Genomic DNA, 70,679 nt, shown 5'->3' on the forward strand with positions numbered 1-70,679 from the left:
TATCATTTATGATAAAAAGGGAAAAAACTATATCAAAATATTTTTTTTTTCTTTTCAAATTTTGCAAAACGGCCTAATAAAGGTTTCAGATTCAAGAAATCAGAATTTGACAACTGTCTCACTTCTAGGTATGCTCTGCATCACTTCATCAAAGACCAACCAGAATGTCTCCTCCAGCTCACATCCTACCTGTGGAGCATACCCGCTAACAACATTGAACATCATGTCTTCAATTTCTAGCTTCAGACTCATCACTCTATCCGACACTCTTTTTACCTCCAGGACATTCCTAACAAACTCCTCCTTCAAGATAACTCCTACTCCATTTGTCTTCCTATCTACACCATGATAGATCAACTTGAACCCTGCTCCTAAACTTCTAGCCTTGCTACCTTTCCACCTGGTCTCCTGGACACACCCTATGTCCACCTTCCTCCTCTGCATCATGTCAACCAACTCTCTACCTTTTTCTGCCATAGTTCCAACATTCAACGTCCCTACTCTCAGTCCGATACTCTTGGCGTTCCTCTTCTCTCTCCTCCTACGAACACCCTTTCCTCTTCTCCTTCTTCGACCAACAGTAGTCCAATTTCCACCGGCACTCTGTAGGTGAACAGCACCGATGGTGGTCGTTGTTAACCCGGGCCTTGACCGGTCCGGTATGGAAGTCATAGATTTGATCCGCATGTTTGATTTGGCAAAAGTTTCACGTCAGATGCCCTTCCTGACACAATCATCTGTATTTATCCCGGCTTGGGACCGGCACGATAAAGACACTGTGACAAGGCACTACCTGAGGCACGATGATGTCGTGCCTCATCGGTAGGGGGCGCTGGTGATCCCAGGGATTCGGCCAAGGAGTCCTCTTCATCGGCCGTAGAAGAAGTGACAAGCAAACTACAGCAATTCATTTGTTTTCAGCTCGCCTTGCCTTACTTTATAATTTTTTTCGCTGCTTTTGTGCAGAAGGAGCGGCGCATGGACTTCATTTATAAGTAAACGTAACATATAAACAAACATGTAGGTAACAACATAACGTATTTCTTAATCAAATGTACTTATTTGTGTTTTACAGTTTGTAGGTGTAAATAACTCAAATAATTCTGCTCTGAGACTTGAAAAATAACCCACTCACTATTGATAATTAAATGGTGAATAAGCTACACTGTAGGTTCATATGTTTGTAAATCTAATTATGATGAGATCAGTGCCTCACCAGCCATGAACCTCACCGCACGTCAGTGTAATGTCCATGTGCGTCCACAGCTGGGCTGTTGCCTTCACCACCGTGATGTGCATGTATCCAGGTGGCCAGTAGGTGGCAGCATTACACTCAACACAGTATGAAGTTTCACTTAAACGCCTCCACTTCATTTCAAGTTTATTAAACTTGAAATATTAAACTTTAGCATTAAACATTATTAGTTTTTTTAACAAGTATAACTTGCACATTTAACGATTATTCACAATGTATTACTAGGTAGGCAATACAGCTTATAAAATAGTTGATAAAGTTCATATTAAGGGTGAATTTCATAAAATATATGGAAAAATGTTGGTGAAAACTTAAAAGTTTATTTTACCCGTGTGTGTGTGATTATAAATCTACCGTAAATGTGTAGTCCAGACAGGATTAGTTATCAGCGTCCGTCGGGTCGTCCCCCCACCTGTCTGTGGGAGGTTCGCCCGGCGTGTCGGCGGCTCCGTCGGCCTCCTGCCGCTGATCCCTCCGGCCCTCAGCTGACGTCAGGAGAAATGGCCGACCAGGATGGAAGCGACGCATCACCTCCCGAGTCCCAAGGTGAGTTTCCCACCGACGGAAAAGTTTGGACGAACAAAGTTTTGTAGCAATTGTAACCGACACGCACTGGCCGGCGGAGGAGTTCGGGCCGAGTTTGTTCGCGTTTAAAGACAAACGGAGACGCGATCACGGGAGACGGATTAACGACCGGACTCACCCAGCCGGTTCCCCGGAGCGACTCAGACACGGGTTGTTGTACGGGATGAAGTGACTTTTAAAGTTTTCTCCTCGTTCCTCTTGTTTCTGTCAAACTCGGTCTCCCTGTGCTGTCAGAAACACCTGTTGCTGACATTTAGTCAAGTCGTCGTGAAGCTCCCTCCGGATGACGTGACAGGTGAACTCATGGAATGGACAGCAGGCGTTATAACGTCTCTTCAGGATATCCTTATGTCAGCTGTCTTTTAGAACCTGTGTTCTTCTGCCGCTACTTTGGACTGGCTTGTTAACCCCCGACTTTTCTCACATTGTATAACTTTTAACACCTGTGACCTAAAAGTTGAAATATGATCATTAATTAACAATTAATCTTAGATCGATGTTTTGTTTTTGTTTTTTTAAAAAGTTTGTTTGCTCTTATATAACGTTAATATAAAAAAAACCCATAAATATATAAATGTGTATGATTCTACTATTAAAATTAAACCGGTTGGTCAGTTCTGAGCGGTCATAATTTGAGGGCATCGACGTAATGACCGCTTGTCGCCAGTGATGGCGCTAAAGATCATTGTTGATAATCCGGTTTTATTTCTGGTCGCACATCAGTCTTATTTAATAATGAAACATTGGGTGTGCAGAAGGTGATGTGACGTCATGGACGCAGTGGCGTCACAGCAGTCCAGTTGTTCTTTGAACTGAACTCTAGCCTTTTGCTGTTGGGGGGCTGATGAATGATTTAATCAATGTCGTACTGGTGTGAATACACTTGACAATGGTAAAGTTATGTAACTCACCATCTTTACATAGTCTTCAGGTCAGAGTAGGTTTTATGATTTCCCACAGTCACTCCCATTCCCTTGTTATTGTGTATGCAAGATACCTTAAAAAGTTGTGAAAACATATTGATATAATTTTGTGCTGATTTTGGAGATCGAGAAAAAAGTTTCCAACATTTTGAGTTGGATTTGTGCACAGATTCTACTTCTCTAACCCTAACTATTTTCCATTTTTAAAACATTTTTCATTCTTCTGATATGGAAATTTTAATAGTGTAATAGTAACAGTGGAATGTAGATTCTGCCCTAATGAAAAAGGCTACACCACTATAGTTTTTCTATGCCATGGGTGTGATGATACAACAGTGGATTAGACACAATGGCTTTGACAGAAGTCTACAGTGTATGTCCTCCAGTGTTTTTGTGTCTGTCTTCAAAAAGATTTTTATTTTTCTAGTTTTTTTTCTTTGGATTTGATGGTGGAAATCAGAGAGTGATGATTGTCAGGGTGGTTTCATTTCATCCTAAATTTTACATAATTATTAGCTCACCAACATGGTTTGTCTGTGTGTTGTATGACATGTTTGTCTAGTCTAGTCAGGCCTTGTTTTTGAGCTACACAAAACCGAATAATAACAGAGTATGAAGGTTTGTTGTGATGTTCAGCATGTGACAGCAAGAGCAGGAATTACCAATATGCTTGAATAATGTATTTATAAGTTTAGGCTACAAGGAGAGCGCTCTAGCTCTTTAAAGCTCATGTGCTCACTGGAAGAGAAAAGCAGCCGAGTAGAATCTTTTCTTAACGACCGTTCATCTCTGCCTTCATTTACAAGAACATGATCCTTTAAGCTTCCAGTTCTGCTGTAGGATTCCACCAACGGCTTCCTTCCATATGCATTATTGATCTCATATTCACATACTGCTGTGAGCTTTTAGGTACACAATCACCTGCATATTTTACCACCACAGTGAAGCTGAATCGGATGCACAGAATGCTGTTAGATGTCTGCTCTTTGACTCTGTGCCAAAATCTGTTTCAACATCTCTTTCTCTATCAGTTCATGACTTGATTTCTCTTGTGATGCGCCCACATGACACCGTAGATCTTGGTCATAATACCAGGTTTGAATGCATCACGGTTTAACTCTACATTAATCCCTTCAAGCAGGGTATTTTCCAGTAGTTTTTAACCATTTCGTTAAATGGCATTTGGTTTCATGACAACACACCTTGTCGATTCATCTAACCGACATAACTGGCTCAAAGCCATCTTTTAAAGTTGCTTGAGATTCTTGGGTATTGCTCTATAGTGAGTCGTGAGCCTTTCTACTCTTTGTCACACCTTAACTGATGTGAATCAGCCGCTGTAGTGTTGTCTTGACATTCTGTGAGTGGCAGGAAGGACATTCCTTGTCAGCTCCAGAGCTAATGTCATCATTTCCTGGTCCCTTATGTCTCGTCAGTTCATCAACTTCATGTGTGTTGGTGTCCCTGCTAACACCACGGGTGTTGTAATGGTCATCAGCAGTTTTTTGGCTCTGTTTTTGATGCAGTTGTTATAGTTTTAACACATGTTTGCAGTATTTTACACAGTCTGACCTGCATAACAAAAACATAAAAATGAGGTTTTTTTGGTCATGTTCTTAAATAGCACTTCCAAATTATGAAAATATGCATGCAATGTCATTTGTGACTTCTGCTGAGATTATTATTGACGTTCTTGTGTCTGAGTACGTTATAGTTTTTTAAAATGCTATATTTAGGCCTAAAGTCACAATCCTAGTGCAGTTACATAAAAAAACAATCATCCCTTTTTAATGAAAGTGGCATGTCTGGTGAAAACCTCTTGAATGTGTGAGTAAGAATTATAAAAAACGTATCTGTGTTGGTTTTAATACGAGAATAAAAATATTCCATCCGTTCCCATCGCTGTGTCTCTTGCCCATGGGGTGTGAGAAGGGTGTGTAACTTGGACTATCCAGGTTAAGTCTGAGTGTAGGATTACAGCGTTACTCTGTCCTGCGGGGACAAAGATTACATTGCTCTTTCATGAACACCGTCCTGTCTGTTTGCACAGCGTGTGTCCCGAAGCTGGAGTCTATTATTAAAGGACTCTAATAAATATTTGAAGGAATTATGATTTACCTACAGGATGTTGTTTATAAAGTAGTTTCCATTGATATATTGTTTTTTTAGGCTAAATGCAAGGAAAACTACAAGAAGATGTGGATATAACACACCTTTTAGTGATTGTGTCTCAGATCAGCTTGTTGGTTGGTTATTTTCCGCTGTCCTACTGGTTTAATTTCCGTGTGTATTTGCATTGTGGATGTAAAACACGCATTTATGAGCTTATGTCACTTTGTTCAGCATGATGTTTGCACAGCGATTGGACAGCATTAACCCCCTACTGTGTTTATGCGTGTAATGTGTGTGTGCATATATACACAAAAACGCACACACACTTATGTACAGTAGTACCTTGGGATACGAGCTGCTCGACATACATATCATTATGTAAGCAGACATGTCTATTGGTTGCTAAAAATGTTTTTTCGTAATTTAGGAGGTTTGGAACTTTTTTTTTAACAAGGCTGGAATGGATTAAATGATTTTAGTTATTTTATTGTTAATTATTATTTATTATTAATTATTTTATTATTATTTTATTTAGTTATGGGGAAAATTTCACACATCAAACTGCGAACCTCAGTCAAGGATATATTTGAGAACATCTCTCTTCATCCCTCTGTTGGCCAGTGTATGCATACGAGCACACACAGAATAAAGTCGTGTGTGTGTGTGTGTGTGTGTGTGTGTGTGTGTGTGTGTGTGTGTGTGTGTGTGTGTGTGTGTGTGTGTGTGTAGTACATGAGTTCTCACACAACAAACCAAAGCAAACAAATGATTGGTAATATATTTGATATTACTGGTTTTCATATGGGCTCCACTGAAGTCGTTCAGCCTCTGTTTTTCCTGCTGTGACGTTCAGTACACTGATCATGCGACATAGAAGCGTAACTGAAGCACATTGGTTCCTCTGTTCCTGTTAAGCCAGCAGGACATGATTTGCAGGCTAATATTACTAATACTAATATTACTACTGTTGTATGTCAAACAGCTGATGGCTCTCTAGAGTGTGTGTGTGTGTGTGTGTGTGTGGTGGTGGTGGTGGGGGGGGGATGGTGGCTTGTGTTCTTTAAACACACCCTTTCCTCACAGGAAGATTAAGTGATGCCTTGTTTGGTTTGGTGTGTGCATATGCTTGCACCCCTCGTGTATGTGTGTGTGTGTGTGTGTGTGTGTGTGTGTGCATACTCAGAGACTGATGTGATGTGAAGTTTCATTTCACAAATTAGCCTAGCATGAGACAGGAAGTGGGGATGGACACGCAGCGACAGCACCAGCAGCAGCAGCAGCATCCCTTGAGGAATGAAGGAGTTGAGAAAAGAGCAGTTCTTCCAACTCTCTACAGAGCCAATCTTTTGGATTAAATCTTCTTTTCTGAGCCAGACTAGAGGAGCCCAGTCTCTCTGACACTCTGCCTCTTAAACTCTGTCTCTATGCCTGGTACTTCCATCATAGGCAGTGAGCAGCTGTGGTCTATTTTCGATGTTTCCAACTCTGCCTCAGATCCAGCAGCTACGATCATCTAGAGGAGTTAGCTATTATCCATAGCCATTAGCTGTTTACATCCTCTAAGAGCAGGGGGCTCTCAGGGGTGACTCCGTCCACCTCCATCCTCCTGCGGCTGCTGTCTTCCCAGCCCCCCGCTGCTAGAGTGGGATGGGGGTGGGGTGGGGGCGCAGGTTGAGTTAGCCACAGTTTTCAGGTTCAGCATCAAGGGGGGTGATGCCAGATAGGAGAGGACGAGAGCAACGTGGAGCTGGAGTCGGTTACCGGGGGAACAAGTGGAGGCTGAGGGACAGAGGCAGTCGTACAGCAGTCCCTGCACTCTTCACTATCACTGAGGAAGAGGAGTTCCCTAGAGGGAGACATGCGTGCGAGAGGAAGAAAAGAGGTATGGAGAGGGGCGATGAAGAATGACTGCACGATCTGATACCTTTGGCTTAATTTAAAGCGATTACATTTGTATCTGTGTGAGTATGTGAGTATAAATATTTGGATCAGGTGTGTGTGTGTGTGTGTGTGTGTGTGTGTGTGTGTGTGTGTGTGTGTGTGTGTGTGTGTGTGTGTGTGTGAACCAGCTGTGAGGCATCAGTCAGCAAAAACATGCATAAAACATTGTTTACTTCTTGTAGAAGTTTCAAAACCTTAAAACAAAAGATTAGTTTGATTTGATGGTTTCATTAATTGATTCCTTTATCAAATTCATTCATTCATTTGTTACTTTTTCTTTAATTGTTGATTAGAATGTTTTTGTGTCACATTATCGGCCCAGTTCTAAAGAAAAAGCTACATGAAATGCGTAATTGTACTTCTAGTGTATAAAACTGACTGAGTATGTGCGTAGACAAATCCTGGACTGATTCTGCCTCTCTGGGTCGCTGTGAACCTGAAGCTGACTGATGGTTTCTTATTTAAATCATAACTTAATTTTACTTTAAACGTCATTGCTCTATTTTCAAACTCTTGCTTCTGCACTAAATAATAAGTACAGGATAGAATTCATGTAATAATGTTCTTACTGTTTTTTTTATGGACCAAGCACCTTAAACATCAATTTGAACAATGCACTTAAATAATTAATAAAAAAGTGCATCAACCAGGAGGATTGTGGGAAATGAAGTGAACACTTTACCTGTATGGAACAGAAGCCCACTTAAACATTATTGATCAGCACTCACACTGCAGAAACCAAAATACTGACTTCAAGATCTTGTACCGTGTCCAATGCCTACCGATTCTACACTGATATGCATTTCTGTTTTGTCTTCATGATTTGTCATCTGACGCACATTTGGATGTAGTTCCATGTTTGTATTAAAGAACAGTTGTTAAGCAAACCTCCTTTGTGCCCACCTTCAGAGCATCGTGGAGAAAGCAAGGCAGAATCAGCAGCACCCCCCCCCCCCCTGCTCCAGCACCTGCTCTGTAGGCCTTGGTGAGCTAGACAGGAATTTAGCATTTAGCTTAGCATTAGCATCAGCTAATCCTCTCTGGCTGCAGAGGAGGAAGGAGCCACACAGTGTGTTTGCCTGCTTTAGGCTGGCCTGGACAGCACAGCATTAATCTCAAACTCTGAACATTTAATCTGACTGCCAATGAAGGGAAATAGATTGGGGGCAGGGAACGGGTTCACACACAAACACACACGCACACACGCGTACACACACACACACACACCAGTATTATAGGAGGGAGTGGGAGATTAAGCAGTCATCCTCTCCCTATGTCTCACTCTGTTTCTGACAAATACACACACACACACACACACACTTAGGGACGAAACGATGGGGGTTGGAGAGTCTCCACAACATGTCTCACAGCCAGTCGCCTTTCAACGACAGCCACGCTGACAAAAAGCGACCCCTCTGTCTGTCTCCCATCCTGCTTTCCCTGCATTGGAGTTGACTTTCGGGTCGTGTTTTTGATTTTTTTTTTTTTTTTAAAATCTCTTCTTTTTACTCTGTCCGTCGTTTTCCCTCAACGCACCATGGACTTTGGCTTTGGGCTTATCTTGTGTTGGATGTTTCTGGAGCGGTTGCCCTCTGATCCAGCAAGTGTGAGTGAGGCGCAAACCTGGGGTTAAACTGGTCTCATGTTGGGATTGGCATCCTGGAATCATGAGCCAGAGTCCAGGTAGAGACTTTTGATCCCAGGGCTTCTCTCACTCTGGTGACTTATCAGCTCATGTTGAACGAGATGCAGGGTAGAACCAAAGTACGGTTCAGTGCAATCTGTGAGTAACTGTTTTATTACCTGTCCTGCACGTTGAATTTGAAATGAAAAATGTCTTTGATATCAGAGGTATAGAAATTCAGCTTTATCAGCTTTTTTTATTCAGCTTTATTTTTTCTTATAGATATTTGTATTCACTATCTGTAAAATGAGTGTGTTTATACAGTCTACCAACATTAGAAGACATTTTGAGTTTTTGCACTGTGAATTTTGTTGTTTTGCACCTTTGCACCTCAAACCTTGTATTTGCAGCAGTTTCCCATGCAATTTTTAGGGGGCATTGATAAAATGTGGTCGAAGTTCCCATTATAAATTATACAAAATGTGGCCAGGATCTTTGGATGTTCTCTGTGGGCTGAATAAAGTTATCCTTGGTGTGTTTGTAAAGGCTGCTTCATGACTGTTTGCACAATAAAATAAGCTCACTGTAATTTAGGGTGTGTTTGTTTAATGACAGCAGATGGATGCAGATGGAAGAGGCAGAATGGGAGATGATGAAATATTGTTCACTTGGAAATGGAAAACTTCACTTAGTGGAAACTTAATTGAGAAGACGGAGCACTGAAATGATGAATTGTCAGGCTGATGCTGTGACCCGACTACCTGGAATTAGGATGGAGTTTATTAACCAAATCAGACTTAGGTTAACCTGCATTCAAGACATTCCTTCATCTCCTTATAGAGCATTATTAAGACACTCTTTCAGTCAGGGTTCCTCAAAGCATGTCCTTTGCCCTCAGCTTACCTCTTCTTCGTACAGAACATCCCTATTGCATTAATTCTGGCTTCATCAGAAAGGTTGTTTGGGTTTTTTTTAATCAAAGTTTCTCTCTTTTATCAATTTCTCAGAAACATATGAAGTGATGTATATTCAAAGGTATTCAAAAAACAATTCATTAGATATCGTTGGTGACAGAGGTACTTACAGGCCCACAATGTCCGATGGTCATTATTCACTTCCTGCTCTATTTGTTTAGGAGAGGAAGGTGTGCCACAGGTGTAGCCACATTGCATCAAGGAGTGAGTGTCACAGGAAAAGTCACAGAGACACAGAGCTCCTCTGGTGGACATTTAGTCTCTGAGTTTGTGGTTTCTGAATGCTTCCCAGTTTGATGTACAGTAGTGTGTCTGGGAAAATGGTGTTAGATACCCTTCAGCTTATTAGTTCATTCAAAGTCAGTCTATTTTTGAATCAGTCTTTGTTTTGTTTTTTTCATCATTGAGTAGGAAAAGCTCAGAATGTTTGGAACATAGAAGTAATGATGGTTGCATCAATAATGACATCTGTGTAAAGTGAATAGGGATTACTGATGGGTATGGACAGGCAGATTCACAATGTGACATTTGCTGTTTATTGGTCTGAAAGAGCCACGTGCTGCACAGCGGGTGGGTATATCACGCATGCACACCCACACACATACACACACCATCTCTGACATGCAGTATTTGACATCCATTTAACTGAGAATATCTTGTGTGGCACGTGTGCAGATGTTGTGATCAAGGGATGTAAAGCAGGAACATCATACTGCAAAAGAGTGACGTTAATGTTAGTCGCATTGGTTCTTTTGCACATGCTATATTTCATTTATGCTTTAATCCTCACGTCTGTTATCACTGGTTCCCTCGCCACATGTATGCTCCATCTGTCTTTATTCCTCATGTACAGTATTACTGCTTCCTGTTGCAGATACCCTCATATTTCTATTATGTGTTATGAATTTTTTGTCAGTGGAGCATGTTTTTTTTCTTTGTCTTGAGCAGACAACAGCCATCCTGTTTTCTTCTGTTGTATTTTTGTGTGTCTCTGCTAGACTTTGCAAAGACGTGAATTGTTCCCCGTTTCAGGGATTTAGAAGTTTCCCTACCCGGACCTGCCTTCAGGTCTTCACCACTTGTATGGGTTTTTTTTCTGTTTATCTTGCTAAGATCCTGCCATTCACAAAATTCCAGTGTAATATTTGATAGCAGGACAATATAATGTTCTCTATACGAGTTAATTTTTTGTTATAGGAAAATGATTTTAGTCCAAAGATTAAGCATTTTGTAACATGACCCAGCCCAGCCTTTCCTGTTGTAACAATAGCCATTATGAAACCAGTTCCAAGGCTGTTGGAGGGTACACCTGCTAATCCTTGTGCACACACCTCTGTAGATGACCCATAAAATGTGACATGCAATACTTCTGCAGCTATGACCTAATTTCTTTGTCCAATATGCTCTTTTGGGAGTAGTCATAAAAATGTCATAGCCTAAAGGTGGAGAAGCATAGATACATTACACTTTCTGCAGCCAAACACGATCATAGGAAATAAGTCAAATGTTGGTCTTCTTCTTTGTTGCAGGAATACAAAACTCCTCCTGATGGAACAAACTGTATCTGCTGTAATGAAGGTCATGAAAGAGCTTCTATACCTTGAATTCACATCTGTAGGACGACGAGACATCCATGGCTTTATTTGTTCCCAAACATTGATTTCATTTCATTTCAGGATTCTTTTTTTTTTTTAAATCACTTTGATTTAATTTAATCTTGTTTAGAAAGATTATGTCACACATAGATCACGCTATTAATTGATAGAATATGCAGTGTAGCTCATGTAGCTTAATGCAGTGTCATTGTTAACATAAATACCTCATAGGCTGGACTGATCATACAAACCTCAGTGACAGCAGTGAATTTTGCAGCACATGAAAATTTTCAACTATTGATTGTGACTTGAAAGAGCTTAAGCGCATTGTGTTTACGTCAGTGTAGAGCATCCGCTGTGAAAATGAAACGTGTACTTTGCTCCTCACAGACTGTAGAACAGGGTGTGTAGCGTGTGCTCCTTCAGGATGAGTCCATGTGTTGTAGTTTATCAGTTCCGTCCAGCTCTTGGGACCGGCCTGATTTAGATTTACATTTTTCTGGGACAGATCTCCTTGGAGAATTATCTTCCTCGCACCTCACCATGCACCCAGACAGAGGAGGTGTTAAACAATGCATGTGCAATTCCTTCAATTTGCGTTATTTACACTCGATGTGAACTTCTCCCAAATCAAAAACTGTTAGTCCCTGGATATTTAGTGGGGTCATTCTTATCCGTTTCTGCATCAGTCTGAACATGAAGCTGTGTGTTTGTGTTCAGGAGGCTGACCTGAAAGTCACTGTGTCTGATAGAGCCATTAATCAGTAGCTCAGCTGAGCAGAGTGGAGACTCTGCAGCGCACTGGGGACGTTTGAGAACACAGGGAGCAAAGTATTAATAGTTTTAGCTCACGATGCTTCCTGTCAGATTGCAGTGAATCCCTATAAACGGAGCTGGATACAGTGACGCAGCACCTGGACCGTCAGGTTGAAGCTGGGTCACATAGCATTTGGTTAGGATCTGGTTATTTTTTTTAAAATTCACATGACTCAATAACCAAATAACTTGCCTCTTCAATTTTTCTTTTATACATTTCCACATTTTCTTGCTTGTTTTCATATCTTCATCGTGTCCAGAGTGACACATAGTGACATTTCACATTGAAGCGTTTAAATTTACGAGTGTCTGACCTTAATCCTCCTCGCTGGTATGAGTCCCATTCTGGCCTAAACAGGAACACAACGTGTGGAAAGTGTTTCTGACGTTTAAAGAATAAGAATTAGCGGTTCTGATTGGGAAGTGAGTTTGAGTCAATGTAAATGATCAAACTGTTTTTAATACAGGTGTCATTTTAAAGCTAGTAATGGGTGGAAAGCAGTTTTCACAAAGGACTGTTTTACATGAGCTTTTGCAGAAGCTGTGTTGTGGAGATGGAGAAGAATAAGAAACACAACAGTGTTCTCTTATTGGAAATTATACGTAATAACACAAGATATACTTTAATGATCCCAAACTGGGAAATTCGCCTTCATATTGTCTGAACATTGTTAGTGCTGCATGTGTCTGTTAGTGTAATGCATGTCTTGTGGTATGTTCTGTGGTGTCAGTGTTTCTTTTTCTCCTGGTGTTTATCCAGTATTTATTCATTATGTAATGCTTGAGCAGTGGATTTGTGCAATTTCCTCTGGGATTAATAAAGTATATATGTATGTATCTATCAGAATGCAGCAGCAGTCAGACAAATAAAAGCAGGAAGTATATACTGTATATGAATGAAAATTAAGACATGAGGGGAAAGGAAATAATAATAATACCCTAGAATAACAAATATAAAGTCATTAATAAATGTGGAACTCTGAACACAAGACTTTATGATAAACCATATCTAAACATCAGACTGTGAGTCTGCATACATTGTGTGCAATGACTGGAGTGGATGGTTATGCACATGTTTTATGGATGTGTTTTTACCTGAGACATCATTAAAGTGATGAAGCTTCCTGAAGTACAGTTTTGTCTTGCCTCTTTTTCACATGTATTCATCATTACTGTTTTGTCTTTTTTCCAGTGTCTTACTCGCAGTATAAATCAGAAGATGGCACAGTGTCTTCAGCAACCTGCCCCGGCTCAGTGGGCTCTGGGCAAACTTTTACTCCCACCTTGACCTCCACCCCCACCCCGACCCCAACTCGCACCACCGCTAGCAACAGCCCGAGTAACAATGCTGCCAACAAAACAGGTAGACCTCACTGGGATACAAGGCAGTGTTTCACTTCAGTTAAAAGGATCATAATGTTGAGTAGCACAGGAGCAGTTCAGTTTTAGCTGTTATGGAACTTTACTGTTTAACAGTTGTTTCTGTTGCAGAGTCATCGGTCTTCAACAAGATTGATGAGAGACAGAGATTAGCCCGTGAGCGCCGGGGAGAGCGTGAGAGACAGAATGGTGTGTATTCTTTACGCTGCGTGTTACGTTAAAGGCCTTAAATATACCTCTTTCTTTCTTTGCTTTTCGCATGCCCCTCCACTCACCATGGTTGAACTCGGCTGGTTTCTGTAAAGTTCCCATTTCTGAGGTGTTACATAAAGTCTATGTTGAGGCCTGGTGCACTCTGTCGCCATGGCACCAGTGTTTCATCATAGGTCAGGCCACGGGACAGAATGTAAGGAAGCTGATGTTTTGAACGTGTGTTTTTATTAACGTGTGAGAGACATACTGTAACAATTGTGTTATAATAAATCGCCGTCTGTTTGTCCCATGGAGAACGTCGTACAGCAGTCAGACGTCTGGGTCTGACTGATTCGCTTTGTGTTGAAAGCTAAAGCCATGTCACATGATCTACTGTCCAACTGACCCATCACACTAATGTGCAGTGTGTGTGTTTGCATGCAATTCTGTACACAGTTCAGCACTTATGAGTGGGCACATAAACACAGTTGTGTACATGCATCAAGCAGTGTTTTCATTGGACATTTGTTTTATGAAACTCTTCGAAGAGACGAGATGATGAATGACAAATGTGACTAAAAACCTTTATGAACTAGGTAATATTGTTTGGAAAGTCATTATAACCAATGGAGTTGTGTGGTTTTCGTTGTAGAGTGTGTGTGTGTGTGTGTGTGTGTGTGTGTGTGTGTGTGTGTGTGTGTGTGTGTGTGTGTGTGTGTCACAGTGATGGCTGGGGACATAACATACAAAATCCCTGATTGTCCATAATCAATAACATGTCATCATCCAGAGCAATGTGCTAGGTAAAAACTCAGCTGGTTGAACTGGTCGATTCTGAACTGCAAATTCTGTTCTAGGGAAGGGTGATCAATACTGTTACCTGTAGGTGCATCCCAAAAAAACATGAAATGTGACAGTGGTGATGTTGCCTTTACATTGTAAACAAGCCTATAGGCTGTAATCAATCATTAATGTGCTGCTGTTCATCTCGCATCTCAGTTCTTTGACTGAGAGATGAGTATTTTGAACTTTTTTGATTGGTTGGGATTAATTTTATTTTTTTCCAATGCTTGAGATACAAACTTTCTTCATAAGGCATATTAGAGTATTTACCATTCATAATGGAGCACAGACAAGCTTCAACAGTGTAAGTTGTTAATGAGAAGAACTACTTCAGGTCACTGTAACCTCTGTGTGTATGTGCTGCGCCACGCCTCAGCTATCAAAGAAGCCCAATGGCAGGAGCGTGAGGAGCGAGCCAAGCAGCACTATGAGAAGCATCTGGAGGAGAGGAGGAGAAGATTGGAGGAGCAGAGGATGAAGGAGGACAAGAGGCGGGCTGCCGTGGAGGAGAAACGACGGCAGAAACAGGAAGAGGACAAGGTCTGACAGACACAGCCCCTCACCAACACGGCCCTCCCCTCATTAGCCAGTTGGAGTTTGAACTTCAGTCATTATTCCGAGGTTTTACTCATTATATGTATTAAAAGATCACCCATTTGTGAATGATGTTCCATTGACCAAAGGGATGCAGTGGATGCTTCTGGTCACTGTAACCTGGAGGAAACAGAAGCTACACTCTAATTAGGGCGTTAATGTAATGAACCTGGAAGCAGTGATGAGTCAGAGATCTGTGACTGTGACTCGCTGCATGTTAATAACTTTACAGTAAACCTTGAGAGTCTACAATGAAATGACCTCTGGCCTGTTTCAGATTAAAGCAGAATGCTGCAAAAAAAAAAAAAAAAGGCTGTATAAGTCCGTGACTGAGTGTGTAAAGTATACATACCTGTATGTAGCTCAAAAATCTAAGCTTCCATGTCACCATTATTTAATGAGGTGAAATTGCACCCACCTAGAAAACGATGTTCTGGTCTTAGAAGGGCTTGAGCAGCAGGTGTTGGTATAACTAATAATGATACTCCAGCCTCAGCACAGCCATTTCCTGGTAGGGCAGTGTTGTGTAAATTCTTAGCGTGTGCTGCTGGGTGATCACTGGGTGTTTTTGTGACCCAAGGCTCGTCATGAGGCGGTGATGCGTCGGACGGTGGAGAGGAGCCAGAGAGCCAAACAGAAGCCCAACCGGTGGTCCTGGGGAGGGACGATGCACACCAACACTCCGAGCACAGCAGCTGGTACATGAACCATCAGCACCTATTCAGTCATTAGAATATCTTGAGATCTGCTGTCCCTGACATCTGACTGTGTGTCTGTTGTGTTTGCCTGTGCGTGTCACTATTTCTCTGCCATATTTGTATTGGAACTTTTCAGATCCCCTGCCTTCTGTTGATACTGCTGACTCACACCCTGATCCACCTCTCCCCTCCCCTCCCCTCTCAAACTGTCTCTCTCTCTCTCTCTTACCCTGATTCTTGTTCTCCCATCATCCTTGTTTCTCTTTTGCTGTCCCTTCCCCTCCCGGTCCAGGTTATGTCGAGTCGGCTTTCCTCTATCCACTCGACCTTGCTGGGCTGCAGCACGTGCAGAGTGCTTTCAGTCCCTACCACAGATACGGAATGACCACCCAATGTGAATATTAATGCACTGCGTTAGTTAGGCTGCTAGCTCTAGCGCTGTGACCGTACGACGCCATCGTCACTGGCTTAGTGTAAATGTAGGCCGATGGATGGCGAGATTAGTTTCTGTTTGCACGTAGCGATCCTTGTTTGAATACAGGTTATATCCCAAAATAGAATCATTCATCCAAACCATTTTAGTTTACTTTTTAAATGATTTTTGAGAATGTTTAGCACTAATTAACTTTAGGAAATGTTTCCCTCTCTAGCAATGTGTTGGTTTTCACACATTTAACCACGCTTGATCCAAATAGACTAGACTACTCCTTCCTTTTCCCTAGCTCCTCCTTCCTGTTCATGGTCTCTGTTCTTCTACATGTAACTGACTTGTTGTTGTTTTTTTTATCATCATCTCCTTTGTTTCCAGATGCTGACAGGCGTTCTCTGTCCACAATGAATTTGTCCAAACACACAGATTCTGTTATTACCAAGCGCCTCTCCAAATCCTCAGCAACACTCCTGCACTCACCAGACAGAGGTGAAAGAAACACACCTTTACTTTATCACACCCACTTGATAACCTTTGATGGCCAGCTTGTGTCTTTTCAGTTTATTTTATGATACATTCAAGGCAGCCTAAATGCTCTTTCTTTCATTGCCGTAATGAGATACGACACTTATATGATGATATGTTTGTTTAGTCCATACAAAAACTTAGGTGTATCATTGACGAGTTGTGGTTTTATGAGAGTTTTGGTGTCGCTTAGAATTTACAATCCTGCTGTCGTTGTGCCCAGTTAAGAAGTAGCCCGTGACGTTATATCTCTAAGATTATTGCTTGTTATTTTTACACCTAAACGTTTGTGTGGCTGGTTTATTCAGTTACCTTCGGATGGAAACGGGCTAACTGCTCTCTATTATTAGTATTAATCCTGAACTATCTCGCTCCTGTTGTCTTTCGTATTCAGCAGACAGATAGGAGAGTGATTTTGTTCTTCCCATCTCACTCAATCGCTTCTAACCGTCTATCTTTTTGCAGTGTATCTTCATCAGCCTGTTTTAACACTTTGGTTATGTCGTGTCGATGTTTATGTGTCGCTGACAGGCTTACAGATGAGAACGGCCTCCTCCCCCCACATTTACAAAGCTCAGTCCAAACCCCACCTGCACCCAGGAAAGAACACCCAGCATAAAGACACAGGTGTTGTCTGGGAGTTTTTGCTTGAATTTTTTTTTTTTTGTCTTTTTTTTTTTTAAGTTTGGCCAACATGATATTTATTACACATTAATGTGACGTAAGAAGATCATGGGCTGGAAAGTGTTGCAAAATTCCAAACAAACAGTTCTGATTATCGATTTCTGTCTTTAAGAAAATATTGATTGTCCTTGGATATGTTTTAAACCAGAATGGCATTATTTGATAACCAAACAGAGCATTTAGACGTCCATACATATTGTGAGACCTGCTGTGTAAACAGCACGTATTATAATCTCAGAACATGTGCATGCCTTTGCCTTTCTGTGCGTTCATCAGTGAGATCAACATTTTTCACCCCTCTAGCGTGACCCCTTTCTCTAATCCCGCTTGGATAATCTTTTTGTTTTTGTGGGAACACTGAATGGCTTTTTTTATGTGAGAAAGAAGCAAAAGTACATATTTACGGCATAAAATATAATCGTGTGGCGATTTATATGCTGCTTAGACAAGTCAAACAGACATGAGGCATTCTGAAACCATTTGTAACTTGAAAAAGAAAAACAGTGTAGATACAACACCACTTCTTTTGCAGTTTCCAGCCCATATGTATCTTCACCTCTCGCTCTAAACCTCCACCTGTGTGCGCTGCTTCATATCAGAGCAACCAAGGCTGCATGTTTTCACTGATAAACTGGTTTTCTACTTAAAGGAGACTGAAAAGTTTATCACAAATATCATGTAATTGTTGCACTGGGCAATAGGCTTCATATCCCTGCCTGGTCACTAAGGATCCTGCACGGCCAGATAGTCTAACTGACTCGCATCAAAGCTTTTGATACTGTCATGTACTTTGAAACAGTCTTTTTCCTAAAATGAACATGCGCTATGTCCTTTCCTCTGCATTGTTTGTTTGGTTTTTTTTTACTTTCTTCAAATACTCTCCCTCGTTTGTTTATTCACGGGTTGTGTGTCACTGGTGTGTTTGCCTCTTTGCATAATTAACAAACTGGTGTATGCCGGGGTAGGTGTGCATGACTTCCACTCAACTCAAACCTCGCCCAGACTGCTGGGCATTGTGTGGAAAGGGGTGATCAATTCAGTAAATATGCATCGTGTTTTCTGACTGATTGTTTAGGATAATCAGAAGGCGGTTTAAACTGTAATGAAACAAACAGGTGTGTGTGTGTGTGTGTGTGGGTTTGTGTCCAGGCCTGCGTCGTCTTCCGTTGACGCCATGGGAGAGCAATGTGGTGAACCGTTTACAGCAGCCAACACACTCCTACATGGCTCGTAGCCGCAGTGCAATGAGTCTGTCTGGAGAGCAAACAGGTAACGTCCACAGATCAATAATCCACATCAAAGCCTCCTTCTGGTTCCGTGATGTCAGCAGACAGTGATACGGGACGCTTCCAGACACACACGATTGAGGGAATCGCAGCTCAGAGTGTTTTTGTCGCTTATATGCTGGTCTCTTGAAAACACTTTTGGTTTGTTAATCAGATTTGGAAAACTCTTAGAGCATTACAGCGTCTGAAACTTCCTTCACCAGTCTGTATCAGGCACTGAGAGCTGTTTTAGGAACACACACACACATGCAAACACACACACACACACTTACACAAACACACAGTTGGATATAACTAAGCTGTTCAGACAGTATTCGTGTCGTTATCGTTCTGCCTCCCTCTGCTGTCAGTTTTTGCGTCTTCGTGTCGACTCACACTGACTTCTATGCAACACTTCATTTTTTTCCTTGACACACATTCTGTATCGTCTGCAGTGCGTGAAAGGAACCCTTTCACGTGTTTTAAAGCATTCTCTCTTCCACTAAGTGTCTAATGCATGTGTACTTTTAGTTTATTCTGACTAAATGACTCTTCCAGAGTAGAGATGCTTCCACCACTGGGAATATTTAAAGCAGGGATTGATTTTCTAAACCATGGAACATTTTTGTATGAGAACTTTTAGATATAAATATGATCATGTTTTTTTCTGATTAAACCTACTGAATATAGCATTACATGAAATATTTATTCCCAAGTGATGTTTGCAGTAAAAGTGTGCTACCAATCAGTAGTACTAATACCTTCTTTCTCTTCTTCTCTGTTACCATTACATATATCTTCTTTTCATTCCTCCTAATCCTCCGCTGGCCCTCCTGCGCTCATCTTTCATCCACTAACTCATTTGTTGTCCTCTTTTCGTTCCTTTGTCCGTCTTGCTTTCAACCTCTGTACATCAAACCTTTGGTGGCGTTCCATAAATCCTCTCGTTGCCTATTGCACACCTTCCTGAAAACACTTTGACCTCTCGCCTGGTGCATCACCGTAGCCATGCCTGTGTGTCCTCGCTCAGTGTCCTGCCAACCCATGGGCTCCATGTCCTTTAAGACCCTGCAGACAAGACCGCTCCCCCACTGCCGCAGCCACGACAGGAGCCTCAGCAGGGAGGCGGCCTCATCTTCATCAAAGACTGTCCGCAGGAGGACCACTGGCTCCACACAGGTGGGTCATGTGGTGGAACCACACCTGAATGTCTACAGCAGGGGTGTGAAACTCATTTTATCACCGAGGGCTACATCAGCATAATGGCTGTCCTCAAAGGGCCAGATGTAACTAATAAATGTGACTAAATGCAATGTAAAATAAATGAAAAATAAATTAACTACTCCTTAATGTTAAATAACCCTGAATTTATTACTTAGTCAAGGTACACACATTACAGTTACACATAAAAACTATTTTTGTTTGTTTCTCTGTTCTAACATAAATCCTTTTAATTTGTGAGGTTATTAAACCCACAGAACTCCATCAATCAAGGATCAAACTATCCAGTAAATAAAGAAAAATGACATCAGACACAAGTTAGGACATTAACTTAGTTCAAATTGTTTTTGTCAAAGTTAGAATGGGCTGAATTACTGCATTGTGGGAGATGTATTTTTTGTAAAGAGCACACTTTTGACCTAGTTATTTTTAAATACTATGACCTTTTATGCCCTCGCGGGCCACATTTGGCCCCCGGGCCTTGAGTTTGACACATGTGATCTACAGAATCTTATATGTAAGGGTACAGTATTTACTTTAATGTGTCTGATACTGTGATCACCTGACATATTTCTTACATCACATCATTTTTGTGTTATGTCATATTCAATACACCAGAGTATCTGTGTGGCTCTGCACCACACACACACACACACACACACACACACACACGCACACCTTTTTTCCCCTCTATCCATCTGCCTGCTTCTGTGTCACAGTTTACAGCATTAAGGTCTGCGTAGCATGGCATCGTCTGTTCTCTATGTTCCACACTGTGACCCAGATACACACACATATGAATAATGCAGGTCCAATCCAACATATCAGTGATCATCCAGCTACAGTTGTCTACATACTGTTTGCTGTAGCTAATTATCAATGTGAATCAGGGCTCTCAGAGTAAAAACAGGAGTTGAGGTTTTTTTTTTATTTTGGTGTCCTGGATTTGTGCCAGTGGTTACACACAGTCAGAGGAAGGATGTCAGAGTCTAATCCTGTTACTGACCATCGGTCAGTCGGTCGGGCACCTGAGTCTGGGCACCTTCTGTAACACCTGATTACCTTGTGTGGCACGTTGTGGATACTTTAATGTCAGCAGAGACACAATCTGGTTCTGGTTTACCTGAATTTTTATTAGATTGAAAGAAAGTCCTGTTCGTTTTGACTAAGCGTTGTTTTTTTTAAAATTTCCTTTCCTAATAGCACAAAGACGGGGACAATGTCAGGAAGTCTTGGAGCAACCTTTCACTCCCGCTGACCCCTGTTCTTAGTTTGCCCCCCAACAAGCTCGCCTCTTCCCTAAGCAAGCGGAACAGCAAAGTGACAGCAGCCCCTTCTGGCAGGTAGGAGAACACAGCCAGCAGAAAAGAGATGCGTAAGCAGATTGCAATTCTGGATTTCTGGGAGCAGGAACCTGAAACAACAAATGTATGAGGTTCTGGCAAATTTTATAGTGTGCTATACATTGTCAAGTTATTTTTGTTTTACAACCTTTGAATAAAGGGAAGATATTTGTAGAATCATAGCTGAATGCTGCTTTCTTTCAATCAGATCTCCACAGAAGTCAGCAGGGCGACCTCCAACCCCCAAGCTGCTCAAGTCTCTGGGGCCAGAGGATCCTGGGAATGTTCGTCCTATCAGGTCCACCTCTGAGAGCCCCCAACCCACTGGAAAGCAAGAAGAGGAGAAGGGAGAGCTGGTCCTCAGTCCTCTTCAGCCTCGGCCTCAACCAGTGGGTCAAAACAAACCCAGTGGTGAACAGACAGCGGCAAACGGTCAGTTACCTCATCTCAATTTTTATCATTCCTTTGTGCCTCATTCATAATTTAATTATAATGTAATGATTCATCGAGGAAGTTATCTATTTCATCCCTATTTCTATATGCTTTATTTAAGTTTTCTTTTTACTTTTAGCTGTAATGTGAAGAGTTTTTTTCTTATCTTCACATCCTAACTTCGGTTGTGATGACTATTAGAAAGTATCAGCAGTCCTCCAGCCCACAAGCCCTCAGCAGGCACCACAGATCCAGAGGAAGCGAGTCGCATCTTGGCTGAGAATCGCCGGCTGGCTCGTGAACAGAGGGAGAGAGAAGAAGAGGAGCGAAGGCAGCAGGAGGAGCAGGCGAGGTACCTTGACGTTGAAATTAACAATGAGATCTTTCAGAGTGCAAGGAGATGGTTGGTGATGAAGGTGTGTGTGTGTCTACATCCTCTGCTATCCAGGCTGGCAAAGGAGGAGATGCTTCGCCGTAAGGCTGAAGAGCGAGCAAAGAGAGAGGAGGAGGCTCAACGTCAAGCAGAGGAGAGGCAAATGAAGGAGGAGGAGGAGAGGAAGGAGGAGGAAGAGAGGCTTCAGAAAGAGAGAGAGGAAGCAGAGAAACTTCAGAAACAGGTCAGAGAAGGTTTAACTGAGCGCAAAAACTCCAAAGTCCATCAGTCTGATATTAAAACAAAAGCATGTGTGTTTGTGTTTTAGAAAGAGGAGGAGGAGTCTCGACAAAGAGAGGAGGCAGAACGATTGAGACAGGAGAGAGACAAGCACTTCAAGAAAGAGGAAGCCGAACGCTTGGAGAGAAAAAAGGTGAAATGTTTCAACGTATGCATTTATTATTTATTTCACAGCATTCTTCGCACACAGTGAAAATGAAGTCCCTTCTTTCACCAGCGTCTGGAGGAGATCATGAAGAGAACGAGACGTTCAGACACGGCAGAGAAGGTAACGTCTGAGACGTTGTCTCTGACTAACCGTGATTGATGACCTTGTTCCTGAATGTCTCTCTTTGGTGTCTTTCCCTCCTCTAGAAAGACGTTCTTAACAGGAATGGAGATAATGCAGGTAACTACAGGTAACGTCTGTTATGCCTGAAAAGAAATCCATAATCCTTTCCCATGATGCCATTTCTCATCAACAGCTACCCCACGTTCACCTGCAGTAACCGAGTCACCGTCACACAATAGCATCAGTCGCCAACCTGACCCCCTCCCAGACCTCAACACGGCAGCGCTGAGCCGTCCCGACCAGAGGTGAGGTAAATCAACTCGTTGAGTTTATCTGACTGCAGTGAGGTAACATTTATAAAATTGTTCTTTTTTTTTTTTTTTTCCCTGCAGGGAGAACGGTGAGTTCGAAGAGGTGATTGTTCTTCCTTCACGTACCAGACTGTCTCCTCCTGAGGGAGAAGAGCAGCAGCGTGAGGAAGAGGAGGAGATTGTTTCTCGTGTCGCCTTCAGGGAAAATGGTGTTCTAAAGCCTCTGGGTGGACTAGAGCAGATATCAGCCCAGCAGGAACCAGGTCCGTAAGCATCCCCGCTCGGGTTTAGCTTTGGTTCTGACCTGATGGAACTGATACTGCTTGAAAAACTTGATCTTCCAGCTAGCCTACGACAGCATTTCATGATGTCATAGTGATGTCATCAAGGTTGTATTGTAGCTTGACACAGAATCCTGCATTATGAAATTGTGGTGTAGACGTTAAAAGATTTAACAGGACATCAGGATTTAATCAAATGCTTTTCAGTTACATTCTCAAGTGGAAAATCTAAGCACTTCCACTGATGTGGAGGTGGAATTAACAGACATGTATTTATCATTTATTAAGAATAAGTGAATAAATTTATTAATTTATTCTGACTGGTAACAGTGGAAATTCCCCTCTTATGGAATACTATACTGTACTACACTTAATAATACTGAACTAAAATATATCACCCAGAGCAAGAATGAAGTTGTGCTCTTAAACCTTTGTTTTACTGCATCTCTTGTAATGTTACCCTGACTTTTACAACACACTTTCTCTTTAACCTTACGATTATGTAATTCCTGTATCTCCTGCATTATCTGATACACACACACACACACACACACACAAACACAGACATTGAAACTGTAGGAACCTTGCTGACTCACAGAATATTTATTCTACTCATTCAATAAAGTCAGGAACCGTCAACCTCCATTATAATATGAAAAAAAGTATTATTCTTGTAACTGTAGCTTTATGAAATGTCAGTACATCCCTTCAGTTTCCCCACTAGCAGTGCAAATGCAGTGAGTTTTTAAAATAATTTTGAAATGAGCAGTTTGAAAAAGTCAGCGGTGAGCTTGTGTTCCATTGACTTCATAACAGGTGACAATTTCCATTGCTGTCCTTGTTTTTTAGATGTTGCTTGACTTCCTGTCAGACCATCTGGAGTCCATGCCACAAGACACAAGAGATGGTCCGAGGAGCAAAAGAGAGCTTTTCCAAAGGAATGGCTCGCAAAATCACAGCTAAGACAATTTCAGAGCTAAATGTTGCCGCACTCCTACAACAGAAGAGCAACGCAACCATTTCCACAATGTTGGCATCTCCAAGATCTCCTTAAAATGTCACCACGGAGGTTATGAGTCTCTCCACAAGCCTGCCTCTGGCGCTGACCGTGGTCCTGTGATGTTCTGTCACACCCACTAACATACTCAGTCGGATGCTAGTGTCCTGTAATCAGAGCATTGAATGCTCATTTCATAGTGTGTGTGTGTGTGCGTGTGCGTGTGTGTGCTTGTGTGTGTGTGTGTGTGTGTGTGTGTGTGTGTGTGTGTGTGTGTGTGTGTGTGGGTGTGAGCCATTATACTTGAAGTTCTTTTTTTTTTTTTCTTGTCGCTGTAAAACTTACTGGAATAACTGGACGTCTCAGGACACACAGTGATGTGTCTGCTCCCTTTGACTGGAACCTCATAATTCTCATGTTGGAATATTTCTGTAGAAATGTTACAAAGAGATGGGATGTAGGAGTGATATTGGTACTCTTGTATTATAACTACAGGAAGGTTTGGCGTCTTGTCATATATTTTTGATGTGTCCACAGTGATTTGAGCCTAGAGGTATATAGTGGGATGAGACAAGGTGTTGGAGCTTCATGGAGTTTAAGTGAAATGAGAAAATTAAAAGTACAGTTCTCAAAAGAAATGAATTAGGTTGTAAAAAAATTTATGTTCAATTGTATTTAATTACTGTACAGAAAAAATGTGATTTTCTTCCTTTTATTCACGTTCTTTTCAAACAGAGAAAAATGTTTTGCTTTCACAGCAAGTCTTGCCCCCTTTTTACCTGGTTTACTTCATTAAAGCTGCTTCCTACATCCCGTCACACTGTAGCTTTTAGCCAGCTTGTGTTGGAGGACTTTTCTTTTGGTCCAAGTACAAAATAGATAAAATAATTTACTGATTATTTCTGAAACAATCTGATTCATCGGGTCTTCTTGATGAAGGATTTAAAAATAAATGCTGCTTAATATTACTCTGCCTTACTGCTTTATAGGAAGGATGTGACTCATCTGTAGTCACTGCAATGAAATTATGCATTCCAAGTGTGAGCCCTTCTGGCCACACGCCTAAAAAGTCTCATGTAGTTTCCCTTAGATTTGTTGAAAGTATAAAAAGTTACGATGAAATATCAGCTTTTTGTTGTCATGTCAGAGGTAACATTTAAAACTGTCCCTCTTACAGTTTTTGACTAGAGGCATAACAGACTGTTGCCATGTTGCATCCTTTTCAGTCAACTCCTAGTCTTGCTGCTTTGAGCATTTCAGGTTCTCTTAACTTTGGGTTTTACTGCAACACCAGAGCAGAGGACAATTCAGATTAATCATCTTGTAGTGCTGGTGTCATAGCAGTTATCAATATGTTAACTAGTAATTCTTACATATACACAAGAAAAAGTATTTTTAAGTCAATATTATACCTATATTTTATTAAGATGGACCCCAAAGCTTAAAAAAAACTGAAGAGCCCTTGACTTCAGAAACAAGGGTTTGAACCAATGTAACAACAACTGTACGACTGTTCCTACACTATTTGGCAAGGGTAATAAAACTTTTGATTACCTAAACACTGGTGTGATATTACAATGAGTGTGTCCTTTTTCATATACTAGAATAGCATAATCGAAAATAACGACACAATGACAGCGTACACTGAACACATGTAATATTTTATAGATTATGTTACAGAAAATATCAGGATATAGAAAAACACTGCACAGGAAAATAGCAACTCAAATCATTTGGACAAGCAGACTGAAAATGAATCTTTGATATTCTGATAGAAAATATTTACATTGAATGAAAAATACTGGATAGAAATCAGTTCAAGTATGTGTGCCTCTACTCAGCTGACCACAATAGAGGTAAAATAGTTCCAGTTTTGAATTTGTAGTTATTCAACAAGAATTGATGGTAAGTTTGTGAAAGTAAGGATGCTGGCTGTGGTACACTAACATCCAGTAATGTCCAATTAGACAATGCACAGTGAAGGGGAAGTTCTTTCACCACATTTTGCCACTGGATCTCAGACAGCACCAGTTTCACCAGTAGAAGGTTTTAGTGAGGAAGGTGGCAGCACTGCTGAGCCAGCTTCCATTGGAGTCACTCTTGGCTGTAGTGCGGGACAGCGCTCGGTCAACCTCCCTTCCCGGGCTATCCTCCTCAGGGAGGTAGCTGGGTAGCGTCGTGTTTTGCTGCACCTGAACTCCTGATGACTTAAGTGGGATAAACACCTGTAAAAAAAAAAGGGTTTGAGAGAAGTAATGAGTTCAACATGAATCCACACACAACACAGAATATGTGGTCCATATATCCACTGCTCACCTCTTCTCCTGCCTCATTCTTCACCACCTGTTGGGCTAACAGCACCTTAGTAGCAGCGATGGCTGAGGCCAGACTCTGTAAAGGAATCGACATGAAAAATGTCTCCGGAATTAATCATCAAACATAAGTTCTCTTTTCTCACGTCAGATTCCTGCATGACATTGTCTATCAATGGCTGTCAATATGCAATGTGTTGACTAATGCAGGATGTGAACTGAATTTTAATTGGCTATTTGCTTTTAATGATCGTTTGTCTCAGAGCTTCTGTGCATTACCTCAGTGGGCACATCTGAACGGATGCGGACAGTGCATCTCTTTGACGCCATCTGGAAGGTGAAACTGATCACTCCTTTGACCTTCAGAAGAGCCTCTTCACACAAACCTCGCTGAGCCTTGAGAGAAGAGAGGGACCATTAGTTCACTTAGTGATAATATTAATAACTGGTAATGCAACAGGAGTATTTTGGTGTAAGTTTGCATGCCAGCCTACTCACAGTGCTGTCCAGTCCCTGGATATGCAGAGTGACAGATTTTGCCTTCTTGTTGGAGGAGTTGATAAAGAATTGGGATTTCTTTTTCCTCTGCCTCTCTGGTGAGTGGTGCACAGGATTAGGACTAGACAGAATGTTAAACACCTCCTGGGCCAAGGCTATGATGTCAACAGACAGCCCCTCCCTGTATGAAGAAATAGGACATTCAATGTTGTGTGGTCCCAGATCACCAAATTACCACATCTCTGTGTTATATAATTCAATTCAAATTACTGAAGTAAAAAGAAAGCCCACAGTCCAAGTCTCATCAGACTATAACGGTGCTTCTTCGAGTGACTGAACACCTTTCATGAGATTATTAATAGACTGATTGATTTTTTACTGATAACATGAAACTACAGTATAGTACTCTGTCTTTGATTGTAGAAAGTGGTCTTTCATGCCCTGATCATGGACTCTTTTCAAGAAACATGCTCCTGTCACACTGAACAGTAGCCCCTCATGCTTCTCTGGCTGTTTGATCTTTTGTGTGTTTTTAGCTATGACTTTGAATATGTTGTGTGAATGTCTTTGTTTTGCTTATTTTAAACTTCTTTCATTTATAACTATTTTCCTCTCTCCTCATGAGGCTCTGCTAATGTATGAGGGCACATCAATATGCTACAGTCTGAAATTAAAACAAAAAACCCTTACCTTGCAATTACATTTTCCAGGCTCACCATCATGCCAAGCTCATTTTTCATTGTGGGGATGTTGGGGGTCAGGTCAGCCAAGTAGCGCAAGGTCTGAGGTCAAATGTTGACAAGACAATATTATACATTCACACCTCACATTAGTTTACCAAATACACAAGCTGCTTAAATTATTAACGTATTGTCTACATTTTATTGTCTATATTTTCCTGAGCAACATTTTTTCACGCAACCACGTGCGTGTGTGTGTGTGTGTGTTTGAACTTTGACACTAAAAACATAGTTTTGATCATCCATGTCTGAACAGCTTTATTAAGTGAGATTACTGTTACAGTGTTACCTCCCTCGATATAACTTAATACCACGAAATAAAGATAAATATTTTTCCGTGAAATCGTAATATAAAGCACAACCTGTGAAATATTTTACAATCGATGCCAATACAGTATACATCCCATCAGTCCACCCTCTTCCACTCACCTGAAGAGTCGCAAGTAACACGTCTGGATTCTGGTGGTCCAGGAAGAGGACCAGGCCGGGCAGACAGCCCTGGTCCTGGACGATCTGCTCTCGGTTGTGCGGCTCAGAAGCCAGGTCCCGGAGCTGAGCCACCACTGACAGTGCATCCATCATCTTTGTTTACCTCGTTACACCTGAAACCGAACACTCAAGTTTACGCTGTCACCACGGTTTAACTCAATGATTACACCAACGAGTTGTAGTTTATAAATTGTTGGCTTTATGTGACCTGAAACCACTCGTTAAGTTATACACCGACACCTACAAGCCTGTTGCACAATCTCCATGGTGATTTGATCCTAATAACCAGTCTGAGTGCTAGCGTTACGGCTAGTTAGCATAGGAAGCTATCCACTCTTTAGATGTGAAGGAGGTGATCTAACTTAAAAATACATCATCATTCGTACTGCTAGGACAAACCGTAAGGAGCCGTTACAACTAACAATGACATAAAACCCACAAAGATGCGATAAATTTGGTGACTTTAACTCTAACTTCACCTCCTTACCACGGGACGACAGCCAGCTCGTGCAGTCAAATACAAATTTGGTGCCTCGTATTTCTGGCACCCAATTGGTAATAAGCCGTTCTCCACTCTGCACTGTCTCCAACTCTGATTGGCCACTTTGTATTTACAGCCAATCAGAGGAGGTTTTACTCTGCCGCGTTATTTGACTTTACGGATTTGCTGCTTGGAGTCTTGAGGAGAAAGAAACGAAGTTCTTGCTATTTAACCAGTTGATTTAAGTACTAGTTATTGAAGATCTTGGACAAGTGAAGTTACTTTTTCACGTTATAGCAAAGGAGAGCAAAGGAACATGACCATGGTAAGTTGCTCTACACACATATTCCTTCATGTGTTAGTCATTTTAGTTTTGATGAAACATGCTGCTTTACGCAGGTAAACATCGTGGTCTTTTGTAGCTACAGTCAGAATCATCATTGAACTGCAGCACAGCAGAGGACCTCATTTTATGAAATTTCACTCAAATTTACGATTTACGTTGGATTTCCTCATGAGAACTTTTAACATCGTGTTTTGATCGATATTACTAAATTACTGCCAGTCAGGATAAATAAAATATATGTCTGAATCCATAATCAACCCAAGATGTGTGGCTTAGATTTGGTCACTTTTCATTTAATTAATTGTTAAACATTTTGCATGTTATTCTTTTTTTTTCAGGTGGAAACTGTGACTAAGTGACCTTTACTCTCTTTTGGCCTCTTGTCAAGTCAGTCAGCAGAAACAGAACATTTAGAGAGATCAGACTGTGCTTGAAAAAGTCCTTCTGATGTCTTTGGTTGAGGATATTCTGTATGTGTTGCATACAGTCCTGGACTACTTTGGAGTGCCTCCAGAAATGGTGAGAGAGCACACACAGAATCATGCTACCTTATGTATTCTGTCTTTTTTTTTAAAAACATCCAGTAATATTAAATGCAGCTGGTTAGTTCATTCAAGTGGTTAACTGGGATCTAGGGTGAGGACTTTTCAAACAGGTTGTTAATGTTTTTCTGTCCTCTAATCTGCAGCTGGTTCCAGTGTGGGACAGTTCTCTGAATGGTCAGTACCGCAGTATTGTGCGTATGATCGGCACCAACCTCCCACTGGCGCCAGCACCACGTGTGCAAGTTCAGGTACATGTGCTGCTCATCTTTTTCCAAATAGGCGCAGAATCAGTGTAGTTTAGGATGACAGTGATGACGGCTATGGCAAAAATGTTAAAACTATTAGTTACTCTGTTACGAAGTTATGCGTTTTCGTTTATATGGTCTAATCATACAAAGCAAATCGGGTGCTGCTGCTTCTTTTCCAGAATTATTACCTTACATTACAGTATTTTCTGCACTATAAGGAGCACCCTAAAGCCTTTCATTTTTTTCAAATTCCGACGGTGCGTCTTATAATCCAGTGCGCTTTATATATCAGAATCAGAATCAGCTTTAATTGCCATCGTTTGTTAAAAAAACAGACAAGGAATTTGTTTCCGGCAGGTGGTGTCTCAAACTGTACATTCGTAACACTAAATTTAACTATGCTAAATACACTATGCTAAATACTATAAATACTATAAATAACTATGCTAAATACAAAAAACACAAAACGCGGTGGGTGGGGGACACAATGTACAAGTGCAGAGTGCGTGTAAACAGAGTGCAAGGACTGGAAGACAAGATAATTTAACATTTACTGTTCAAGTGTGTTATGGCTTGGGGGAAGAAACTGTTCTTTAACCTGGTGGTTTTTGAGAGGAGCGCTCTGTATCGCCTCCCAGAGGGTAGACTTTTAAACAGTCTGTGTCCAGGGTGTGATGGGTCTAAGATGATCTTCCCTGCCCGACTCTCTAACTTTTGAGGAGTGCAACTTTTGGAGGGAGGGCAGGGAGGTCCCAGTGATCTCAGCAGACATATGAAAGCAGTTTTATAATAGGCCGTTCATTGAATATGCGCCTTATAGTCCAGTGCGCCTTACAGTGAGGAAAATACTGTACTTATGGTTGTTGTCAATGTGTAATCACTGTTTTTCTGTGTTCCATCCTCAGGTTCCTCTGCTCACCAACAGGCCCTATGGATTTGTTGAACACTCTGCAGATCCTCCTGCCATCCCATCATTTGCTGACATCCTCTGGGTGCATGACGATGAGGGAGACAGTTTTGCCATGACGAGGTAAGAATGTTCATCTCGACAAGATGACAGAAACATGGTAGTTGTTCCCATTCAGCAAAGTTTAGCAAATGACAACTTTAATACTAATTTGTAAATATGTTATTTATCCTACTTGTTGAGTGTTTATTCTTCTATATCTTTTACTTACCCCACAGTGATTATGCTGTTGTAATAATGGAAACTTCCCCACTGTGGTACTAATAAAAGAATATCTCATCTTATTTTAATATGAACATATTGCAAACACTTTATAAAATATTGTGAAATAAAGTGGTAGATACACGGGGCGCCATATCCCAATTTTTGTTTTTGCCCTAACCCCTCATTTCCAACAGAATATGAAACAGAATCAGGGGGTGGTTGTAGAAATAATATATCTAGGAAATGAGACACGACTGGCAACATCATTTCTAGATAAGTATGGTTCAGATAATCATCACAGACATTTCTACATTGGCAAACAAATCCAACATTTAGGTCACTCAGATATTTTTTTTGGGGGGGGATCCGATAAAGATGACAGACTTGCTCACAGGAGAGTTTTATAGTTTCGTACAAGCCCGTAACTGATACCGTTATCTACAAGTGACAAGTCTAACCTGACTTAGAGAACGTAGAAGAAAGTACATGAGAATAAAGGGTAAAAGCACATAAATAGGGATTTACAACCATTCAATTATACATTCATTTTCATATACAGTACATTAATCAGTTTAAAAATTTTCACTTTTTTCTTCCAAGATATATAACATTTATAGACTTTTCTTATTGGAATGGTAGCCACCTGTCTTTTACGCTGTCTCTGCTTTCTGGAATTTTCTACAACTATCTTTTACCCCTCCATTTGAGTGTCAGGCTAGACGACCACTACACCTCCATCCCCTAAAGCGATGATATCCAACCTTTTTGTACCATTTTTCTGCTTGGACTAGTTTTGGAACAGTTTTATGCAGGTTTAAATTATAAAAACCTTTGTCAGTCATAGTATTTAATCTGAATATAACTATTGCACTTTATATTAGGCAATTAACATAATTTTTGTACTATAATATCAACTTAGCCATGAAGTAGAGTCAGTTGATATTATAGTACAGCTATAAAACTGGGATGTAGGGCCAATGTGGGGAACTGGGATGAACAGAACGCTGAGGACTCTGCTGTGGTTTCACTGTGGACAGTTTGTTCATGACAGAAATGGAACACATCAGCTTTTGGGATATGTTGCTCAAGGGCACCTTGGCATTGCTCAGGAGGTGAGCTGACACCTCTCCAGGTACAGACATTTATACTGGAGAACAATGAAGACGTGTATTTTACATAACATGGGACCTCTTATACTGAGACACACATTAGTCTCTTCATTAAATTATATTAACTGTAAATCCAATATATAGGTGCATTCCTGCTTCACTTAATAGTGTTGTGAAAGTTGGAAGTCAATATGTGAGGATGTTTCATCTCCACAGGAACTATTTGCCCCCAAAGAAGCAAAGTACTGTAAATCCGACTGCGATGAGATACCCACGACCTGTCTCGAAACAACCCCAGAGAGGAGGTGGATGTGTGAGGCAGACGGCCAACCAGGACGCTCTGAAGAAGATTACCGCGCTGGAGAGCGAGCTGCTTAAACTGCGAGCTCAAATAGCCATGATTGTTACTGCTGCTCCAACTTCAGGTTCATACTCTGTGCCATGTCTCATCTTTTTTTTTTTTTATTTTGTATTTACATATGTCCAAAAAATTTTTTTGTTCATTTGTTCGTTCATTCCAGGGGTAGGTAAACTTTTTGACTGGTGGGCCATTCTAAAATTTGCTCCAGCTGAGGATAGAGATGGATAGAGTGTTTAATTGTACTAATGCAAATGACATGTGTAAAATTAAACTTTAAATTAATGTGATTTGATTCTAATTACATTTAATTATATAATTTAAGCAAGTTTTGTGAGCTGGATTAGAAAGCCTAATATACCGTACTGTTTGTCCATGCCTGTTTTATTCATTCATTCAAGCATTCAAACTAGTAATGTAAATTTTGTACTCTTCAAACAATTTGCTAGGTCTGAACAACTCCCAGAATGCACCAGGCACACCTTTGATGTCTTCTCCGGCTCAGACCTCTACACCTCGATGTTCTGGTAGACTGCCACCTCCCCCTCCCCCTCCACCTCCACCTCCACCTCCTCCTTGTCCTAGCTCCTTCACTGAGACTTCATCTGCGTTAGAATTAATCCGTCAGCGCAGAAAGGACGAGAAAGTCCTTGATAACAGGCGGCTCAAGCGCCAGGAGCCGGGTCTCAACAGGAATTTAGAAGTTAGGGGGATTCCATCAATGCTGGATGTTCTCAAGGACTTGAATCAAGTTCAGTTGCGCTCTGTGGAGAGGTAGGTATAAAGAGCAATATTGATGTGGACATCATAAAATGATAAGATTGAGTTTCACCAATATAATTGTAAAATATTTGTAATAATTTATTTAGTTTTCTACACTTCTTTTTTTCATGTTTTCTGGCCTGACAGATATAAGAAAAAAAATCTACTGAATATTTGTTTCCCTCTAGGTCACCCGGGGGCACACCAGTCAGAAGGAGACGCAGCAAAGGAAGCGCATCAAATCTCAGTGACCCAGCTGCTCTTATTGCTGAGGCACTGAAGAGAAAGTTTTCCCAGCATTGCCATAACATTTCCTCTGACAAAGAGAATTCACCTGAGCAGTCACCATTCGGCAGTCCAGAGACACCCAAGGTTTGTTTCCCAGTAGCACACTAACACTCAGACATGTTTTATTGTATTTACACAGTCGTTACTTCTTTGGTCTATGAATCTGATGTCTCTGCTCCAGCTTCCTCTCCATGCCAGACGCAGTCAGGGGAGACTCCACCTATGATCCTGTCAATTATAGACCGCTGACCCCAGAATGTCAAATAGCAGACGTCACTTTTACGATCTCAACTGCCGTTTCAAGGGATGTCCCAGACAAAGACATAACTACTGGCCATTCATTGTATTTTTATTACTGTATTCTGTTCTTATTGCATTTGTCTCAGTGAACAATGTGCTTGTTTCTGTTCAGTAGCTTGGCAATGGATTGTAAATTTGTGTCTTACAATGATAGGAGTCTGGTCCAGTTATGTGTTATTTAGTGGGGTCTTGTTGTTTACAGTGTTGCTCTATCAGGTGTGATATATTTTTAAAGAACACGTGTATTAACAAATTGGTATTGTAGCGTCTAGCTACATGCTGATGGAATACACATAAGTCTATTCTATGCAACTGCTGTTTCAAATTGTTTTATTAAAATATGCTGATTTTTTTTCAATTGTTCTTTTTTTTATATTTCTGTTGTGTCCACATCTACTTTTATTCAACTAAAAGTAAGAAAACAAGAAACCCCATATTTGTGTGAAGTAATTTATTCTTCAAACAAATCAGTGACAAGTCAGACTGTGTATTCCATAATTCTATACAATCATTACAATACCCATACATTTAAAGAACCTACAATTTAGACATTATAAAAAAATATACTGTATGGTATCAACTGTCATGTATTGTAAAAACATTACAATGTCTAGCTGTTTGGGGTATGTTTAGGTCACAGTATCTCCGAGTCATATTTGTAGAATATTACAGCAATGACAAAAGTCAAACAAAGACAAATTCACAGTCTTCTAAATTTATTGTTGGTAGACTTCTGTCGTCGTGTAGATCTTAGCCACGCATCACGCATGGGCGGTCACTCCTGATGATCTACATCCATCAGGATTTCCTCCTCGTCCGAGTTCTGTGACTCCACATTTCTGCATAGAGAAATCAGTACATGCCTCAGGTAAGTCAAGCTGCAGTGGATCAGGTAATAATCTAATCCTGATGCTACATGTTTTGTAGTTATGCTTTTTAGCGTGCTTTCTTTTGTAGAGATATTTCTATTCTCTGTGTGTTGTCTGTGTGTACGGGAGCAGGTGACACCTTGAATTCCTTAATTGATGATTACTGTATTCATTAGCAGCTAAATGTCAGCCTTCCTAGAAAAACTACTCTTAATAAAGCATTTACTATTCAGAAAATAATAATACACTGCATTAAACAGACTGAGTTACCTTGTCGTCTCTGAAGATTCCCACTCCATGGCACTGCTTTCATCTTCCCAGTTAGAGTATTTGTCTATTTGTCTAACACAAGTTTAACAAACAAAATGTTAAATTGAAATACAAAAAAAATCACAATGTCTATTGTACAGTATGTACAGTATAGATAATTAACCTGTCAGAGACGTCTCCCATGTTAGTCCCCTCATTGGAATTCTAATAATGTAGGATGGAAAACACAAGACATGATTATGAATTTTAGAGAACTCACAATTCTGTACTGTACATTTTTTTTTCCAATACAAAACTGAAAATAATATAATAAATCCTGTTTCTTGCCATTAAGTCCCTACGGCACTGCAAAATTGACACTAAAGAATGCAAATTCAAATTTACTTCATGTATTAAATTAACCCAGTATGTAACCACTTTAGATGGATTCTTGTTACATAACTCTTTATTACATAATATGTATTTTTTTTTACCTCTGTGAAAACAAAGCAGCAAATGCAATAATAGCATCAATGATTTTCTTAGTTTTTAAATGTTGTGGTCATCAGAAATTACAAAGAAACACTTCCTTGACTGACATCCAGCAAGATAATGATTAAGATTACCAGCTAACTCCAGTGGATTTTACCTCTCTAGTAATTAGAATCAAATTCTATTAATAGCTTTTTGTTTATTCCTGCGAGCAAACCAAAATATTAAGAATGAGAAACTAAATTAAATACATTTATGTTCCTGTCTGGTTGTAGATGGTTCCAGTCATCGTCTTCGTTTTCCTCATCCTGAAGACTGAGACATAAAAGAAAAGTTTGTCTTGTAATCCCTGATTTTATTATGAATGCTGTAGCAGTTATGGCATGCAATAGCTGGTAAAACAAATGAGACTGTATAAAATGATAGTCTGGAATAAAAGTACGTAAATTACTCTCCAGATGCCGTTGACTACTGTACTTTTGTCTGACATGTGACAGACCTAACTACAGACACCCGACATTTGTACATCAATTTTGTATCTTGTTTTTATTTCTGTAGAAGGAAGTGATTTAATTGCAATAAGAAAAGATTGTTTTACTCATCAAACAAAAGATGTGAACAAAAATAGGTATTTCAATGGAGGAAAAAGTTAGGACATCCTACCCCCTAATAACCACTATGACCCCCTTTAGCTGAAATAACTTCAGTGAGACTCTTCTTGTCTACCAATCTCTGACATCCATTTGAAGAAAGTTTGCTCTACTCCTCAATGGAGAAGTCTTTCAGCTGTGTGATGTTTGAGGGGTTTCCTGCATGTAGAGCTCGTTTCAAGTCACCCCACAGCATCTCAATGGGATTAAGATCTGAACTTTGACTTGGCCATTCCAAGAGTCTCTATTTAGTTGTTAACCAGTCTTTGGTGGATTTGCTGGTATGGTTTGGGTAATTGTTATGTTGTAGGTTCCAAGACTGCTTCAGGTTTAATTTCTTTTCCAGATGGTTTCTCATGTTTCTCGCAAACCCTAACACACGGTAAAATTTATGGTGAATTCTATGATGGCGAGTTGGCTAGGTCCTGCTGTAGCAAAGAATCCCCAAACAATGACAGTACCGCCTCCATGCTTCACAGTTGGCATGAAGTTCCTTTCTTTGAATGAAGTATTTGGTTTATGCCAAGCATGTCTTCTGTTCTGGTGTACAAATAATTCAATTGTAGCCTCATCTGTCCAAAGGACATTAGTCCAGATGTCATGGTCTTTGTTTATGTTCTCTTTGGCAAACTTCAGTCTGGCCTTCATATTTTCCTTACAGAACAGAGGTTTCCGCCTTGCACACCTCCCATAAGAGTCAAACTTGTGTTGTCTCCGTCTAGTAGGTGAGTCATTCACTTTCACATTGACAGTAACAACAGTCTGTTGTATGTCCCATGATGGCAGTCTAGGATTTTGATGACTTCTTTTAGCATCTTGTGGTCTGCTCTGAGGATGAAGTTGCTTGGACTTCCAGACTTGACCACGGTGGCAGTTATTACACTTTAAAACAATTTTCCAGATGGTGGAATGGCTGATTTCAAAATCTTTTGAGATCCTTCTAAATCCCTTACCAAACTCACAAGCAGCCACAGTCTTCTTTATGAGGGTATCAGACAGCTCTTTGAATCTCACCATGGTGCTCACGCTCACTTCAACAGTCAGTGGCACACCAAATTAAATGTCTGAGGTTTAAATTTGGCTTTTTCAGAATGCTGGGTAAAGTGACAAATATGTGGGGATGTCCTAATTTATTCCTCAACCAGAAATGGCATTGTTTTTAAATTACATTTTACAAAAGGTTTTAGAAGAGCTTTTCTTAATTTTTGATTGTATAGTTATATTACTTGGATTCCCTCACGGTTGTTAAAATGATTAATAACTATTCAAATATGTAAAAAAAAAAATACTGTATATACATGCTTTCATGGGGTGTCCTCTTTTTTTCATATGACTGTAAAAACATGACATTTGATCTGACACATCTGGATTTACTGTACTGTATTTTCAATAAAAATCAAAACAGAAATTGAATTTACTGAAAGTAGTGAAATGCAACACATGAAATAATACCTTTCAAGGACAGCAACATAAACTGTATAAAAAAGTTTTATTTTTGTACCTGACTAGTGAATTATTGTCAGTTTCTGGAAGATTCCAGTCCAGCGTAGTGTCGCCATACTCATAGTGGTAAAAATGCCAAGGTTGCACAGAACTACAGTATGACAGATGCACAAAGAGAGGAATAGATTTAGCAGGTATTTCGATGAGGATATATAGAATATGACATTGCATGCAAGTGCCAATTTGACCTATAGTATTTGAAGTTATTTCAAACACAGCTATATTTTTAATGCCTGTTAATCTTTACAGGTTGCATCATTGTCGAAAACTAAATGGGAAGTGTCCAACCTGTAGCCGTGTCCATCAGAAGCAGTCAGCTGTGTAGCACCGTAACAAAATATATAAAATGCATGAAAACACCATATTAAAATACATTACATAAAAAAACCATACTTAAATTCATTTTGAAAGTGCACCAGAAATGACATAGGATGGGTCATACTTGCTGAGAACAAATGGGAAATGTCTCATCGTCATAAACGACGACGCCAGGAACTCCTTCTGCGTTGTCCTCACACTCAATGGAAATCTAAATGTCATCAAAATATGCAAAGATCACAGTGCCAGACTGAACCACTCTAACAGTAAATAGCTCATAAGTTGACGTTCAGTTTTTTCTCGTGCTTTGCTAATGTACAGATAAGCTAATGAGTTGAAAAAAGTTTTTAAATGAATTTAACTGACAAAAAATGAAATAACAATGTTTCAAACTGCATTAACTTAACATTCCCTACTAAATAACTGGTACAAATATGTTAATTTAGCCTAAACTGTTTTAACTTACACGGTTCTCGTCAAACGCCGCCATTTTGAAGCTTGTTTTCTCGAACTGAACTCTCCCCAGCATCGTGACATCAGACCACGTTGCACTACAATACTCAACCTTATTTTAAGTTGCACAGTACGCCACCTTAACTTCTGTCATGTTAAAATTAGTGTAGGCTAGTGTAAGCTTAGTGTAAACTTCATTAATGTGATGCTGAACAAATTCAAGTACTATTTCAGTAAGTACATGAAACCATTTGCTTTGCCTAATCTAAGTCTGGTAACTTAAGTAACTTTAAGTTACTGTGAAAAATATTTGCCATCTCCCTGTGTGCTGTATGAAAATAGCAGAATTTCGTTGAGTTGGATGACTGTTACTATCTTTCCAAACCCAAAATACACCTATTTGAACTTTGGTTTTTAAATATTTTATCCATAGTAGGTCTAATGGACAGATACTCTCCTCTGGAATCTACTGTAAGTAATCTAAGGCATTCATAACTTCACCAAAAGTTATATGTTATGAATTGCTTCACCTTTAAATTAATTTTCACATATTATCCCTCTTTTCTGAGATCCTTGTACAAAATTTTGAAAATGTTTTACCTTTTATGTTGATCTGCTTTGTCCAATATCTCAAGTAAGTGAAAACACAGAAAAGTAAAGTCTCTTCTTCATGGTTATAGTTCTTTGTTCTCATTCCTTCATATGTCAACTGATTCATGTACAATCTATTGAGGAACATTTACCTAGAAACTGACTAACGGTTCCATGTCTTACATCACAGAATAACACTTCTGCATTTTATCCTCTTAAAGTCAGCAAATAAATTTGTTTTCAGCTAAGACAAGAAAAACCCAAGAATCATTCTAGTAGGATTAGAACAGGTCTGTTCAAATGGAAATACATATCACGATAACTGTGAAAAAGAAATGAACAGAATGTGCATTTGTCTGTGTCTGTGTTGACGTTGATTCTTCTTGAGCTGTAGAAACTTGTGGCATAACAACTATGTTGCGTAAATGGATGCAACATATTTGTGAGTCCGTTTTAGAACTAGTGAAGGTTCATTCAACACAACACTTAAGTTTCATTTCAGCAAATGACTTTATTGCTACAATAGTTCATTATGCTTCTCTCTGAGACATATAAACAGACAAATGATGGTCAGCTGAATTTTCCCACTGTTTTTGGCTTACAGGACACACATTACAGATTGCTCAACCTTTTAAAAAAACTGAACTCATAAGCAGAACACTGCCATTCCACAAGTTTGAGTTTCACATCTAGAGATGATTGTGGCATTGCTATTTAACACAGATAACTGAAATGTTTCTTTCAAATGGTATGCTTCATGCTAACATACGTCATCCTCAATCCCGGGTTCTCTACCAGAGGCCTGGGACTCTGAAAGTTCAGTGCGGTATCTTAGCTGTTCGAAGGACTGCACTCTTCTGGACTGAGGCTTCAGATGTTGTTCCAGGAATCTGCTGGAACCACTCTTCCACTGCCCCAAGTGCTCTTACTACCACGGGGACCACAGTAACCTTGATCTTCCACATCTGTTCCCTTGATACTTCTCAATCTTTTCATGTTCCTTCTTCCTGATGTTAGCGTCAGCTGGAATCGCCACACCTATCACCACTGCTCTCTTCTGCTCTTTGTCCACCACCACTATGTCCGGTTGGTTAGCCAACAGCTTTTTTTCAGTCTGGAAGCTGAAGTCCCACAGGATCTTAGCCTTGTTGTTCTCAACCACCTTTGGTGGTATGTCCCATATGGATTTGGGTACTTCTAGTCAATACTGGACACTATAACAGCTACTTGGTTGTGCCTTTCCATGTGTGCTGACCCGGCTAGCATCTCACACCCTGCTACCACATGCTGGACTGTCTCTAGGGCTTCTTTACATAGCCTGCACCTTGGGTCAGATCTACTGTGGTAGATATTGGCCTCTATTACTTATTACTCTTGTACTTAGGGCCTGTGTTTGTGCTGCCATAACCAGTGCATCTGTCCTGTCTGTCAGTCCAGCTTTATCCAGCCATTGGTAGGTCTTCTTGATATCAGCCACTTCCTTTATCTGACGGTGTAACACGTTAATACAACATCGTAGAGCCAAGCCCCTACAATGCCGTGTAGGGGCTTGGCCCTCCAAGTTGTCTCCTCCTCCTCCTCCTCCTCCTCCTCCACCTCTTCAGGTTTCTGCTGTCTAAGGCATTCGCTTAGCAGTTCATCTTTTGGGGCCATCTTCCGGATGTACTCTTGGATTTTCGATGTTTCATCCTGGACAGTGGCCCTGATGCTCACTAGTCCTTGGCCTCCCTCTTTCCGCTTAGTGTACAGCCTCAGGCTGCTGGACTTGGGGTGAAACCCTCCATGCATGGTGAGGAGCTTTCTAGTCTTGATATCTGTGGCTTCTATCTCCTCCTTTGGCCAGCCTATGATCCCAGTGGGGTATCTGATGACTGGCAGTGCATGCATGTTGATGGCTTGGACCTTGTTCTTACCATTCAGCTGACTTCTCAGGACTTGCCTTACTCTCTGGAGGTATTTGGCTGTGGTTGGCTTCCTTGCGGGCTCCTCATGATTGCCATTAGCCTGTGGGATTCCAAGGTATTTGTAGCTGTCCTTTATTTCTCCTATCCTGCCCCCTGGTAGGTCAACCCGTTTAGTTCTGATCATCTTGCCTCTTCTCAATACAATCCGACCACATTTGTCTAATCCAAATGACATCACTATGTCGTCGCTGTAGATCCTGGTGGTGTGGATCAGTGAGTCGATTTTTTCCTCATTCCTGGCATACCGCTTGATGTCATCCACGTAGAGGAGACGGCTGATTGTTGTCCCGCTTCGGAATTGGTATCCGTAACCCCTCTTTGTGATGATGTGACTGAGGGGGGTTCAGGCCTATGCAGAACAGCAGTGGTGATAGTACATCCCCTTGGTATATGCCGCACTTGATGTTAACTAGGGCAATTGGCTTGGACTTGGTCTCTAAGGTTGTTTTCCACATTCCCTTTGAGTTCTTGATGAAGGCTCTTAGTGTCCTGTTGATCATATACAGTTCCAGACATTCCAGTATTCACGTGTGTGGCATTGAATCGTAGGCTTTCTGTTAGTCAATCCAAGCGCTGCACAGGCTGGTCTGCCTGTTCTTACAGTCTCTGTGGACTGCTCTTTCCACCAGTAGCTGGTGCTTGGCTCCTCTGGTGTTACTACCAACTCCTTTCTGTGCCCCGCTCATATATTGAACCATGTGCCTACTCATCTTAGCCGCCGTGATGCCTGACAGGAGCTTCCATGTTGTACCAAGACAGGTTATTGACTGTTTTGCCTTCAGTCAACCATTCTGGGTGTGTTCCATTCCTTAGAAGCTGGTTCATCTGTGCTGCTAGATGCTCATGGAGTTCTGTCAGCTTCTTTAGCCAGTAGGTATGAATCAAATCGGGGCCCGGTGCTGACCGACGTTTCATATTTGAAGTGATGCTTCTCTTTCCCATATGCCCTTCCAGTATTTCTCCACCTCAGCTCTTGGTGGGTCTGACCCCTGCTGTTATTTCCCTGCCACTGAGAGTACACTTTTGCTGGTTGAGTGGAGAAGGTCTTGTTTATTCTCCTGGCCTCTATCTCATTGGTGTATCTCTTCAGTCGGGTAGCCAGAGCTGTTAGTCTCTGCTTGGCAGTTTTGAGTGATTCAGGTATGGAGAGCTTGTTGTATTTCCTGGGTACCTCTTTCTTCACCATTTTCCCTTTCCACAGCTCAGCCAGCTGGCTGACTTCTCTCCATGTCGCCTTTATCTTGGCCTCTAACTGTCTCTTCCATGGAGGGTATTGCTTGATGTGCCCTGTATTGATCTGATATACCAGCATCTATATACAGTATATGTATATGTGTGTATATATATACACACATATAAAAACATATGTATACATATACATACATTTCTTCCGCTTCATCCGCTGTAGCAGGTTGCAGGGGGCTGGACCCTATCCCAGCTGAATGAGGGTGTGAGGCAGGGGAAGCTCTGGGCACGACACCAGTGCACTACGGAGCTACGCAGAGACGCAGACAGGCACTCACGCTCACACTAATACCTACTGGCAATTTGGAACAGCCAATTAACCTGAAACGCATGTTTTTTGGAGGTGGGAGGAAGCCGGAGAACCCGGAGAGAACCCATGCAGACACAGGAAGTACATGCAAGCTCCGCACAGAGCGGGACACGAACCCGGAACCGCCTTGCTGCACGGCAACAGCGCTACCCACTGCACCACCCTGCCACCCAAATTACTTTTAACTAAAAAAATGGAAAAGGAATCTAAAAGCTATGCTGTACAAAGTAGTACACATCTCTTGCAATCATTCTGAAAAACTAATCTGGTTAATGTAGTTGTGGAAAATCCTCTTAAAAAGCTTTCATAAACTGAATGGACATAGCTGTTAAAATGTGTTTCTGCTTCTACTCTGGAACCATTGTTGAGCTCAGTGGGAGAAAAACCACTTGAAATCTGATTGTGACAGCAGCAATCAGATATTGACTCACATATTACAGATACCTAAATCATTCTTAAAAAGCTTATGGGAATTGTGCCGTTTACGCTGTCCTGACAAAAAAGAGAAATAACACTTGAGTATCATAACAGTAAAAATAATCAAATTTGGGTCACTTCAATCAAGAGCGTGAGTCCGAGGTCTTTACGGAGGTTAAAGCATAGTTAACTGAGGACTAACGAAATACTGTATACTCGAGTCGCTGAATGTAACCAGCGCTGATTGGTCCACTCTCCACAAGTCCCGCCTCTCGGATATTACAACCAGCCCCTCCCATCTCCTCTCGCTGCGGCTCACAACCGAATCATGAAAACAGCACGCGCGCACGCGGCAAGGAGAAACCTCAACTTTACCTCGCAGTAGCAGAAGCCGACTCTGTCCGTACAGTAACAGTACGGTCAGACCGAACTACGGGCGCAGGATGAAATAGTTTTTTTTGTGAAACAGGTGTCAGTCAGGACACGGTCACCTTTCGTCTCGATGTATGCGACTCATTGACTCGCGTGATATGAAAACACTCAGCACGCGCCTGATTCCGTCGCATTCATTCGCTCGCTTCCCCTCGAGCTGCCACGATGTGTAAATGTCCTGTTTGACGGTGGAGGTACGTAGACGGAGACTTCACAGCTATGGCTAGCGAACAACAGGGACACAGACTTATTTTGGAATAGGCCTGGAAACACCGAACATAACACCAGCGTTGCATTCATAGCCTAACGGTCATCTGAGGACGTGAAGTGCTCAAAAGGGGATTTAAAACATCCGAGTTGTAGTTCGCTTTATGTTTTGCATTTGCTGTGGAGGTCTGTGAAGTTATTATGGTATTCCTATAAATCAGGCTAAGAGGGATGTTTTTGTAGATAGTGAGTTTAAAGTGAGCTATTTTTTAAAAAATAGTTTATTTTGGTGCACCTTTATTCACCAGTGGTGTGTTATTTGCAGATGTGGGCTCCAGGCCTTGTGTTGTTGTGTCCTGTCAGTGTATCGACAGCTTTACGGCAGTCAACCTGCTTCCTGGATACTGCAGAACTCATGCAGATGCTCTGACTAGTTGGGTGTTTGTGCTGAGGCTGCAGGATCACTCATGTACACAATATGTCTACCTCTGTTGAAATAGAGGTTCATCATCTGCATACTAGCGTATGCAGATGTTCTGTCCTATGTAAACAGTTTTATATGTTTGATCAGAAAAGTTTGAAGCATGACGTTTTTTCATGTAAGTCTCAATTTTGGGGGAAAAATGAAAATCAAGTTTGCTTTCAAGTTTTGCCCTTTGTCATGGAGATCGATCAGTAGCATCCCTTGATACCACATGTTATATTAACGTCTAACTACAGTATTTGGTGTCCAGTTTCAGCAATTACTGCTTACTGTTGAAGTCATCTCTTTCCCTACTTCATGTGTTTGGTTGTATCTGTTCTCCAATAACACATTTGAAAATAACTAAAACTTAACGGGTTCTTGATGTAATTTCTTATTTCACTTATTTTAGCCCCCCATTTCAGCATACTGTATTTTGAATTGTCCAAATAGTTAAACAATATTGCGCAGCACCTGTGTGCTAAACCTTAGTGATCACATTACATTGTTTCTGCTGCACAAATAAATGACAATAGTAAATAATTTGCAAGAAATGTTCCATGCAAATTGTTTTAGAATCATTCTGTAAAAAATATACTGGAGACAGTGAACACCCATCTCATGTAGACAAAGTCTAACCCAAGAGAGACTGTATAGAATTCTACATCATGGAATGAGAAGTTATGTTCTGTTCTGTAAACACCTCGTGCTGTAAGGGTGAAGTATCGTCTCTTGTTTGTCTCCATCCGCCCATTTCCTCTGACTCAAAAAGTTTTATAACTGTCTCCTTCCTGAGGGGTTTCAGCACTGTAATGATGTTTGTAATAAGATATTTCAAATGTTCATCTGCCCATCTGATCAGCAAAAGTCCCCACTTTCTAAAAAAAAATTGTTCAGACTGTCTTTGCCTTCAGCAACAGTGTTTACTGCATTCCGTTATCTCTCTGTCTACCAAAATAATAGCTGTTGCACGATTACAGCCATTAGTAACTTATAAATAGATGACTTCAATTGAATTTTAGTTCAGAGCACAGGGTTGTGATTCTGTGGAAGCTCCGACCTAAGATGGGTTGCAATGATAGATTACCACACTGCTGCTGTACTTCATCTGTTTTTACTAATCAGAATGTTATTGTGGTGTCTGAGAACTGGGTAGGGCTGTCCATGGAAAATATTTGTCACATATCTTTGCAGGGGCTCGAAGTGAAGCAACAGATGTCGTGATCATTTATAGCTGACAAATATGAGTTATATTGATGGCATTAATTAATAGATTCTGCAGTTGTTTGTTTGGTGGGAAGAGTACAAATATTCAGATTTGCTTCGTTGTATGTCATATGATATTTAATGTGGGAGAATTTGATTGTCCAAATTGTTGCCACTTTATGTGTTGCCCATTTATGCCGTCTGACTCAACACACAGACATGCTGATACTGGAACAGCAGATGCCACTGTTGTTTAGAGCATCCACTCTCTTTTCTAACTAAGAAGAAGAAGACTCTTAATCTCTAGCCTCAGATCAGATCAGACATGATACATGTCTGTTTGTTCAGGGATTATGATTCTGTGTCCCGTTTACCAAAGGTCTCTGAGAATGAAGCCTGACAAAGACGGTTGTTGTGACTTCACTTACTTTTTAGATTCGGTAAATTATTATTGCACAGTACAAATACAGGATGGTGATTTCATACTGTATCTATTACTGAAGAGCAGGGACACTCTTTGATTGCAGTGTGTGTATTGTATTGCTGTAATATTAATCTCAGCTTCTCTTTCTCTTTCTCTCGGCCACAGAGGTGTGGAGCAATCACATTTCATAGGTCAGAGCAGAATGCCATACAAGTTCGCATGCTGGGTAAGGATCCTAACCAACCTGAATACCTGTTACATACTTACACTGTGCTGTGAAAAAGTATTTGCCCTCTTTTCCTGATTTCTTCTTTTTTTGCATTTTTATCACATTTCAGTGTTTGAGATCATTGAACAAATTTTATTATTGGACAATGAAAATCCAAGTAAATACAAAACACAGTTATTAATGATGATATCGTTTGGTAAATCTTTTCAAAACTACCTGGCCCTGTGTGGAAAAAGTCACCTCCCCCCATTAAAACTTCATTTTCACAAGACAGACCGAGGCGTGACTCCTGCCAGACCTCTTCAACTAAGAAATCAGTTAATTGAAATTTGTCTGACTAGTTAAAATGGGTAAAGATTCTCCATAGCAACACATCAAGCTGTGATCCTAAGACAGTGAAGAACAAAAGAGAAAACAAAGTCTCTGAGATCTATTGGTCTGGAAAGAGTTAGAAGCCATTCCTAAGGCTTTGGGACTATAGCAAACCACGGTGAGTGCAAATATCCGCAATGGAGAGAACGGTGGGGAACCGTCCAAAAATGGCTGGCCTAACAAAATTACTCCAAGAACACATCAACTGATCCAAAAGGTCACAAAAGAACCCAGAACAATGTCAGTGTTCAGGACTCCACAATAAGAGACCTGAAGAGACCATGGGAGATTTCCAAGAAGAAAAAATGTAATGTGGACTGGCATTCATTCCTTCTTTCATCATCTATACAATAGGAATCATCTAATCTTTTGGAGTTAAACTGGAGCCTATCACAGCTGACTACAGCGGATGGGCAGGGTGCACCCTGAGCAAGTGGCCAGTTTATTACAGGGCCACACAAAAACACGAACACCCACTCATATTCACAATCATACCTTCGGACAATTTGAGCTAACAGCCCAACTCACTGTGCCAACCCTTCACCAGCACATATAAACCAGTAAATACTGAGGAGGGAGTTGATACATTAAAAAAATCATTAAGTTCTGCTTTACACATGATTTTAAACAAAAATAATTTCTTAAATACAAAAACAAATAGAAAATCTAAAGAAATAAAAGAGGTATGTACAGCTTCAAAAGAATTTCACAAGCTGCGTGTGTGTTCACATGCGTGCATGCATGTGTGTGTGTGTGTGTGTGTGTATGTGTGTGTGTGTGCCTGCATGTGTGTGCATGTGTGTGTGCTAGACATTTAAGAAGCCTGTGGCTGAAACAGACAACAGCTTGTCAAAGCTTTAACAAACTGACTGCTGCCTTTTGTTGAAAACCTTGGCTACCTATGGATTCAGAACACCTGCTAGGAAGCCCACACTGATTAACATTCTGAGCCACCTCGTAAATATTATCATAATTAACCTGCTTTCTTTACAAATCCCCATCAGGAACACAATTGTTATAAATGGTTCCACTAGCGTATTGTTGAGATGACCTTATTCCACAGAAGAGCTGGACAAATTGATTACTGGATGCTTTGGGTTCAGGTGATGCTGCATCGATGATGCACTATGACACAATAATTCTCTTTGGCAATACAGACACTGTTCTGTGTTCTCCTTTCTCTTAAGTTTGGAGTGGTCCCACTCTTTGGAATCATTGTGTGTTCTTTGTGTTCCTCCTTGGGATCATCTTCTTTCTCCTCATGACTTACTTTGCAGTCCTTGACTATCATTCACAATGTCAGAGGAGCAGAACAATCAAAGTTGTTGTGTCACAGGAGTGGGTTTACATCAAGAACTTTTAACAATCGAAGTACAGTATCACATTACCCTTGGAATCATTTCAGTCACTAACACTCTGTGTCTCGTGATCTGTCAACTTTTTACTTCCACTATGTGACGCTCAAAGCTGTGTCATTCTTTCTCTTTTTTCGTGCGTTTGTATTTTCTTTTACATATGGCTGCTTCCCAAGAGGACATTAACTCAGAGAAATTAGATTTTTTTCTCACTGCATGCTTAATGACAATGTGCATGTAAAGAGGAACATGTGGTTCTTATTTGATTACATTCACTTAATTGGTTTTCAGCTTCCACATGAAAGGCATTGTTTGTGTAGCATGTAGGGGCATTGAGAAAAGACATCGTGTTCCAAGGAACATTCTAATGATCAGGAAAAGTAGGCCGTTGGAGTAATTGTATTAAGCTAAGACAAAGAGGAAGTCAAACCTGAAATGTTGTGGTTTAGATCAGTTTTGCATGTAGTCAGAGTTCAGTTGTGCCGTAAATCAAACTGTTTCTCTGCTCTTCACATTTCTTTGACATACTTCCAACAATATATCTTTTATGACATGTTGTTCATCTTAGTTGTGTTTTAGTCCAAGGCTATTGAATCACCTGTACAGAATAATTGAAAACAAATATCTCAAAAGAACTGAAGGGTTTCTCTTCCAGTGAAACCTTGATAAAAGATGTCTCACGGCATGTGCCTCGTTTTGCCTCCAAGCAGATAACTTTTTGTTCTGTTCTGCATGACTTTGTTCTGGGGACATAATAGTCTTTTTTCCCCATTGTTTATGTCTGTCAAGACCGATTTCACTATTTGCATTTTCTGTAATGTTCTGCAAATCAGCAAGTTTAACGGTTGGAAAAAATGTTCATTGAACACCGTTCGGATGGCTTCTCAGATGCTAAGCCAAGTGTTGATTTCCTGCTAACCTGAGACCACGAGGCAGAGGCTGTGTTCATCTTTCATCTGATTGGATGTCCAGTAGAAACACAGGCTGGATGAGTGTTTGGAAGCTGAGAGTGGGGAGGGGAGGGGCTTTGAGGCTTTACAACAGCATCACCGTGAGTGAGACAGCAGAGGAGAGGGAATGCAGGAGAAAGAGGGAGCAGACTGTCATCTGCTAATTCTGGGAAACAAGCAAAGAGATGGATTCTCATTTTCTTTCTTTCTTGTCCACGCTCCAGTTCCCTTCCTTGTTTTTGCCTTTTTATCACTCCATGCTCACTTCTCTCAGTCCTCACTGCTGATTCTTTGTCTTTCTGCAGTCTCTACTCCTCTGTCCTACATCCAGACTTGCGACTAGACTCTGTCCTCATCTGCCTGTCTTATGGCTGCCTGACGGTCATCTTCTCCTCTTCTGCCCTTTTTACTACATTCCTCCTTCCGTCATCTCACTCAACATCTTCCGTTCAATCTTTCTTTACTGTACATTCCTGCCTTTTTTGCTTTGGTGTGAGGATGCCAATGCTGGAGGGGCTTTGGGGACCAGACCTCAGGATGAAGGACTCCAGTCTTGGGGTTGAAGTTGGGGTCTGTCCAGATGAGGCTCCCCCTTCCCCATTGTGGGGTCCACTCAGGATGCCTCCGGTGACCTGTGGTGGGGGTCTTTCACTCGCCCTGGAGCTTCCAGCTCTTATACGGCAGCTCAGGGCAGCTTGGAGGGCTCGCAGAGGAGGCCCCCCAGGGCCCGAGAAAAGTCAGGAGAGTGCTTGGGTGGAAGCAGACAAAGAAGAGGTAGAGGAGGAGAAGAATGCCATTGAGGCCAGGAGCACTGATTTAGAAGGTAACTTACACTCATCCATACCAGTAGAGTAAATCTTGCAGGAGTTAGTTTTCTGAAAAAAGTTCAGTTGTTGATCCTCTTTGTTTGGTATTGTATGCTACACATTCATAGCACAAGTAGGTTTTTGGTTTTGGTCATGTTCGGTCGGGTCACACCATGAATTATGGCTTCTGGCCTTGTTTCTGATGTTGTACATCGTGTTCTGAATGTTCTACTGTATTTGAATGGTCAGTCACATTTTTGGCAAGTGTGTGTCAGTGTGTTTGTGACTGATGAGCTGTTCTAAGCATGCCCCGAGCTGTTGATGTTTACAGTAAGTGTTGAGAACACGGTTAACAGCAGAGCAGACACAGGAGAAGGACTTAAGCTGCCATCAAGTACAGTTACATCTGCTGAACCTCAGCTCTACTGAAGACTGTTTTGTCACACCATCAGTCAAACGTGGACTCAAACACCAGCGACACAAGTCAGCAAGATGAGCAGTTTGATATGAATTACTTCAGTGGTGACAAACAACTTAATAACAAACTGTTTGAGGTCATCTGTCTGCCTCATACGGTGATATCACTTAGTGTTTAATATTGGTGACAAAGGCAGAAGAAAAATGTTATTTGATGTCATGCAGCAGAATGTATTTGATGCAGTGAAAACTGTGATAAAGGCTTAGAAACAGGATCAAGTTTTAATTAGTACTCAGTTTACCGTAACTAATTATCGTGTTCATCTCAGATATTCTTCTGAACATGATGAAGCAACGAGTCACACTGTGGGTCATCAAATATAAACATTGACTCATGAGGTGAAAATGGCTAAATGCACTCTGTTAACTTAGGTTGTTTAAGGAATGATGAATGATGATATCATTAATTTGCTAACATTTTGCAGAGCATGAAATTCTAATGTCTGATATTCCCCTGTTCCCTCGAATGAATACTTTTGATCTTTGTCACAGCAATGCTTGAACAGAGATAAAGAAGACTAGGGAGCTTAAAGGAAACAACAGAACTAAAGGAAGAGTTCAACATTTAAGCAGTCAGTAAATCTTCAAAACATTGATTTGATTATATTTTAATGACATTTGAAGCAAAGACGCTGTATTAGCAACATCTTGAAATAGAGGAGTGCTTTGTATTAAAAAAAAATCAAAATTTTGCTGAGGAAGGCAATCCACTCACACATTATCAATGTATTTAAAACAATTCCAAAGATGACTTTCTAGGTCCGAACTTCTTTTTGTTTGTTTTTATACTTACGTGAATGTGTAATCATGTCATCAGATAGCTAATCAATCAAGAAAATAGTCAGCCTATTTCCTTTTCCATTTAAATAATCCTCAGTTACACATACAGTATGTGAAAGCAGATTTACATCAAGGTTTCCTTTCTTCCTACCTTCACACATTTAAAAGGTGCATGCTCAGACAATCTGTGGATGCAGATTGCACATGCTCTGCTGTCACTGTCAAATCACACAAAAACAGAAGCATTAGGGCTGCTAGTGAGTTAACCGAGTCTGGAGAGTCCAGCCAGCTGTGTGGATGGAGTGTTTGTGGAGTGTAAGAAGCGACAAATGAAGTTTGCCACTTTGTTTTAAAACAGTTTGTTACATATGGCAGCAATGTGTGTGACTAACAGCCCTGCAGCACAGTTTGTGCCGTAAACACCCACAGATTCCAACAAAGCCGAGTGAGCATATTGCCATAGCGGCTCTGAATGTGTGTGGGTGATGTTGTTTTCACAGTTAAAATCATGGATTTAACCTCGTTTGTATGTGTGTGGGTGTGTGCATGTGTGTACATACTTGTCTCTATATATTTGTGTGTGTGTGTGTGTCTGTGTGTGTGTGTGTGTGTGTGTTTGTGTGTGTGTCCGCATGCATATATGCACTGTTTGAAGCCGTGAGTCCGTCACTGCATCTTTAAATACGCTTTCTACTGATTCACGTTTTTCATCCTAAATGACCCACTTCTGTGCTTCACAGCGACAGTGACCTAAATATCGCAGCGAGAGTTAAAGGACGAGAAAAGGGAAAGAACAGAGGGGCAGTGTGCTGGGGGAAGAATGTAGAAGGGTTGATGACAAGGTGTTCTTGGTCTTAAAGAAGACCAAGAACACCTTGTCAGGAGGAGACGGGAGGGGAGGAGACAGATGGAGACAGGAGCAGAGTGGTGTGTGTCTGTCAGTGTCAGAGGGGTGTGATCTGAGCGTTACTGCAGTGGTTTTTCCACCTAATTGCCCACCAGCACTCGGGATGAAAAGCAAAGAGGCTTTCCCTCTATTCTACTTGTCTAACTAGGCCAGTGGGACTCCTCTGCCTGACTTCGAGTGGCTGAGTCACATCCCTTAAGCGCTTCATTCGTGCTCGCTCGATGCAGAACGTATAAATAGGATGCCTGTCGTTCTATGTACACACACTCTCACACACACATTTGCCAAAGCTGCAAACACTACCTGCCTGTGTAGTAAAGACAAAGATCTGACAGCTCCTTGAGAGTTACCTCTGAGACTCCAGCCTCATCAATATGTTCTTCAGTTCTCTCCTCAGTAGGAGAATCACAGGTGGTGTGTGTTTGTAACCTGGAGGACACACACTGACATGTGCTACGCTCCAGTTCCTCCCATCTGATCCCTGAATTATTCACCATATCCATAGGTTTTTGTTTATTCAAGTGTAAAGTGGATTCACATGCATGAACACTGGGACCTGGTTCTGTTGTGTCTTGTTGTCGCTGGCTTTTTAAAATGTAATTGCACATTTTAAGCAGAGGCCTTTGTGTTTATTCTTCCTCCTTTTCCTCCTCCTCCTCACAAGCAAGGATTAATGATTTCTCCAGGGATTCTACAGACATGGAAATAATTTAAACAGCATACAAGAACATTTGATATGTGATGATCTGAATGTGCTCAGTGTAGCATGGATTGTGTACTTTTGTTTTTAAACGGTGCAAAATGTTATCCAATCAAACTAATCCCTCACTGCAACAATGTTTTATTTCTTTGTACCAAGTTTCACAGAAATACAATTACTTTTTGTATTATCCTGCTAACAAGCAAACCAGCGAGCAAACATCCCCCGGGGGGGGGGGTAATTATTTCATGAACAGAACACAATGGCATTGCAGCACGAGTCTGATAAATACAAAATGTTCCACAGCAGCTGAGCTGTGGCATGAAATTCATTATCTATGGGCTGGTTTGGAGCGTCCTGGTGGTTCAGTAGTTTCAAAGAATCTTTTTTTTTTTTTCCCCAAACAGTTTTATGAGCAACTCCAAATGAGATTTTATCAAGCTGATCATGCTCATCATCAGTTAAAGGACATGAACGTCACTCGGGAACACTTTGTTTTGGTCTGCTGTGTTCTAAACTCTGATCTCGTGCCTTCCTCTTGAAAGCTCGATTCATGGATCTTAGGGGCATGTCTGGCAAGAATGACCACAACACTAATCAGCAGTGACACCAAACATTCAGCCTTTTCTGTTTATTCTTTGCTCTTGTGTTTTTCTCTCTCTGTGCAGCTGATGGCAGACTGAAAACTGGTCATGCTGGTCTGCTGCTGGTTGAGAGACGAGGCTCCTACCCCCTGACTGACCTGCAAATCCTTAAAAGTAAGTCTGACCCATTTAAATCTAAAACAATACAGATTATTTGCACATATAAGACAAAATATTAGTCCACTAATACAACTGTGTTGTTTTTAAGGGAAACATGCTGTAAGGAATAAAGGTGTCACATTTGGCTTGTATAATATTTTTACCAGTCAAAGGCAGAATTGGAGTAATTCTGTATTACATTCAAGTAAAGAATGTTTAACTAAAAGCGACACACTTGACACTCTCGTTACATAATGGAGCATAAACTTGCTCCATTGATCCTTCCATTCAGGAGCCACATGCTTTTCGACTTTCTCATTTCAGCCAGTGCCCAGCAGGGAGCAGTGGAGTCTGGAACCAGGAGGAAGGTGAAGCGTCTGCTGAGCTTTCAGAGGTACTGCCACGCTTCCAGGCTGCTCAGGGGATTGATGCCCCGCAACCCTGGGTCGCTGCACCTACTGGACGATGACTACCTGGGACAGGCTGCAGTAAGAATGCTCACATCTCTTGAAAATGTGTATGCATCAGGGGTTACTTGCAGATCAGTTCTGAAAACAGTTTCTTCCATTATAGCACATGCTGTCTAAACTAGACACCTGGAACTTTGACATGTTCCTCTTTGATCGCCTAACAAATGGTAAGACTGTCTAAGATTCCCTCCACACTTTTATTGAGGCATATGCATGAAACCTCTTGTTTTTGTTCCAAAAATGTATGCCGGTAATTTACATGACTTTTAAAGGGTACTCATTGCTTCTCCCTCATAAATGTTCAATAATAAATTAATGCCCACTTCTCATTTGTTGTCCACCTCACCGTAAAGTCCTTTCAGGCTTCAGTGTCCACATTATAATTGTGAATAATGGACAGGGATTAGCTTCCGATCTTTTTGTGATGTCAAAAATCTTTGGTTCCTGGGTCCATCATTTAAAGCCATATTTTTAATTGGCACAGAGGACACTCACTTTCAGCAAAATTAAGTGAAAAAAAACCAAATCTCTAGTTTGCGTCTCTGCATCTCTATCATTCGACATATTGATGCAAGAATTAATTCTGGAGGGAAAAATTTTTGTTGTCTCTAATCTGGCATATAATCTCACCAGTTTAATAACTGCATTCTATCATGGGATATCCATCTTTTTTCTGTTCGTTGCTGATCCACGTGAATGGGATGTTTTGAGTTTTTATTTCTGCTCGCTGTCACAGAGAAGTCATTATTATGTGCATGTCATTTATGCAATGTGTAGCTCTGATATCTGACTTCACCAAGAGTTACTGTCTTGAATGACTTTGTGCTCTGCAGGTAACAGCCTGGTTACTCTGATGTGCCATCTCTTCAGTGTTTATGGTCTCATTCAACACTTCCATTTGGACATGGTCAAACTGCACAGGTTTCTGGGTAAGTTGCAGAAAGTATCAGCAGTTTTATCATTCAGTATCTGTTATTCTTGGTATTCATATGATAAAACTAGTTTTTTTTCCTACATGCTACATACAGTATATGCCTACAAGCTAGATACTGATTTTCCTAAAACACAAGAAATTTTTCAGTGGGTGGAAATATTATTGTGTTTATCTATGGCACGTTGTCTTTGCTAATGTAGAACACATTCGCTCCATAAACAGTGGACACGCGGCCTTTTTGCCGGGGCAGCATGTTCTTGAAGCTCATGGTTGGTTTAATGTTTCAGGAAATCCCAGGTTGATGTCAACTGTTCTTTGTCTGCATCATGAAAAAGCCACTCGGGTCATATTCCCCACAGTTAAATGTTAAGCGACTGTGTGGACGTTACTGGGGTTGTGTTTGGCAGTGCTCCTGTTTTGGCTTCGCTTCGCTGCGTCTGGCTGGTATTTGTTGGTTGAGCTGCTTATGTGAACACACAAGGTGTGAGATCGGTTGGGAATAGGTTGGAAAGAAGAGATGTGACAGATTGATTTGAGTTCAGGAACTTCTCATTCATTCAATCCATGGCGATCCTAAAATTTTGTTTCATGTTTTCATGCTATTGATCTAAACAATGACAACTCATTAATCAGTTGAACTGATGAAGCCTCTTGGATGACAAGTGAAACGACTTCAAACCTTTAAATTAAAGAAGTTCATTTTGATTTGTCCTTTAAAGATAACTCATTTAGTGAGGTTTAATTCTAGTTCGTTCTTACAGGCATGGTACAAGAGGATTACCATTCCCAGAATCCCTATCACAATGCTGTTCACGCTGCTGATGTCACGCAAGCCATGTACTGCTACCTGAAGGAGACCAGGGTAATGAATACTGTATTCAACACAGACACACACCACGCTTCATTAGTTCATTAGAGTTTCTCCTTGACAGCTTGTTTCAGGTTTAACAGGATATGTACAGGGATAATTCAATCCATCCATCCCCCCACCTGGAGGAATCCCTGAAGCCCTCAGACCACATTAAGGGTCTTCTCCGTTTATAGAGTAATTGCTTTTGCATCCTCTGTAGCAGTTTGTAAAGCAGTTTGTGATGCATCCTTTTTATTCAAAGCACTTAAATATATAAATTGAATTAACTCAACGCATAAACACACGCAAACGTATACACTATGAAGACGTTAGCAAGTGTTCACCATGCTCACCCTGATGCATTTATTGCTGCACGAAAGTAAAATTGTTTTAGTATTTTCACATGGAGGCTTGGTGGTAAATGCAATTATTTTGCTTGTTTAGATTGAAATGGGCATTTATAAAACTATCCAGGACAACTTTTGATTATGTTCAGTTTCCAAAGGCACAAAAACAAACCCAAAGCTTTATAAATCCAATAAATGAGAAGAACTTCGTAGGAGTCTTCTCAAATACGTAGATCTTCAGAGAATATTTGAAGGTGCCGGAGTCCAATCTCTGTCAGAATTGCCAATCATTGTATCGGATATGTTCATTAAAATAGGTCAGGTTTTATATATTTCAGTATGAACGTTACACCCTCACGCACCCGTGCAATAATGAAAGCCATAACCTGTGAGTCATAGTTTCATGTGAAGGTCAGCATGTTTACCAAAACAAAGTCTCAAACAAACTGCACACACACTAGCTGTGAATACATGTCTTCTGGTCAGAACAAACACACTTCGTCTGAAGTGAGCGTGCTTCCTGCTGCAGCAGCTGACCGCCTGTGAACCACTGTTGTGTTGTAGCTGGTGGAGCATTTGAGACCTCTGGACCTGTTCCTGGGTCTCATGGCAGCAGCTGCCCATGATGTGGACCATCCTGGTGTCAACCAGCCCTTCCTCATCAAGACCAGACACCACCTGGCATCTCTCTACCAGGTACATGCAGGGTGGGGTTGACAAGTGTCTAGCTGTGAACGTGGACAACCTGGGTTAAGAGTTGGGTGTGACTTTATTATTTGAAACTATGATGAAGCGGTTATCATTATTTCTGGGGTCCAGACACAGTCCCCTCTTGTTCATCTGTGTTACGTAGTAAATTATGAGTTTTGAGTGTGGTTGCTGAGGCTGTCTTGACAAATTTGTGTCTGACTGCTGTAGTGTAAAATGTTTTCAAACCAGACTCATAACGTTAGACCAATCTATTTCCACATCGCTGTTCAGTTTCAGTCACCGTGAACTAAAAATGATAGGGTCGTTTCTATCAGTTAGGACTCAGTCTCTTTGAAACATATTATGTGATCTGTGCTGTACAGAACACGTCTGTGCTGGAGAGCCACCACTGGAGATCCACGGTGGGCATGCTGCGGGAGTCAGGACTGCTGTCCCACCTGCCTCCTGACATGTCGTAAGGACTCACAACAGCCTTCAGACACTTTCTCGCCATTTAAAGCTGATCAAGTACAGTTGTACCTTTATGGTGCAGAGAGGCAGCTGAACATACAGAAGAGAATGAAATGTAGCCGCTAAATTTCCCGGACCACTAGTCTGTGGCTACACTGGAGACGCAGGATATTTGACTGAAAACATGTTTTAGTGTAAATCAGGATACAATAAACATTTACATCATGCTTCGATCTGAATTGAGCGTCTTCATCCCACCCCAGAGTAGAACCTGTCCAGCCCTGTTCATACTAGCAGCAGTTGCATAAATAACAGGTTGACTGTAGAGCGTTCCCCTGATAAATAAACAGAGCAACATATTTTATGTAACAAAACCTTTCATTTTAATCAGTTATTAGATAAATTTGTCAGAGCTCTGTGATTTAATGGAGGTACAGTAGTCTTTTCAACTATAATGATAATTGTTGTATTTGTGCACACAGTAACCAAACACCAGCTTGTTTGAAATCGATTACGTTATCCCGATTATAGTAGAGAAAGCTTAGCCTGTGCATAGGGAAACATTAGCCGAGGCTAGACTAGTTTGGGTTCTTTCTCAGTGGCGCCTCCCTCTACTCTGCAGGCAGGAGATTGAACAGCAGTTGGGTTCTCTCATCCTTGCTACTGACATCAGCAGGCAGAACGAGTTCTTGTTGACCTTTAGAGAACATCTAGACAATCAGGACCTGGACCTTCAGCTGGCTTCACACAGACACTTTATACTGCAGGTAAGCTGCTAACCGTCTGACATTACACAACATCCATTCATCTTTCATCAAGAAGTCCAATTATACATCATCTCTCTCGTCAGATCTCTCTGAAGTGTGCCGACGTCTGTAATCCATGTCGGGTTTGGGAGTTGAGCCGACAGTGGAGTGAAAGGGTGTGTGAGGAGTTCTTCAGGCAGGGTGCGTGCTTGTCTCACATCACACACAGAAAAAATAAGCAAAGAGAACACATGAGAGGAACATTATATAGGGTGTTTACAGTGGGTTTCAGATGACTGCCTTTATCCCAGTAACAAGCTAGATATTAGTCGAATGGAAATTATTCAGTCTAAAGTTATATTAGATGCCCTGAGATGTGCTGGCGATGTGTCCAGGGTGTACCCCGGCTCTCACTCAGCCAGCAGGGATAGGCTCCAGCAAAAACCGTAGATAAACGACAAAAGACAAGACGACTGAATTCATCTTGTCTTCAAAAAGATAAATGAAGTGATGTTCGTGCAAGTGTCTCTTCAAGCTAAGACCACATGTCCTACAGTTCTGCTATGAGATGATCTAAAGAAGCGGATCATAATGCAATCATATCATGATGGGATGGATGCACCCAAATCAAAATTAATTTTAGCTTAGAGATAACATCAATTGAAAGCGGCTTTACAAAAATCTGACTTTCATGTCATACTTTATTTCTTACATGTTGATGTGTGCTATTAAAATAAGAACTGGTGATGACAGTACTTCAGTATGGCAGCTTGAACATGGAATTAAACTTTATTTGGCCAATATGGGCCAAATAGTTAAATTGAACAATTATGTGATAAAAGTGCGTCCTATTTTTGTTCTGTTCAAACTTGTTTGTTTTTTTTTTAAGATGCCTAAAAAAAAAAAAAATTTCCATAATTGTATCCCAACAGGTGACCTGGAGAGAAGGTGTGACTTGGAGATCAGTCCTCTGTGTGACCAGCAGGCTGACTCTGTCCCAGCCATCCAGATGGGTGAGTCCGCACATGCTAATCATGTTACAGTGTGTCAACATGAATACTGGAGATGTTGTTCACCTGATTGGGAGATGATCACCATCATTGTGCTCCACTCAGGCTTCATCTCCTACATCGTGGAGCCGCTGTTTGATGAGTGGCGTCGCTTCACTGAGCCCAGCCCACTCAGCCAAGCCATGATGGGTCACCTGCACAAGAACAAGGCCCACTGGAGCCGCCTACGATACGCACACACTCCTTCAGACACACAAACGCACACCCAGGCCGAGCAGCACACCCAGGCCTGAGCTTGAACGAGACGACGGAGGAGAGGAAGGGGAAGACATCCCTTAATCCTCCCTCTGTTTCTTGAGGTTTCTCGTGTTCCTTTGTGAATGGAGAAGAGGAGTGTGTATGCACCTCCTTTTTTGTCCTCCAGCATACAGCAGACTCTCTCCCAGCGCTGATTGTTCACAGGAATCTGAATCTAGAGTGCTGGACGGGACTCTGGCCTGGATTCATGGGAGGGTGTACCCTCTGAATGGGGTTGAGGATTCTACTACTGCAGGAAGATCATGGAAAGAGATTGATGATGAGCCGGGAACGGGATGCATCTTAGTAAATAATATGCCATACAACTAAACCATGCCTTTCTCTTTGACTCTGATGTCTTCTTCAAAGTATCATAAAGATGTAGCGGGTAAGAAGTCACAAATGATGAACGAAGAGGGAACCGTGCATACAAAAAAGAGAAATTAAAACGACACATTTATACAAGGAATAGACACATTTATCACTATATTCACCATGTTACACAAATTTTAGACAAACATTGTTGAAGGTCTTTACACTTTTTCTCTTTTTGTAGTTTCCACTTACGATTAGGCGCTGTTTCATACCAGTGTCTTGCCTGTCTACTTTTCACTGACGTTCCTTTGTAACTAGAGCCGGTACGTCATTACTCTGAACTGTACAGTGTGTTCTGTGTACAGGTCATAAGACTGACTCAAGAGACCCATGGAAGTCAAGGACTGAGTGGCTTCAGGTGGACAATATCTGTGGAAATAAGAGCCTTTTTTTAAAAAGTGTATTTGTTGATGTAACTTAGAAATAATATAAAATAGACACACTGAAATGATCAACCTCAGCACTTCACAAGCCAAAATCAGCAATATATTAACCGTTTGACTGGGAATGGATTCTGGGAAGCGTAACTCTTCACTTGTGTATATTAGTAATAACTCAACGGGTGCATTTACTTCTATGACGACCTCACTTTACAAGCTTCTATACAACAAAGCCTTAACAGCAACTTGATCTGTTTGTGAAACATGTTTTGTATGGATTTGTTTTTATTTTTGAACATACAGTGTCTGCCTGTTTTTTCTTCAGTCATGCCAGCAAACTGAAACACACACACACATACACACATATGCTGACGGTACTGTAGCACACTGTTTCTTGTCATCAGTCACCAGGGTGTCATTGGGTATCCATCCAGTGTTGACAAGGTGCCAATGTATTAGTCAGACACATCAACACACTGTTGTTACCTCTGTCAAGTATTTATATTTACTTTATCTTTGCCATTTTCCAGATGCGATGTCCTGACTGTATCTTGCGTCACAAACACACTCGTGCAATTTACTGTTTGAAAATACCTTCAACTCCATTATTTAATCCATTATATTCTGATGGGAGTCTCAATTGTATCAACATAAAGCCATATTGTTGGTTATATAATGGTAGATTATTTAGATTATCTAGAATTAATAATCCAAAATGTTACATTGTTATTACTAGTGTCTCCCAACAGTGGCATTGATCTTCATGGTGATGAAACCTCAAAGTAAGCAGATTAAGTAAAGTCTAGTTGGTCCCAGTCTAGTGTGTCAGTATAAAACTAGTGAGAGGACTAGTCTGGCCTGGTCCAGCCTGTTTGTAATGGTGCTAACAGTGGCCTCACGCTTTCCCTGAGCTGTAGAATAATCTGAGCATTATCATTTTAACACGGCCAATAAACGGTGTACTCTACATAGAATGTATTCTATTAGATTATTTGTTAGATTATATATATTAATGAATTTTATCGAACTGTGACATAACACTGTTTTATGAGATGCAATAAATAGCAAGAAAGTAGACTTCATATTCATATGTAGCCATAGCAGTTATGAGTGTTCATAGGCTTTGCCTGAATATCTCACTATTGCTGCTGTTAAAACGAACAGTTTATCTAGATAAGTCACGGGTCACTGCTGTAGTCTAGGCCTGTTTGAGGCCTCTGGCTGCCTTTCAATACCTCCTGAAACAGGGTAACTGAACCTTGCTGGTTTCAAGTACAATTGTGCACAATGTTCAACATCTTAATGTCACACTGATTATACCACAGTCACACTTATTCCATGTTAGTGGTCAAGCATGAGCTCCATTATGTGGCTGTTTTTGGAGCTCTGAGTTAACCGGATAGAGCTTACCCATTTACCGCTGTAGAGCACAGACACACACTGATAGCAGTGCACACCTACAGCACGCGCTACCATCGCCAATGACTGGAAAGAAGGTAAACTCGGCAGAATTATTTATAATTATTTTTTCAAAGGCGTCCAACATTGATATCACCCTAACAAACAGTGCACTGGACATTTGCAATATAACCCTCGAGTCATCTGGACCCAGACTGAGTCTGAGTCTCTGTGCTTCAGTGTTTGGACAGATCATCTGACCCCTTGACTGTATATTTCTGTTCTAACTTCCAAGCACTGTGAAAAATAAAATGTTTTTTTAATGAACATCCAATACAGCAAATATTGTGTTATAGTGCGGGAGAACTCTGTTTTTAAATATTTTTGATTCTTTGACCACTGGAGGGCAGTATAAAAGTGGTTTTAGAGTAAACTGGTAACAAGAAACTATTAAGACTTATGGCATAGGGCCCTTTCATAGATGCCTCTCCCTGCTTCTTTGTTTGCAGTACAAATACAATTCCCACCCGAGAATCAATATGTAAGCAAAGTTAAGGGCTATGAGCTCATATGTCAACATAAACCCTAAAGAGAAGAAAGACAGGTTGAAGTCAAACTGTATAGAGTTGTGCTTTCTTGTAGCTGACAAGACAAACAACAGAGCATGAAGCTGAATGAGTCACACTGTTGAATCATGAAATTATTCTACACAAGCATTTGTATTTTCTCACCCATTAACAAAACTAGTTCTGACACAACCACAGGAGGCAAAAAAGAAGACAAGTGTTAAAGACAAAATAGATCGGTGAGCTGAAGTAGATTAATGGGATTATTTAAAAAAGAAGAATAAAGAAATGTGACGCGTGTAAATACAGGTTAAAAAGAGGGAAAGTACAATGAAGGAGGGAGACACTACTGAGAATAGAGGTAGTATACAGAGTACGGATTGCCCTCATTTGCATATCTCTGATTTGCATTGCAAAACAGGCTTGTGGATTGTGAATCCACTTCTGAATGGTCACCTATTAAATCGCTTTACACTGAGCTACACAACTTTATCTTGGCCTGTTTTAAATGCTGACTACACAATTTTTTTTGGCTCTCTGGGACTTTTTTAGGCTGCTCTTTGATTAAACGAGAGCACACACATTCCCACACACACTCTGAAGAAGTCATGTTTTTGAGGATCTGAATCTGTTCATCAGGGCATGGCATCTGACATCCATTCATGCCGTTAATTGTCTTACCGTCTGTCTCTCAGTCTAACACACACACACACACACACACACACATGCCCATACAGACACACACAACACAGTTCAGTCAGTCCGTACTCATCCAGCATGTGTCACTGTAAATATTGACACTGCAAACAGAGCCCCCTCTTTTTGCCCCTTAAATTTCATCCAACCACTCCCTCTGTCAGCCCATCAGGTTGATAACCATCTCCCTTCCAAATCAACACTATGAAAAAGCTTTGTGTGTGAGAGAGTTTTGTGGATCGCACATATTACTGAGCCTAAACGTTTAAGTGTGACTCTTGTCTGAGCTGAGGTGACACCTTTCCAGCTTCACTGGTGTGACATGAGGGTTTCCAACCATCTGCGTGGAGAAAGTGAAAAACGAAACTGACCTCTCCTCTGCAAAGAAGGGATTAATCTCCTGTTGTCAGTCAGAATCGCCCCTTCTTTTCTTTTTTCTTTCTGTTTATCTGTCTTTCTCCCTGTCTTTCTGTCCACCCTCAAGCAGAGAGAAGAAACAGAGCAGGATAAACAACAATATCGCCCTCCCTCTTTTTCCCTCCATTATGTCTTACATGCTGTATATAATGTGCGTAGACCAGACCAGACCAGATCGCTGCTCTGTGTTCATCTTCTGAAAATGAGGAACTACTGCAGTCTTCTCCCCACTGCTGAGGTGGAGAGAGGCACCCCTGGCTGTTTTATTTTGAGAACCAAAGTTAAGGAAAAAAAGAATCGGCCAGGATGCATCTGTGTACCAATGGCACACCTCCATGCCTCTTGTTTGTTTAAAGCCACTCTTAAGAGGCAGCAGAGACATTACAGAAGCCCGTTGGGGTGTTCTTTTTGTCAACATACACCAAAACAGGCCGATCAGCTTGGATGTTTAGTCATTACTTTAATTACACTTAATCTGTTTCCATTTAAACTTTTAACCCTCTGTGTGGTTGATTTGCTCATTTTACTCTTAATGCTGAGAGTCCTCATCCAGAAATGCTTTTAAAATATTAAAGTGTGAAATATAGAAGTATTGTCCATGAAGCCAAGGTGCCTTATTGGTAAAACTTGCAGTTGTGCTTAATTTTTTTAATGGCATATTCCAATTTTTAAAGATAAAAAAACCAGACTTACCTGCATGGTAAATCTTTACACTGATAGCAGAAAAACATGTGTTCCAAACTGTATTTTGTTAGGTTTACGCTCCACTGCATTCCTTCATGACAGTGTGTCTGTGCAACAGGTGGTTTCCAAACAACACTTTGTGTTGTGAAATGAGTAAAACCAGACCTAACAGAATTATAGTTTTAATTTGCTGGGCTGTGTTAAGATCCAATTTGTAACACCCACACAGGGAAAACACTGTGGCCATAAATACAGTACATGCATGATCAATATCCCGCAGAAAGGAAACTGTGTGTGTGTGTGTGTGTGTGTGTGTGTGTGCGCGCGTGTGTGCGTGCGTGCGTGTGTGTGTGTGTGTCTGTTTGAAGATCTCTTATCTTTTCGTCTTAACCCCTATCCCTCTGTTGCGACCCTGACTAAATGGCACACAGCCCCCAGGTACTGTAGAAGCACACCTGCTGTATTTCACCTGCTCTCTCTCTCTCCCTGTCTGTCTCTCTCTCTCTCTCTCTGTGTGTGTGTGTGTGTGTGTGTGTGTGTGTGTGTGTGTGTGTGTGTGTGTGTGTGTGTGTGTGTGTGTGTGTGTGTGTGTGTGTGTGTGTGTGTGTGTGTGTGTGAGTGTGTGTGAGTGTGTGTAGTCATTTTTTGTTCACGGTGTGGTGGCTTGAATGTTTATCAGTACACATTCAGGTGGACATGTAGGCTGACTGGTGATTTGAACACTTCAGATATGTGTGTGAGTGTGTGGGCAGAAACAAGGACTCGCAGCAAATGAAACGTACATCATGTACAGATTCTTTCACTGCGTTCTGACCATTTGATGCGTCTCTCAGCAGAATGTTAATATTCAAAGTGGCTACAGGTCTCTGTCACATATAGTCAGTGCTATTGTACAGTATGTTATTACCAAAATATATTTGTGGGTGTTTACTCTTATGGTTGTTGTTAATTTTTTAAAATTCATATCAAGTTAGTGGCAACAAATTAAACACAGGCATTTGTTTTAGTGTTTGTTTTAAACTTTGAGAGCACAGGCAAAAAATATTTAAATAGTAAAAGGAAAACTTCAAAATGCTCCCAGAGCCACAGAAGATGTTATCTTACTGTAATGGTAGATTACATTTGCTCCCCTTTGAAATGTTACTATTGAGCTTTTATTTAGAAAGGGTTTCAAACTTCTTTTCATCAACTATCAAACCTCTTATTTTTTTCCTGTGGTAAATTCTTGTACAAACATTATTTTACTGTATTTTAATAATCGCTACTTTAGCTGTGACCTTCACCTCTCATCACAGCGTGTTCACATGCAGACAAGTCGACTGGTGTAATTCCTTCTCAGACCTGCTGAGGGAATACAAGCAGCTTCTTTGAAGTCACGTCCCCTCATCTGCAGTCCAACCTGTTTGGCTCGTTCCTCTAGTTTAGCATCATTAATCAAATTATACTGCTATGAAAGTGACAATTATATAGGCTGAGTAATATTGTTGTTCCTATAATTAAGGTGTGTTGTTGTGGATTAGTACATTTGTTTCAGTGATCTTGATCTGCAGGAATTGTTTTGATCTGTGGGTGGTTTGCACAGCCACATTTTAGTTCTGGGTTTGGATCCTGAAAATCTTCCTCAAGAATCTGAAGTTGTTTTAATGTAAAGTTTCAAGAAGTGCCGGCTTTGAGCTTGAGGCAGTCGGACAGATGTCTGAACATGAAACTGAGATGGAGCCTTTGGGAGGTTACCCAAAACAGAGTAAAATTAGATCCAGTGGAATTCTAACTTAAGGAAAGGATGTGCCTCAGGCGGGGCTCAGACATTAGGGTATAGTCAAAACGTCACTGTGTTATTTCAAAGTCAAACAATTAACATTGAGATGTGGGATATTTGGAGATAATGTGTATGCTGCTTGTTTGGGTCCATATATTTGTTCATCAGATTAATACCGAGTTGTATGTTCTATGCGTTACTTGAAGCAGCTATATTCCAGTATGCTGTCAAGGCAAACATTTGTCTTTGTAGTGTTTATATAATAGTAAAGTAATTGATTTAAATGTAATATTTGGATGTCTAGAGTAAGACAACACCTAGTGCAGCATATGTTTTACTTCTGCAACGTTTCCCGACCAGGGATATTTCTTTTCCCGGGTTAAATGAAGATATCATACAGTAATAAAAGCTTGGTGTGAGAGAAGAGGATGCAGAAGATAGGGTTAGATGGAGGCAACCGATTCGCTGTGGTGACCCCTGAAGGGAAAAGCTGAAAGGAGGAGAAGAAGAAGAAGATCATCCAGTAATAAAAGCTAACAATAAGACATTGTTTGGTTATATGATAAATAAATAAATATTTAGCACATGACAATTTTTTCAGCTTTAATTGGCAGTTAAATTACACACAATAAAATCAGAAGTTAACAGTAACAGATATATTTATTTCAAATTTACCCATTGCTATCTTAGTGATGAACCAGGGCCTATAGCCAAAGGACGACATGATTTTGATCCCCGAATCATCAATTATAAGAAAACAAGGAGAAGACATGGATCTCTATCAACAACAACATTTTCCATTCTGGAATCAGCCCTGAGGCTGGAAGACAGATCCCCACAGTGTTTTTACTCTAGAAGCTGTGTGGCTGTATTAAAGTTCTGCTTTTATATATCACAAATATTATCAGATGCCAGTAAGGTGAGGCAAATAAAAGCCATATCTCCACCTGTACAAGATGTCTTCGGATTCTTCCAAATGTTTTTCTTGGAATCAGTGTGGGAGGCTCCTGAAGAGGGGATTTCTGGAGGAGCTTGGTCACCAGTTACTCTCCTACCTTATTATGCATCTAATTTGACTGGCAAATATATATGCAAATCTGGTATTTCAGTGAGCTGAATGCAGGGAGAGGTGGGTGACAGAGTTTCCATAGTGGGGTGGGTCAGTCCTGATGTGTGTGTTGGAGATGCTGAGAGCCAGGATTCTTGATTGCATGCTCCATCTTGCCCCCCTCATGCCACTCATTGTTCCATCATGAAAAAAAAAAAAAAAAAAGCTCACTGTGATGAGAATGTACCCGGGTAATCCTCAATGTAAGAGGAAATTAAAGATGGATCCCCTGAATTTGTGAGGGTGTGTTAATTGAGCTCCTCATGTTGCATCATCAAAGAGTAAGTGAGACATGCAGCTTCCTCTTTGTGCTTGCAAAACAACTCTCCTCTCATTCTCCTTCCTCACGCGGGTGTGCGAGCGCTTGCATCTTCCTTCATTCATGTGCAGTAGTAAGTGCTGCCAGTGAAAACTGTGAGGAAGTTGTCACAAAGAGGGGAAGTGTGTAGTAAAATCTATGTCAAGATATGTCAAGTATTGTAAAACCCATTGAGGGAGAATTTCCTCTTTTTCATTCCGTGCATGGCCATTGGTTGCATGTTTGTATGTGTGTGTGCATCATTCCTGTGTTTGTCTGTGTGTGCCTTGCAGAACAAGGGACACACCCAACGCTCCATAACATATGACTGGACATTTCCTTGGTAGTTCCTCTTGCATCAAGCTTCCTCCAATTAAGTTCTCCATATTTTATTACCATAAAATATTTCTCCTTTTTACGACTGAACTGCCTGCTGGCTTAACTTAGTTTGTCTTTTTGCTTCCCAACAACACAAACTCTCAAATGTTTTGTCTAACCTTTGCTGACCTCCAACACCAGTGCAGAGAGACGCATGCAGAGCAATCCCTTTCACATGTTTGAAGGAAATCAAGGTAGCATGTTGGTGCACGATTCTCACAACATGTGAAGTTCAAGTGTAAAAATACTTCCTAATGTTCTGTATGTGAGCTTGGATGTGGTCATGTCCTCAGAGTGTCCCTTGCATCACAGTGTGTGGTAGTCTACAAACGCACATAAATGCATGTGTGTTCGTGACCCAGGAAGCTTTGCGGCATCTCGTTCTTGAATTTTCCCCCACTGATATCTCTCACTTCCTGCTGGCCTCTCCTGGTCCACCCTCGCTGCGTGCGTCTGTCCGTCCGTTTAGACGAAAGTCCAGGGAATAATTCATTCTCTTCGTGTTTTCACGAACGCGTGATGAGGCAGGAGGGCGGCAGCTGCTGTATCATCTCAGTGTAAGTCTGCGAATTCACCTCTCTTTACCTCCACCTTCTCAGCTTCTCTTGTTCTGTTTTAAGTGTCCTATTGGACACACATCGAAGACCCTTTAGTAACCTGAGGATCTACCTGTTTCTGTGTTCTCTATTTAGATTGGGCTCTGTTATAAAAAAACAACTTAAAACTAAAGGAAATTCGAATTTGCTTGTACCAATTTTTTGCTTTAATATACTGAAAGAAAAACATATAACTGTAGCTTGATCTCCAGTGTTTTATGTTCAACAAATCTGGGATACATGGAGCTGTATGTTTTTCAACTTAGAGGGTTTGTGCTCATTTTCATGCTTTACGTGTGTGTTTTTCACTTTCTGGGAAATGGGGAGAGGAGAAGAGGAATGAGGAAGCTCAGGGGAGAGACTGTAGGTTCTGTTATCTGTTGTTGGTTTTTTTTGTTGAAATCAAGATGTGCCAAGTCATGATGTCAAATAAAAAGTAAAACTTTTCAGTCCAGGCACCTACAGAAAAAATGTGGATTTTAATTCCAGTCCAATTATTAACTTTACATACAAGAAAGATGTTCTTTCTAATGTTCTTTCTTTATACAAGTTCTTCTTTTGAATGTGTAAAAAAAATGAATGCAAAACCATGAATATACAGTATTTGAGAAGAAACTGTAAGAAGACATTTGAACAATTTCCTCACCTCTTCAAGTTTTGTGCCAGTTTGAAGTGTTGCTCAAAGACACAATTTTACTTTCTGACATTTGGATGACAAAAGACACAAAGAAGATCCGTCGAATTTTAATATGAATTTAGAACTTAGAAATAAAACTTGATAAATAAGAACAAGAACAACAGAGTCTGAAAATGTGTAAAAGCATAAATAATTTATGAAAAATTATGCAAAAATTATTTATAACCAAATGTTCACCCTTTCTCAGAAATTAAATGAAGCTAAACTGTTCACACAACTGTCAGTCGTCCATATACCTCTTTTGTTCATCTGTTTGATCCCAAACACTTCAGCTGCATGCCCACGGCTGGGATCCAACAGAATCAAACCAGCAAGCTTTCTGTTTGTGGCGGGGCCTTCCAGTCTCTCCTTGTCTAAAAGTAGAAATTCAAGCCTTTATCATCACTAAAGTTCAACAGGAATCCAGCGATAAGAGTAAATGTGACAGAAAAATCTGACTGAGTTTGGGGTGTGTCAGATTGTCACCAAAATCCTGTTATTCTTTTTGATTTCACAAAGATGCTGTATTTTTTTTTTAAATTAACATGCAGACCCCCACAGAATAAACAGTCTAAGGGTCCACCTTCATTTCTTTCTTTAAATGTTTATTATATTAGAAATATAATTTTAATGAAAACCACCATCGACAACAACAATGACATCACACCACTGTCTTTTTCATACAAAAAAGAAAACACAAACATTCTGATAATAAATACAGATTGGAAAATTAAGGATTAGCAAACTGATTCAGACAGGACACCTCCCTCTAAGTCCACAGACATTTATAAAATTAAATGTCATTATAAATATTTAAAGGAGGATCAAAGGAAAACTTTGTTTTTAATAGTAGAATGGAGATGGGGTTGAAGTAGCAGAAGTATTCTGTCAATTACTGAAAACATTAAGTGTCTGAAAGGGGTTTGCAGTGTGTGATGGTTCAACTATCTAAATGATATGGAACCTAAAAATACAATCAACTTCTACTTATTATCTTTACCTATTATATTGATGGCTGACATAGAAAATAGTTTGTCCCATGAGCATTACAGTCTGTGGCGTAAAGCCTCCAGCGCTACATAACACAGATGTTCAGAGTGGCATATCTCTACGGGGTTGATAGCAGTATTGATCTTGGCACATCTCTGATTAAATTCTGTGAACACACAGCTGGAAAAACTTCCCCAGCGTTGTTTTCCCTCCTTGAATATGATGCTTTGTACCAAAAGTCATGTGACTTAAGGAGCAGTCCTTACTTGACTAAGGAGTTTGACAGGTAAGGTTTGAGAGCAGGTGTACATAAGAGAAACAAATTGAATGTACGTTATTGTAAAAAAAAAGAAAAAAAAGAAGACGTTTTAATGACTTCAGTTTCAGAGAAATGCAATGAATAATATATAATTATATGTATTCCTTTAAAAGACTTAAATGCAACATTGTTTCCTATAAGGAAATAGTTTAAAAAATGCTGCACTGTAAGTGATTTAAAAAATATCTGGCAAATAGAGGAAATTTAAAGAATAAAAGCTGATTATAAAATGTAGGAAAATGTATAAATCATATAGATATAACAAAGGAGCAGAAAGAGGCTGAGTGAAAAAAGTGCATGGGTGTTGTGTAAAACCAAAACTCAAGGATCCGGCTGAACGAGAACAGTCGAGGGTTTCCTAACTCTGCTGCGAGTCCTGACACGATGCCCATCATGACACCGAGCTCAGGATGGGATCGCAGAACAGGGAGTGAGACTAGACCCAGAAAAACGGGATTCCACTCTCACTCCCTGCTCACGGAGCAACATACCTCTCCAAGAGTTTCCCACGAGAAAAACCTCGGGCGTTTTTCGGTCTAGGTAGGGACAAAAATACTGAGTGGAGGTATGAGGCAGGAAAATTGCAGATCAACTGAACCTCATGTGAAAAACAGCTAAGCAGGCATCAGCTGGACATCCGGGGTGCACAAAGTTTCCTTCATGTTCGGCAAGTTGTTTTCAGGCTTGACAATTCTTAGCGTCGTCAGAAGTCAGTGTAAATGACCAAAGACACTGTTGTAGTTGTGCACCATGTGGAAAAACACAAACAAGTACATCTGAACACAATGCTAAGGTGTGGTTCATCTTATCATGTCATTTCATGCGATCCACATTAGTACCCGGAATTTTTCGCCTGTTTCCTCTCCGCTCTCTTTCTTCTCTTCTTCCTCCCACTTGTCTCCATCCCTCCCTTTTTATGAGCATAAAAGTCGTGGCTGTCAAACCTGTTCTTTGTCTTCATTTATCGACTGAATCAGGAGGGATTGCTTTACATCACTGCATCTTCCTGTTCTCTTAAGGAACACACAAAGACATGATTATGAGCTAAGAGAGCAGGGCTTTATCTGACCTTTGACCCCCTGTGCAAACTGTAAATGCTTAATAGTTTGTGTACATGCTTTTTTTTCTGTTGTTGTCTCTTAATTAGATCACTAACTGTGTCCGACCCCAACCTTTGACCTCTCAGCGGAGGCAGCAACTGACAAAAGAACTTTGGCTCTGTGGGTCAACTAAAACAATACAATTATTCTCAACCTCTCTCTCAAATTCAATTAGTACTCAGTTAAACAAATAAATGTCAATTTCTCAGTAAACAACTCGCAGACTTATGAAACAAAGGTCCTGGACTCGAATGCAACAACTCACAAGTCAGAAAAAGATTGGGAGAGGATCTTTTAATGGATAAGCAAGTAATGCATTTTCCAAGAAAGAGTTCTGTTTTTATTTCAAACGTCCCGACTGTATCTAAATAGATAAGTGGAGTGAAAGAGGTTTCCCTCT

The 70,679-nt window shown here is 40.7% G+C and overlaps 4 protein-coding genes and 1 long non-coding RNA gene across 15 annotated transcripts in view; 4 read left to right on the top strand and 1 right to left on the bottom strand.

Annotated features, from left to right (window-relative positions):
- Positions 1–1,679: 1,679 nt before the first annotated feature.
- On the top strand, positions 1,680–25,493 carry map7b (microtubule-associated protein 7b). 8 transcript variants are annotated; one of them, XM_068343176.1, is made up of 20 exons: positions 1,680–1,801; positions 13,018–13,188; positions 13,317–13,394; positions 14,617–14,780; positions 15,415–15,532; positions 15,825–15,926; positions 16,341–16,451; positions 17,019–17,114; positions 18,321–18,440; positions 19,443–19,615; positions 20,861–21,000; positions 21,209–21,432; positions 21,634–21,784; positions 21,881–22,049; positions 22,134–22,238; positions 22,323–22,373; positions 22,460–22,493; positions 22,570–22,681; positions 22,769–22,950; positions 23,818–25,493. In XM_068343176.1, exons 1-20 carry the CDS (start codon positions 1,756–1,758, stop codon positions 23,826–23,828), a joined length of 2,358 nt encoding a protein of 785 aa, XP_068199277.1. In that variant the 5' UTR covers positions 1,680–1,755; the 3' UTR covers positions 23,829–25,493. The 8 variants fall into 8 exon arrangements, with proteins under 8 accessions (XP_068199277.1, XP_068199282.1, XP_068199276.1 ...); XM_068343175.1 differs by lacking the exon at positions 1,680–1,801 and adding an exon at positions 8,542–8,599; XM_068343177.1 differs by lacking the exon at positions 1,680–1,801 and adding an exon at positions 8,543–8,599 and having other exon boundaries at positions 19,467–19,615.
- A 237-nt stretch (positions 25,494–25,730) lies between these two features.
- Positions 25,731–28,528, bottom strand: armc1l (armadillo repeat containing 1, like). Of its 2 annotated transcripts, none has more exons than XM_068342973.1 (7): positions 28,492–28,528; positions 27,945–28,117; positions 27,466–27,557; positions 26,776–26,956; positions 26,557–26,673; positions 26,282–26,356; positions 25,731–26,190 (listed from the first exon to the last, which is right to left on the bottom strand). In XM_068342973.1, exons 2-7 carry the CDS (start codon positions 28,095–28,097, stop codon positions 25,999–26,001), a joined length of 810 nt encoding a protein of 269 aa, XP_068199074.1. In that variant the 5' UTR covers positions 28,098–28,117; positions 28,492–28,528; the 3' UTR covers positions 25,731–25,998. The 2 variants fall into 2 exon arrangements, with proteins under 2 accessions (XP_068199074.1, XP_068199075.1); XM_068342974.1 differs by having other exon boundaries at positions 28,484–28,503.
- Positions 28,529–28,673: 145 nt separating this feature from the next.
- mtfr2 (mitochondrial fission regulator 2) lies at positions 28,674–33,954 on the top strand. Its single transcript, XM_068343046.1, has 8 exons — positions 28,674–28,810; positions 29,170–29,350; positions 29,520–29,624; positions 30,530–30,654; positions 32,121–32,329; positions 32,712–33,036; positions 33,213–33,396; positions 33,494–33,954. The coding sequence occupies exons 2-8, from the start codon at positions 29,279–29,281 to the stop codon at positions 33,536–33,538; spliced, it is 1,065 nt and encodes a 354-aa protein (XP_068199147.1). The 5' UTR covers positions 28,674–28,810; positions 29,170–29,278; the 3' UTR covers positions 33,539–33,954.
- A 4,607-nt stretch (positions 33,955–38,561) lies between these two features.
- LOC137613430 (3',5'-cyclic-AMP phosphodiesterase 7B-like) lies at positions 38,562–61,013 on the top strand. Of its 3 annotated transcripts, none has more exons than XM_068342648.1 (13): positions 38,562–38,617; positions 45,571–45,631; positions 52,650–52,739; positions 53,049–53,212; positions 53,298–53,361; positions 54,028–54,123; positions 54,890–54,990; positions 55,890–56,021; positions 56,399–56,490; positions 57,109–57,253; positions 57,337–57,433; positions 58,165–58,245; positions 58,348–61,013. In XM_068342648.1, exons 1-13 carry the CDS (start codon positions 38,588–38,590, stop codon positions 58,533–58,535), a joined length of 1,341 nt encoding a protein of 446 aa, XP_068198749.1. In that variant the 5' UTR covers positions 38,562–38,587; the 3' UTR covers positions 58,536–61,013. The 3 variants fall into 3 exon arrangements, with proteins under 3 accessions (XP_068198749.1, XP_068198750.1, XP_068198748.1); XM_068342649.1 differs by lacking the exon at positions 38,562–38,617 and adding an exon at positions 42,999–43,299; XM_068342647.1 differs by lacking the exons at positions 38,562–38,617; positions 45,571–45,631 and adding an exon at positions 48,440–49,134.
- Positions 61,014–67,022: 6,009 nt separating this feature from the next.
- LOC137613389 (uncharacterized) overlaps positions 67,023–70,679 on the top strand; it is an 11,820-nt gene continuing 8,163 nt past the window's right edge. The window contains exon 1 of the long non-coding RNA XR_011038935.1: positions 67,023–67,155. This is a non-coding gene — a long non-coding RNA (uncharacterized lncRNA). The remainder of the gene's footprint in view (positions 67,156–70,679) is intronic.

This window comes from Antennarius striatus, chromosome 19 (genome assembly GCF_040054535.1).
Source record: "Antennarius striatus isolate MH-2024 chromosome 19, ASM4005453v1, whole genome shotgun sequence".
In the NCBI taxonomy this organism is placed as follows: Eukaryota; Metazoa; Chordata; class Actinopteri; order Lophiiformes; family Antennariidae; genus Antennarius; species Antennarius striatus.

Bases quoted from the DNA above. Each gene is read 5' to 3' on its own strand.
- map7b (XM_068343175.1), top strand. From the start codon at position 8,551: ATGTTGAACGAGATGCAGGGTAGAACCAAAGTACGGTTCAGTGCAATC. The intron at 15,533-15,824 runs GTACATGAACCA...CTCCCGGTCCAG, and splicing joins CACTCCGAGCACAGCAGCTG to GTTATGTCGAGTCGGCTTTC. The intron at 22,050-22,133 runs GTCAGAGAAGGT...TTTGTGTTTTAG, and splicing joins CAGAGAAACTTCAGAAACAG to AAAGAGGAGGAGGAGTCTCG.
- mtfr2 (XM_068343046.1), top strand. From the start codon at position 29,279: ATGTCTTTGGTTGAGGATATTCTGTATGTGTTGCATACAGTCCTGGAC. The intron at 29,625-30,529 runs GTACATGTGCTG...TTCCATCCTCAG, and splicing joins CACCACGTGTGCAAGTTCAG to GTTCCTCTGCTCACCAACAG. The intron at 33,397-33,493 runs GTTTGTTTCCCA...TCTCTGCTCCAG, and splicing joins GCAGTCCAGAGACACCCAAG to CTTCCTCTCCATGCCAGACG.
- LOC137613430 (XM_068342647.1), top strand. From the start codon at position 48,810: ATGCCAATGCTGGAGGGGCTTTGGGGACCAGACCTCAGGATGAAGGAC. The intron at 52,740-53,048 runs GTAAGTCTGACC...TTCTCATTTCAG, and splicing joins TGACCTGCAAATCCTTAAAA to CCAGTGCCCAGCAGGGAGCA. The intron at 54,124-54,889 runs GTAAGTTGCAGA...TCGTTCTTACAG, and splicing joins CAAACTGCACAGGTTTCTGG to GCATGGTACAAGAGGATTAC.
- armc1l (XM_068342973.1), bottom strand. From the start codon at position 28,097: ATGATGGATGCACTGTCAGTGGTGGCTCAGCTCCGGGACCTGGCTTCT. The intron at 27,558-27,944 runs GTGAGTGGAAGA...ATTTGACCTCAG, and splicing joins TGTTACTTGCGACTCTTCAG to ACCTTGCGCTACTTGGCTGA. The intron at 26,357-26,556 runs GTAATGCACAGA...ATTCCTTTACAG, and splicing joins GTTCAGATGTGCCCACTGAG to AGTCTGGCCTCAGCCATCGC.